Source organism: Citrus clementina, unplaced genomic scaffold (assembly GCF_000493195.1).
Source record: "Citrus clementina cultivar Clemenules unplaced genomic scaffold, Citrus_clementina_v1.0 scaffold_4, whole genome shotgun sequence".
Lineage (NCBI taxonomy): Eukaryota > Viridiplantae > Streptophyta > Magnoliopsida > Sapindales > Rutaceae > Citrus > Citrus x clementina.
In genome coordinates, this window is record NW_006262274.1 from 16,231,399 (window position 1) to 16,303,487 (window position 72,089).

The 72,089-nt window shown below is 34.4% G+C and overlaps 5 protein-coding genes across 10 annotated transcripts in view; 2 read left to right on the forward strand and 3 right to left on the reverse strand.

Annotated features, from left to right (window-relative positions):
• Positions 1-1,717, reverse strand: part of LOC18045453 (agamous-like MADS-box protein AGL5) — a 9,843-nt gene extending 8,126 nt beyond the window's left edge. For 3 of the 4 annotated variants that reach the window (XM_024185651.1, XM_024185652.1, XM_024185653.1), the window contains exons 1-2: positions 1,547-1,717; positions 1,167-1,424 (exon numbers count right to left, since the gene is read on the reverse strand). In XM_024185651.1, coding sequence (XP_024041419.1) covers positions 1,167-1,424; positions 1,547-1,548 — 260 coding nt within the window. In that variant the 5' untranslated portion in view covers positions 1,549-1,717. The remainder of the gene's footprint in view (positions 1-1,166; positions 1,425-1,546) is intronic. The other variant, XM_006437142.2, reaches the window with a different exon arrangement.
• A 17,197-nt stretch (positions 1,718-18,914) lies between these two features.
• LOC18045455 (HVA22-like protein f) lies at positions 18,915-20,070 on the forward strand. Its single transcript, XM_006437144.2, has 5 exons — positions 18,915-19,029; positions 19,160-19,186; positions 19,300-19,422; positions 19,509-19,761; positions 19,843-20,070. Exons 1-5 carry the CDS (start codon positions 18,983-18,985, stop codon positions 19,867-19,869), a joined length of 477 nt encoding a protein of 158 aa, XP_006437207.1. The 5' UTR covers positions 18,915-18,982; the 3' UTR covers positions 19,870-20,070.
• Positions 20,071-21,387: 1,317 nt separating this feature from the next.
• LOC18045456 lies at positions 21,388-28,741 on the reverse strand. Its single transcript, XM_024185972.1, has 5 exons — positions 28,391-28,741; positions 28,242-28,285; positions 27,500-28,169; positions 21,859-24,992; positions 21,388-21,775 (listed from the first exon to the last, which is right to left on the reverse strand). The coding sequence occupies exons 2-4, from the start codon at positions 28,271-28,273 to the stop codon at positions 21,861-21,863; spliced, it is 3,834 nt and encodes a 1,277-aa protein (XP_024041740.1). The 5' UTR covers positions 28,274-28,285; positions 28,391-28,741; the 3' UTR covers positions 21,388-21,775; positions 21,859-21,860.
• Positions 28,742-41,183: 12,442 nt separating this feature from the next.
• On the reverse strand, positions 41,184-50,847 carry LOC18045457 (integrin-linked protein kinase 1). Of its 2 annotated transcripts, none has more exons than XM_006437148.2 (13): positions 50,305-50,847; positions 49,407-49,481; positions 49,181-49,276; positions 48,421-48,506; positions 48,146-48,266; positions 47,870-47,949; positions 47,233-47,295; positions 46,992-47,069; positions 46,631-46,712; positions 44,463-44,584; positions 43,741-43,852; positions 41,997-42,306; positions 41,184-41,787 (listed from the first exon to the last, which is right to left on the reverse strand). In XM_006437148.2, exons 1-12 carry the CDS (start codon positions 50,617-50,619, stop codon positions 42,211-42,213), a joined length of 1,326 nt encoding a protein of 441 aa, XP_006437211.2. In that variant the 5' UTR covers positions 50,620-50,847; the 3' UTR covers positions 41,184-41,787; positions 41,997-42,210. The 2 variants fall into 2 exon arrangements, with proteins under 2 accessions (XP_006437211.2, XP_006437209.1); XM_006437146.2 differs by having other exon boundaries at positions 46,631-46,716; positions 46,992-47,110; positions 50,305-50,841.
• Positions 50,848-57,297: 6,450 nt separating this feature from the next.
• Positions 57,298-67,132, forward strand: LOC18045645 (putative SOS response-associated peptidase YoqW). 2 transcript variants are annotated; one of them, XR_002905923.1, is made up of 9 exons: positions 57,298-57,520; positions 57,630-57,780; positions 58,546-58,631; positions 64,291-64,403; positions 64,931-64,996; positions 65,629-65,738; positions 65,863-65,928; positions 66,172-66,774; positions 66,887-67,132. XR_002905923.1 is itself a non-coding variant. In XM_006437152.2 (8 exons), the coding sequence occupies exons 1-8, from the start codon at positions 57,426-57,428 to the stop codon at positions 66,679-66,681; spliced, it is 1,197 nt and encodes a 398-aa protein (XP_006437215.2). In that variant the 5' UTR covers positions 57,298-57,425; the 3' UTR covers positions 66,682-67,132. The 2 variants fall into 2 exon arrangements, 1 of the variants encoding a protein (XP_006437215.2); XM_006437152.2 differs by having other exon boundaries at positions 66,172-67,132.
• The last annotated feature ends 4,957 nt before the right edge of the window (positions 67,133-72,089 follow it).

Consider the following 72,089-nt stretch of genomic DNA (forward strand, 5'->3'; position numbering starts at 1 on the left):
TTGTTCAATGAAACCCTAATTAATATAGATAAAAGATTAGACGAGTTTAATGAGTTTTGGAAGAGGGTTACAAGGTAAATATCAGAACCCATTAACCTATGAAATCAACCCCCTTATTTTACAGCTGTTGTTGTCATGCTGATGAGGTTTTGAGCAAAAATGAAACCCTAATCTGAAATTTGACTGGTTCTTGGTAACAATGTTTTGTTCAACAAATTTAACCAAATCCCCTCCGGGTAAAAAGGCCATCAGCAAACAAACAGGGGATAAAGATCCAGACCGGCTATAAATTAAACCATTTATTTAATATATATGGCCTTGACAGATTGATTCAAGTAATAAAGATTTGTGATAATTAAGATTACGATCAGACAGCAATCAGCAGGGTTTTAAAAACCCTAGCTAGTCTGCAAAATTGATGGTGGCTTTATCAAATTTGTTGGCATAGCTTCAATTTCTTGAATTGACAAGCTTTTAAGGATGTGTCAAATCTTGAAGAGAAGCAAGAGAATGGACCAATTAGAGAGCTTGACACGCACAGCTTCATTGAAGCAGACTCCCTTTTTTTTTTCTTTTAATTTCTTTCGGTATAGATTAACATCAATGGAAGCTGAGATTTTCAGAAACTTGGATAGACAGTTTGATTGATAAGCCCTTGTTGTTTTTGCTCTAGAAAACTTCAAAGAGTAAATATAAAATATAAATCACTTCCATTTATATCTATTTGGGCAGATCTGCGTATCTATTAAACAAACAAAGAACTCAGAAGAAAGAGAAATATTTGTAAAATCCCAGAAATGAAAACAAACAAAATCAAGAAACGGATTAGATCAGTGAAGAATCGGTTTCTTCTGGATATTTCATTAAACTTTAATAATATAATCATTAGACTTTTATGCAAGATAATAAGCTGCAAACCACTCAAAAAAAATAAAGAAAAATAACTCAAAAAAACAAGAAAACAGAAATTGAAACTTTACTTTACACCCATGATGCAATAACCTCAGCTGAACAAAATGATCATGCATGTTGATCAAAAATCTTTCTCAATGGAAAAATATATATATATATAACTTAAGGGAAAAAAAATTAATATATTGGAGCTTTATATATAAAAATTGAAGCTGACTTGAAAAAGGAAAAAGAGAAAAAGAGAAAATGAAAACCTGTTGTTAGCATATTCATAAAGGCGGCCACGGCTAGAGAAGACGATGAGAGCAACTTCAGCATCACACAAGACAGACAGTTCATAAGCTTTCTTCAACAATCCATTGCGGCGTTTACAGAAGGTGACTTGTCTGTTTGTTGTGTTCTCGATCCGCTTTATCTCAATTTTGCCTCTTCCTATTTTCTTGCTTTGGCTTGAGCTTTCTGGGTTTTGTTTTGGAAACTCCATGGTTGCTGGTAACTTGCTTGAGCTACACCTGAAAAAGACAAAAAAGAAAAAAGAAAAAAATATATCTATCTATCTATCTATCTAGATACATATATACATATAAACACACACAAACACACAAAGAAGAAGGAAAAAAAAAAAAAAACTTACATGTAATCTTTGTTTTAATTATGCATATACTAATTAATTAAATATAACCTGGAAAGAAGACCTAAAGAGGAATAAGGATTCTTGATAATTTCACTAGAGCTAGCTCGCTTCTTTTTGGTGTAGTTTGTCAGCAACAGTGCTTGGAGTTGCAGAAAATGGAAGTGAGTTCTTTTAGGCCATTGATATATTTATAGATAGAAAATAGACCCTTCAACCATATATAATGCTAAATTAATTATATTCTTAATTTCATCTTCTTTTTCTTTTTACCTTTTTTTTTTTGGGTATATGTAATATTTTAATTCATATGGTATAAGTTAATTTTCATGGAGTATTATTAAGAAAAGTCTTGGGGTGTTTTTAAAACACTGCCTCTTTTCTGTTTAATCAATTATGATAATATGGATATCCATATGGCAAGCATTAAATTGATAAGAAGTAATGCTTTAGGAATATCAAAGACCTTCTGGCGTTATTAATCATTCATTAATTCGTTGATGAATGTGAACAAAATGGAAAGTTGATAATAAGAGTTTTGTTTTGGAAGTGACTGCTAATGATGGTAAATGGTGTTGAATGAGACCTTGATGCTAAGCTGGAAAATTACAAAGATTTTAGATTTAATGAAAAATTACAAAACGAGAGGACGTATCATATTATTATTTTTTGCTTTCTTTTTGGATTTTGGAGTTTTTATTTAGGGTGGGGGCTTTGTCCTAAATTTGTTTCTGATCTCATACGACTTGTATTTTTAGCTCTCTTTCTCTCTCTCCTACATTATTAGAAGTTTTATTTGTTAGTGAAAAAAAAAAAAGGACTCCCATGTGATGTCCTGTTCACCATCTCCTATTCTTTTTCTTCATTTATGGTAAAGATGGTGAGGTATGTTAACCTTATTATTCACTTTGGGAACATAAGTGTAGTGCTTCAAGTCCATGACCAATATGGCTTTCTATTACTAAATTTTGCTTCCGGCACTATGGCACCCAGCTTATTACAAGTTTTGCCCTTTTATTCTTTTTTTTTTTCTTTTGGGTATTCAAAAAAATGTTAAAGGATTGAACCCATTTGGAAATTGCTTAACTATTTGCATTGTGTAATGCACTGCAAAATAAATTTCATTTACAATGGACATAAAATCATATTAAAATTATGCCTGTAATTTCATCCAAGGAGCTTAATTTCAGTCTCTCTCTCTCTCTCTCTCTCTTTTTGGTTTTTGAGAGTGTGTAGAGAATATGTAAAAGATGAGTGCAACTGTGTGACGGCTCAGGTTGAACAATTTGATTAATTAAGTAGATTTTGTCTATTTGGGCACATAGCCTCTCACCACTTTGTTCTTCAACCACACAACAATTGAAGAAGACATTGTTCATTATGGCATGTTTATTTGATTAGAATAATAAACTGAAACTTTGTTCATTATGGCATGCTTATTGTAAGTTAGTAAATTAGTTCAAGATATCATATAAAAGCCTACGGGCCTAAAACAACTCAAAAACTAACTCAAGAGTTGAGGGCTATCAAAATTTCATATTCTTAATTAATTCAAGTATTTATAACATTAGGTTTGCCTGCTCTAGTATTTATATGAAATGTCATAATTAAAAATCCACAATAATTCAGATAAAAGACGCTCATTCACAAATATAATTACCTCATATTGGTAATGTACACGTGTTAATTCAAAACAACAATCTGATAATTAAATAAATGCATGCGTGACAATAATAAAATGCAAAAAGATGTGTAAATTAAGACTTTCAGATTCATACCGATTGACCATATTGTTACCGGATTTTGAAATTGGTATGGGTAATCATTTCTGGGGAAGAAAATGAAGTCGCCCAGCTTTGCGCAGACCGGCTAGCCAGCTGATTCAAATTAATTTTCAATGTGAATGTAGCCTTCAATGCATGCAATAACTAGATTTCAAAGACAATCAATACCATAAATCAATGATAACAATCATAATAAATAGACTCACTGATGAACTACGGCTGTAACATTTTTACATCTTTCTATTTGGCTATTTGCTCTGGCCGGGTACTTGGAGAATTTTTGACAACCACACCACTCTGTTAAGTGATCAGCTCTTTTACATCTGATCATTAATTATGCTTTAAGCTTTATCTCTCTTCTTTGAATCTTTATCAAACATGGATAGAGAATTTTTGGCTAGCACCTCCAAATCATTCCTACTGGAATCCGAGTCAAGTCCATGTTTAAACCATTCACCAATGTTCTTAAGCTTTATGGTTTGTCTGAAACCTCCCAGCCTTTCCAGGACATTTCCACAAAGTTTTTGAAATATTGTCCTGAGTCTCATGCTGACTTTCACCATCCAAATCCTCTGTGGAAAAATTCAAATTTCTTTGTTCAATTGTGTATGTATGTATTGGGGAAAAAAAAAGGAATGACAGATTTTTTTATTCATTTACTTTGAGTTTTTGGTGAGGGTAAAAGATTTTCCTGCTCAAGTATGTAAATTCATTTGAGAACTTATGAACCTTATTCTAATGATATTCACTGATTTCAAATAAACATACATACGTCGGACTCATTTATATTGCTATCGTATGCGGTGAAATGAAAAATTGTTTACTTGGAGAAAACCACTCCAGAAGATTTATGTTTATAAAGTCAGGAAAACAAATTTGTCAATTCTCACTTAATGATTCAAATGACATGATTTCGTCATAACATTTCTCTGTCTAATAGTTACTGTAGTTATTTGTATAAGAGGTCCACGCGTTTACCACATCTATAAGCATAAAAACATTGTATCTAATCTTTGTAAACTTGACTACAGCTAGCATTACTTTTTTTATCACTTCTTAAAATCCATACAATTAACTCCTTTTGCTGTTCTTTTTAATTCAAGAAGAAGGGAGAAACATTTGTGATTGAGTCGCAACTTGAGTCTTCATATTATGTGTCATTAATTTAATAGACGATAGGTTTCATAGTTTATAAAATTACTTAATCGTCATTCAATAGACGAATGTAATATTAATTAGAACTTAAATTAAACTTAGATATTGAGATATCTAATATATATATTTTTAACTGAATAGTAATAGTAATACTTAAAGAATTTGGATATAAATTTGTATATTTCAAAATGTGTTACCAACCAATGATTACGACATGTTAGACAATAGTTGATTTTTAGCATCATTTATAGGAAAATATATTTTACCCACAAGCACCCTACGTGAATCCCAACTAACATCACTTTAATTTTTGTCTAGTTTTTAAAGTCATATTGTCAAGCTTCAAGTAGGGTGTTTGTGGATAGATTATCTGTGCTCTAGTTAATGTAAAAATTATATATAAAATACCAATAAATGACTGACACATCAAATACTATATAAAGTGAGAAACAAACTTTATATATAAATTTGTCTGATATTGTTACAATATGTTTTAGATTTATTTTTGTTTAATATTATTGAATTGGACCTACTTATGTCCAGTATTATCTAAGAATTAGAGATGGCAACATTCCCTGCAAGCCGCCAAACCCACGGGTCCCCGATGAATTCAAGGTATGGGCCGCCGAAAAGCCTCAAATATCAAATTAAGGCTATTTTGCAGATAGGCACAAGACCTAACAAAAGGGCTATTTTTAGAAACCTCCCCTGAGATTTGATATAATATCACTTAGATGGCGAGATTGATTGTATTCTCACTTACCTCCCATGTCGTTAGTATACATACATGTATAACGTTATTATTTGAGGGCAAAAATGTAAAAGACAAGCTAAAATTCTAAAAAAATCAAATAACAATAAAAAATTATTTAAAATTTATTGGATAATTGTATTATCCGATTACACACAATATCCATGGTGTAAAAGAGTGCATTTCTCTTTCCCCGCCACAAAAAAGCAATGGAGATAAACATCATTTTCACTTACAATTTTCACTCCACTCCACTCCATTTTCACTCACAATTGTCGATCTTCACCATTTCTTTCTCTCACAATTTTCACTTCACTCTCTTACTCTCATTTGCTGGAACAAAAAGAAATAAACACCAAGAGCATATATAACCCATGAAGAAGAAAAATATAGGTGGTCGGCGAAGGGCACCGACCGGTGATGATCGATGGCGGCCGGGATATGCCACTGGTATTGGAGTTTGTAATAGGTTAGTTTCTTTATCAAAGTCTAAAATTTTAAAATACCTTTGATTTTCTTATTTTTGGAGATTTTATAAGTAGTTGTTGTTGGTTGTGGAAAAATTGATTAACAGGAGAATGGGTTCAGGCATATGTGGCCATGGGTTGAAAAAAATTAATTATTGGTTATTTTATGTTTGTGATTTACACCATACATAGTATAATAAGGCATATAAAGCCAATAATTTGTTATTTTTATGCAAATGGGTGTGTAAAATAGAAGTAGTCTTAGCTGTAATTTTTATTTTTCTCGCCAAAGTTTGCTAAAGTTGATATGTTTATAAATTTGCAGTGTTTGTGTGCGCTTGTTGCACAAACACAGTTCCTGCATTTTTGGGCGACAAGGCATGTCTCTTGTGCGACAAGCCCTCGTGTCGCATAAGCACAGTTTCTGTATTTTTAGGTGACATTGTTGTCGTATGTGCGACGAACTTATGTCGTCCGAATTTAGTTTCTATTTTTCTAGGCGACAACCCATGTCGCCCAAAAACACTGTTTTTGTGTTTTGGGCGGCGACGTGCTCTTGTTGCACATATAGACATTATGTGTTTTTGGGTGACAAGTGATGTCTCACGTGCAGCAGTTTTTGTCGCACGAACGCATGTCACATAAAAAACATTAAAATATATTACTATTATCATTATTTTTCTTTATTATTGTAATTGTTGTTGTTATTGTTTAGTAATGTCAGTGTTATTATTATTCATAATTATTACTTTACTTTCACTTATTAACGCGTGCTTATTGGCATATGATAGGGACAAAAGGTCAGTTGAACTGTCTGCTGTTCTACTGGAACCTGCAGCAAAAATGGACAATGTCATGTATAAAGTATAACTTAGCTATCATGCTACATTGTTAGTATAATTGTTATTTTTGTTATTTTTGTGTATATAAGCGACTGTTGGATAGATAGGCAGATGAAATTCAGTTAAATTGTGATTGTCACCAACTGTAAGATGTGGAAATGCCCATGTGACTGTTATTTAAATGATGGTGTCATTCTACTTAGTGTTATTTTCCAATTCAATTAACTCACACTAATGTTTTTTTCCACTCACCACAAATTAAAATGTTTGTTATTTTTTATTTGTGTTGCCGGTTTGATGACATACAACTTGATGGTTTTGAATTTAATTATTTCTTTAAACACATAAAATATTGGTGGTTTGTTTGGTGGAGACTGGTATAGTCTATTGCCGAGAGAACTAAATTATGTTTTAGTGGTTTTTGATTTCACCCTCCAGCCCTTACAAGCATTCTGTAATTTGGGGAGACAGACATTTGTCGCCTGGGAGACGACATCCGTCACTTGAAATTATAGAAACAAGCATTATGTAATTTAGGGAGACAAGCACTTGTTGCGTAAGAGACATGTTATGTCTCACCAAATTGATTTGGATATTTTAGTCATTTCGCAAGTCAACTAACGGTCAACCCGTATGTATACTAACGACAGGGGACGTAAGTGAGAATACAATCAATCTTGCTATCTAAGTGAAATTATATCAAACCTCAGGGGAGGTTTCTAAAAATAGTCCCCTAACAAAATTTCAGGTTTGAGTAGGGGGATTTTGTCAGGCAGCTGAACCCGAACCAAAAATATTTTTAATTAAATAAAAATTATGAAATAAAACACAAAAATTCCTCTCTCTTCTTAATTGGCTTGCGTCGTGGTTTGTGTGTGTGTGTGTACGACAATTAGTAACACTTGTTATTTGTGAATAATTCAGCTCGTCTGTTGTATTTGAAAAAAGGAATACATAACAATCATGCTAATGTACTTTATATTAGAGGCAATACAATTCAAAAGACTTGAGCTTTTAACACCTCTCTAAAATTTTTATAACACTATTTTGAACTTATTTTCTAAAGTACCTCATTCTAATTTATAAAATACAAATTCATATATTAAAAACAATCATCTTTTCATAAAATTCCACCCTAAAAACAACCATTTCTTTTTATTTTATTTTATAAATATGAATAAATCCTAAAATCTTAAAGTATTGTCTTCTCATTATAATTCTTATAATTTTCTTAAAAAAAATCTAATTGGGTGAAAATTATTTGCTATGTGAATAGCAAACTTTTTTTTGGTTCATAAGAGCATCCACGAAAAATGCAAGTAATAGCAACTTGTCATGTTTTTAAAGTTTTAATTATAGTGTATATAAAATTATGTTTTCTAAAATAAAATATAAAATTAGGGATGGGGCTCCCGTTTTAATCCCCACCTATTTGGAAATTTTCAGAAATATCTCCAAAATATCCTCAAATATGAATTTTCAGGTATAGAGGCGGGGACCATGTTCCTCACCCTGAACCCACCCTATTGCCATCTCTATAAGAAACAAAAGAAATTAAAAAGTAAAAAAAAAAAAAAACCCTCTTGTATATGTTCCTAATGTTGAGAGAACAAATCTGTGCTTTTTTATTTTATTTTATTTTAATTCTTTTGTATACAATAAAACCTCTATAAAATAAAATTTTATTTTAACAAGGTTATTTATTTATCGATAAATTTATTAATTTATTGATAAATGAATATTTATTAATTTATAAAGAGTTTTCTTGGTACATGCATAAAAGAAGTTTGTAAAAAGAATCAAATAAAAATAATTATTGCTATGATCATAGAATATGCTAAAATTGGTGTAGAATGTGCTTTATACACACGATATACGAGAAGAAATCATGGAGTATTTAGCCCAATTAAGGGGAGATATGGAGAAATGATCCCAATCAAAGCAAAAGAGTTCTTGTAAAAAATGTATGGCGACTCTAATGTAGAATTTAAATTTTCAAGTGGTTGGCTTGAGCAGTTTAAGGTAAGACATGGAATTAAATCTTATCGAAGGTTTGGTGAAAGTGGTTCGGTAGTTATGGAGAATATTGAAGCTACTTTACCAACTATAAAAGTTAAACTAGACCAATTTCAATGGAAGGATATCTACAATATGAATGAAATGAGTTTATTCTATCGTTTAGAAGCAGATCATTCACTCGCTACAAAGCAATTAGAAGGACGGAAGAAGGACAAATAGAGAATTACTATTGCTATTTCTTGCAATGGTGGTGGTTTTAACTAAGTACCACTTTGGATTATTGGTAAGTATGCTAATTCTAGATGCTTTAAAAATGTAAACATCAGCAATCTTAATTGTCATTATCGAGTTAACAAGAAAACATGGATGACTGGATTACTTTTTGAAGAATTTGTTTATTGGTTTGATAAGAGAATGAATGGCAGAAAAGTAATACTTTTGGTGGACAATTGCCCAGCCCATCCAAAGGTTAAGTTACACTAAACGGAGCCTTAAATGACCAAAATAATTTATGAACTTGTTTGTCGAAAGAAATTAGATGTGTGGGGTGTGATATTGATTTATTGCTTCACAATATGGAGAAAAAAATGAGGATTTTTTTTTAGTTAAAAATTTGAAAGATTTAATAGATTTTCATCATCACTCGATCCAATCCAATCTCATAGCAATCTACATGAAATTCAGCACAAATAGGTATTTATTTCAATTAATTACAACATTATATATGGCTTTGATTACACATCCCCTTTTCTCCTAATGTGTTTTATAGCTATATATACAACAATATGCTACATTGACATATTTATTTTTTGTCCCTTTTTTTGTTTTTAAAAATTACATAAATGAAGATCAAAATAGAAACAGTATAGAGTATAAAGTGGTAAACCAAAATTTTTCAAAATTGAACACCCCCATTTTTCTCCCAGTCAAATTCAACTATTCAAGTACCAAAAGGTGGTTAATGCTAATCACTTGGCATGTGAGATGAGAATGCCCACTTTCCTTTCTTTAAAATGCACTATATAATGCCGTTCCAACAATGTCTTTCCAATCCAAGAAATTAATAAGTACCAATTCCTTTCTAAATTTTGTTCCACGTTTCTACTTATGCATGCTCAACATCAAATCTAAAAATAAACATATAAAGAAACCAATTAATTGGCCTAAAATAAATCCACAAAAGTCTACATTTTCAACAGCTAAACTGCTACGCATGTCATGCACCTGCTTGTGCCTTAAGAAGCCACCCGTGGCTTATTAATTAAGAAGCAGTCTGATGCTTGCTTCATTAACCAGCAAATGTGTTCTATTTCTCTTAACCTGCATGCTTCATCATTTCATTCACGGCTAAATACTCTTTTAATTCTTATATTTTAAAATATAAGTTAATTATCTATTTAGTTTTAATATTTTAAAAAGTATCTCAAAATAACATTGCTGAAAAATATTTGACACTTTTGTTCTTATTTTTTCTTTACCTTTACGTACAATAATAATATCCATGCTACAATCTTGAGAGCATTAATTAATTTATCCATAAAAAAGTTAATTAGTAAATTAACCAATAATTATCAATTTAAAAGAACTTGTATTTTTCATATCCTTACAACAATCATTCTAATAATTGTTTATAAATAAACTAATACCAACTAATTCAAAGCTATGTTTAATATCTTCCTATCTTACTAATAATTATTTGTAAAATATTTAGATTATTTGTAAAATATTTAAATTATCAAATTAAATCTAAAAGTAAAATAATAATAATAAATTTATTTAATTTTTATTTTAATTTTAGTTTTAGTTTGATAAATTAATATTTTGTACTTTTTATTAATGTCACCAAGAATATTGTTGTGAAGGTATTGTCGTAAAAGTAAAGAAAAATAAGGTAAAAGTATGAAATATTTAATAGTAGGGGTGTTTTGCGGCATTTTTCAAAATATAAAAACTAACCGAACATTCAACTCAAAATATAGAGCTTAAACGAGCATTTGCACTTTTATTAACATGCATGCTTTATCAATTTGAATGCTTGCTTCAATGGGTTCATATATAAAGTTTAAGTAATTTGTTCGTTTACTTCATTTTGAAAAGTCCAGATAGAAATAGGGAGCAAAGAAAGAGAGGAGTGTAAAAGAGGAAGAAGAAGCAAAGAAAAGAAAAAAAGAGAAGATGAGAGTGAGGAAAAAGAGAAAATAGACAGGAGAAAAAAAAAGATAAGATAATAAGGAAGGAAAAGCATAAAGAAATTAAGAAGTCGAGAGTGAAAAAGAAGTTGAAAAGAGGAATTGAGAGGAAATATTGTAGCAAATGGAATTGGGCAATTAGTTTTATATCTAATGAATCAGTAGATAATAGATTTATAAAGTTTGAATAGTTATGCTATAATTTTCATGATACATATAAGTTTCTATATCAGTTCTAATAGTTATTTTTTAAAACCCTGTGTTTTAAGAGAAATCCACAATCTTGGGAATTTTCAGGAGCCCAACGAATCCATGAGTGAATCAAGTTTTATGAGTGGAGTGCCATTATTACTATGATGCATTATATGAAGCATTTATGTGTGGTTACATGGTGTAGTAACATGCTATGATTATATTTAGGGATGTTATATTATTGACTCATTTATAAAATGTGATTACAAGTCACTAGATGTGTACCCTTCTTGTTAAGTGCTCTATGCATGTGTGTTGAACCTATGCAATGATGATATTCTGTTGGGTATGACCACGATTTTCCCCTTATGCTCATTTGGTGATGTTCTTGGCAATCTTCAATGTATTGAAATCTGTATTTTTTTTTTATATTTTAGTATGCATCTTCACTTTAACGAAGTGAGGATGCCCTCATAAGAAAATGACTCTATATATGAAATGTATAGTGAGATGTGAAGTGCACAAGTTTTGTGTATGTTTTCAGATAAAGTCCGAATACTATTATATGTTTATAGTAGAGCCCGAAGCTAGCTTTATTTATTTATAGATTAAATTTATGATATGAAGTTTATATATAAGCATGAGATAAGTAATACAATGAGTTTTTGCACGATCCGCCTCTAGTCTGACGGAGGGATCGGGTTAGATTGTGTCAACATATCATTGTGACAGTGATGGGAATGGTACCCCAAATCTATCATTGAGTCCGAACTATATAAAAGTCTCCAATGAATAAACCTTCTATTAGTAGTAGTGTCTTAATAACAAATTTATATTGTCATGCTCATGCATGGCATAATTATTTGACTAAATTTTATGCGCATTTAGCATACCTCATTATAGGAGAAATTTTAAAATGTCTTTGGGATACCATATTAATAATATAACAAGATAAATAGTGTTATGATATGTGTGCATTTATTTTGAAAAATCAACATTAAGTAGTAGTTATATAAAATTAAACTAAAAGTGTCAAGAAGAACATGCATGTCAAGTCAAACTTGGTGACATGAATAATAAATTGATATATTGATCTATATATTTTAATTATATATGTTAAAAACGTGACTAAAGTACTGAACCACTTCTATGCCTTAATGCATAGTTATGTACCAACATTTTATAACTAGCTTCAAAGTTGAATCAAGTTGTCAACTCCTCTATCTTGAACCTTTTTTCCCTTTAAAGTCTGCTCTATTATTATATTACTTTAGCTGATAGACTATGTTGGTGTAAATTTGTGCTACATGTACGTATGTGTATATATATTTATATATTAAAAAGATGGAAATTATTGCAATGTCAATCAAGGTAGTAATTATCAATCTTTTTCAATGTCCTCACACCATTCCTAGTTGGACCTATCACCATGATAAGCTTGATGAATATTGACAAATCATACAATATATAGTTCAACACTGACAAAAAAAAATCCATCTTAGTGTTCTTACTCGCTCTTGCTAGGGGAAGATGATAAAAACCTCCATGATATTTGTCAAAATTAATCATTTCTCCCATCCTGATTTGAAACCAATCAAATCCGCTTATTGTTTGAAGTTTCCATTAAATTCCAATTTCTTTTTGGCACTTTACTATGTTCCCCTAGAGCCAGACTCATAAAAGTAAAGCATCTGAACAAATTTGATTCTAGGGTAAAATAGTAAAAATAAAAGAATGAAAGTCAAAAGCTTAATTTTAAAGAAAAATAATATGAAGGAAATAAATTTCACTCTTATTCATTTGATTCACGAGTATAAGGAAAGACTTTCTTCTAAAATTAAAAAAGAAAATGATACAATTAACATAATTTGATTGATTAGCAAAGACTAAAACAATCAATTTTTTAATTATTGACAATCAATCTTTCTTAATCAATAATTAAGATAGAGAAAATCAATCGTTCAATTTATTATTTCATTTCTTTCCATCATTATTTAAATCTTACAATAAGTTAACCAATTCTTTTCTTAAGTGCTATTAGGACAGTTTTGAAATATGAATGTAGAAATACTCATTTAACTAAAAGAACAGTGAGTTTTCATCACTTCCTCACTCTTGCTAGAACAATAAAAATGCATTGAGTTTCAAAGGAGAGTACACAAGATATTATTTACTGGATATGTGAAAAAGCATGCCTCGCCTCTGGTGGGCTACATTTTGCTTTTGATTCTCCACAGTGACTAACTTTATTCAATTGGCAAAACTTTTCTTATTTCTTGCGACTCGGGAAGGAAAAAAGTCTTGAAATTTTTTGCAGTAATAAGGACCACAATGTTGGGTACTACGTACTGTCTGAAGTTATAATTGCTCACCCATCACCCTTCTACCTCTTTTACATTTAAAAACATTGAAATCTGACCAATCGACCAACTGTGTGTGTGCATGTGTGTGTCCAATAATATGCTTAATTAGTATATCCACCATGCAATGTAGCTTAAAATATGACTTAAAAATGATTTAAATTAAGGATATAGTTTATTCCTTTGTTTTAGCTAATTAAAATGTCTTCGATTCATAATTTTTGAGACTTATGTTATATGTGTTTACCAAGTCGTGGGTGAGGAGGGGAGGGAAGGTGCCCGAGAAGAAAGTTTGTTCTTCCATTTTTGCTAAAATTGTTTAACTTGTTTATCACTATTGCATTGTTCAGTATCACTAATCTTTGGTTAATTAGTTGTATTAGTAAATCTTTGTTGGAAAAAAAAGAAAAGAAAAAGATGATAATTAAAGAAGCATAAATAAATATTTCAAAATAGACGAATCAGTCAAGACTTATTAGTATATATTCTTTGTGTAGAGGTTCCTCTTCGGCTCTTCGATTATTAATTTTTTTTTCCATATATGTATGTATATCTTTTTGATTGATTTGATTGAAAGATACGTACCGCAAGAATTTAAAGAAAAGAAAGAGCGAAGCACGAAGAGCACCAACTGCATTAGCTATGTTTATTTTGATTAAATAGACAACTCGCTCTAAAATGATAAATTATTAAAATTCCAATAGAACGTGTAAAGAGATTTGGGTTATTCTAAAAGTAGTAAAAAATATAGGAGGTAAATAGTTATAGTAAATATTTTTAGAAATGATACATCAAAGTCAAGTGCAATTTAGTTAAAAGAGGTTTAAGTTTGAACTTCACTCACGTAAACGTTAGTATGATTTAATTTTTATTGATTAGGTTGTTTTAACTTAATCTTGTTACATAAAATTTTTGCACAATTTTCTCATCCACATTCAAAGTGATTATTCAATCATAGAAACTATTGCTTTATATTCGTATATATAAAATTGATGACAATTGTTTTCTTGACAACAATACGCATCTCTTAACATATCATGTTTCAATAACCCCGCACTAGTAAAAGATGTGGGGCTTCTAAAATTTAGAAGTAAATGATGGAAATCATGCACAACCCCACATGTGTACATATAAATCTAGCTGCATCTTCTCAATAATAGAAGAAATTGATCAAACTTTGAGATAAGCTAAAATGGTTAAAACATATAGAAGAATTTAGAGTGAACAAAGCACAAGGAATTTGCTGAAACGGGGTGGAATATTGACCTATATACGTATCAAAACGGTGGTGGAAGCATGAAGAAGTGGAACAAAGTTGATATCATTAATTACGAAGGGAAGAATATATTGGGCAAAGTAAGATTGTGTGGTCAAAAACAAAGATGAACAAAGGCATATTTGAATGGGATGCAATGATGCATTGTTAAATGGAATGGCATTTTTGCATCTTTTATTTTTAAACCATTGACAAAGAAAGGAAACTAATACAAAGTACAAGGCAAAAATCAAATAATGTACATTGTTGTCAACTGCAGGTTTGATAAATTTGATCAGGGACCACAAATTTGATGGTAGCTGCAGCTTGCAGCATGATGATGCTTATATTGGAACTTCAAAAATGATGGCGAAAGATGTGCGAATATTCAATGCATTACCTAATTCCATAAATGCTAGATAACAACATGTCGCTATCTTGCCACATAAGAATATTTTGGATTGCTTGGTGTAAAATTTTTTATGATAACATGGTAAAAGAAGCAATTGTTTTTGTGTTCGAATTTATAATGCATGACTTTGGTCACATAATATATGATCTCATGACAGGAATATTGAATTTGCATCTAAATGTTTGAAATATAAACAAAATTTCCTCAATACTCATCGAATTGGCTTCCCATTTTTACAGCCAAAAATACTAATGTAATCATCTGGATTCTTGCACCATTCAATCAACTGCAAATGTAAATCACAAATCTCAGGAAAACATATGTTTGCAGTCAAATGCTTGCTCTATGTGAAAACATTAGTAACTTCAACGAAGAGCTTCAAGCGGCCAATAGTGGCACTCACTCCCTCCGAATGCACATCAGATGGGCACATTCTGTAGTCTGGTTCAAATTCTTGCTAACGACTAAATGTCTCCTGTACTCGAATGCATCTTTAAGCATGGAATACGTCGAGTCCCACAGTGAAGGATTGTCAATACATAAGCTCTTGTGACTCTCAATTCCAACTTGTAGAGCCAGTTCATTAAATTTTGCTTGTGTTGATTGAGAACTTTTAACATATCGAATGCTTTCCCTAATCTTAGTTGTAACATTAGATAGTGCTTCTGAAGCATCTTGAACCATCAAATTAACAACATTCGCAGCACAGCGTACATCAAATAATTGATCATTTAAATAGAGGAATCGGTTCTGTGACAGCCTGTCTTTGATTCTACATACAATGTTGTTGCTGCTAGCCCCACTATCAAAAGCCACAAAGAACAACTCACGGTCCATATCCCACTCCATTAGACATGTCATGATAACCTTGCATGCATATCTTCTGTTTGAGAGGGATTAATTGCAATGAAATCCAAAGTCTTCTTCTTCAATTGTCATTAATCGTCAATGAAGTAAGTTGTCAAATACAAGTACTCAAAATCACCCGTAGCACACCACACATCAGCACTGAGGCTGGATTTGCCAGCAATTTATCCAACACTTCACAAACATTTAGTCTCTCTTTTGCATAAATTTCTATGCAGTCGGCCTTAACTGTGTTAGATGTTACAAGTCCAAAAAGCCGCTTCAAATTCTTAACAAATACTCTGAATTCGAAATGGTCAACCCGAGCCAATGGATAGCCACGTAAAATGATCATTCCATCAAGATCATATCCAACTTCGCCTTTGATTAAATTTATTGCTCCCGAGGTTGACATTATCATCTTTTATCTGCTCTTGCTCATATTTCACAATATTTTGGACAGGATAATGGCTCGATTGTAATGACCAAAATATTTGAGGACTTGTCTTGAAGATGATTTCTCTAAATTTTTGGGAAGGACTTGATGGGAAAGGCTCACATAAAACCTAAAAAAGAAGGAAACGATCGTTAAAGGAATCATCAACAATAGTCGATGATGATACTTCGACGATCAAGTCAGTATATGGTCAAGAGAAGGTTGGGTAGAGATGGCAATTGTGCCCACAAACCCATAAATCCGTCCAAACACGCCTGCCAAAACCCACCTACTACTGATAATTTTGCGGGTTGCAGGCGGATTTGGTATTACAAATTGGAACCCGCACTTAGATGCTGGTGGATTTGATATGAGCCCAATATCTAGCGGGTACCCGCATGGATATCCGCTAGACCTGCAATGTTTTTTTAAAAAATATTTTTAATTTAATTTTAATTGAAAAAATTAAATCTAAAAATATATAAAGAAAATAATGCAATTATGCAAAGTGCCAAATAACCAAAGTATTTTTGTATGGACTATTCTTCTTTAACTTAATGCATAAATTTTTTCATTATTATATTTTTTGAATTATTATTTGAAAAATATTATTGTTTGAAAAATATTAATCTTAGTCATTATTGTAGGCATCATGTTGGATGAGTGTTAATGATGGTGAATGAAATGAAGATCTTCTCTTTGAACTTGTGTTGAATGATAATATAAAATATAATTGTTATTTTTCTATACTAGTTTGCGGTTTTTTTGAATGGATTTGTGTATTTTATACTTAAATTTGAGAATTTGTGTTGAATTGATGTTGAAATTTTAATTTTTCATTTACATTGGTTGCATTTAAAAATGAGTATGTTATGTGGAATTTGAGGTTATTATTGTAAATTTATATATTAAACATTTGTTATTTTAAATGTATAAACCCACAAAAAATCTATCGGATACCATTGCGGGTTTGGTAATTGTCAAAACCTGTAACGGGTGGGTTTTTTAAAAAAAATTAAAACTCACTACAGGTTGCGGGTGATTTTGATAATTTAAATTTTGTGCGGATTTGGGTTTGGTAATGACAAACCCACTGCGAGCGGTGCCCATTGCCATCTCTAAGGTTGGGTTTTTATGAAACCTTAAATATAAATATGAAGAAGTGAAAGAGTGAAGAGAGACCTCCTTTGTGATGGAATGGACTTAATCTTTTATAGTAGTGTACCCCTTAGAGTGGTTTTAGTTCTTTTTGACTTGTGGCAATTCATATATGGCTCTTTCCCTCCTTAATAGGGGCAACTGTGTAATCTAATTATTTAATTTCAGTCCTCAAGTCTCTTTAAAGTGGGGTCTCTTTTTTTTTTTTTAATTTTGTTATACAGAGATGGTTACTGATATTAAATCAGACATTACAATTATAATATTTAGATTGTCTCCACTCAATTATTCTTGATGAGAGCAGTTGCCTTACTTATGTCTGGTGTGGTCCGCTCTCTCGATTTTAGTGCCCATAACAATTAGAACGGATTTTGAATGGGTTCCGATGGGTCATCTCATACTAACATGTATTAATTTTAATGGAAACCCTATCAGTGTTATTGTTGTCTCCAAATGATTCTCGGCAATAATTCAGCACTAAGTAGGAGACATCCTCTAATTTTTTTCAGATATTACTTTATTTTTTTTCCATAATGACCCAACCTTTAAACTCTCAATTTAAAGCTTGTCGAGGACTTTTATATTCAAAACACTTTCTTGTATACGCGCCACCCCTTCATTGGCTAGTTAAAATTTTACCACAGCGAGTGTCGATCATTTATAAAGACTTCATAATGACAAATACAAACAGTTTAATTCAAAATGAGAGTTTGGGAATAATTACGGAAGGACATTGCTGTTATTATTGGACCACTCAATTAAATAAAAATTAATTAGTTGGCCAACAGAGACAGGGCGGAATTGACGCAATGATGTAGCAAAGTCATTCTCAAATCCTTTTGCCCTTCGATAACTTCACTTTTAGTGATAGCCTTTTTATCACAATATTCTTTTTGTTTTCTTTGTGTCTTTTGAATTTTGAGCATGATGATTCCACTCCCAAGTAATATTAGTGGCTTTAACAAACAATACACATGCTATGTAATGTATCGGATCATAAACGAACATTTTGGCAAACATAAACTATAGACTTATAGAGGCCATTTTATTAAATTTATTTCATGTATGTGTACTCTAATTGTCATGTGGGCATCAATCTCTAATGACTTTAAGTTTTTTATACATGCATCAATCTGCACTTGGTTTTTATTAGAATATTCTTTATAAATTAGTCATAAAAAGGTTCTTTTTGAGTTTTTTTTTTCCCTTTCTTCTTCTTAAAAAAAATTTGTGAAATCATAAATATTAATTCTAAAAAGACGAAGGAAGGCCACAGAAGAAAGGGAGTTAAGGCATAACGTAGACATTTAAAAGGTGTAAAGAATAAGTAAAACTTTTCGCATAATTAATTTCTCCCATGTTTTCTTCGATGCTTGTCTTGTTGACAAAGGAAAGAGAGATCGTTGCAACAAAAATTCTTTACTTGTTTTCATGATCAAAACACGCCCACTCTTAAAACCTTTTAAATACTTATTTTGCCCTCTTTGCATGCTCTTCACAGCAAATCAAATCATTTTAGCATTATCATTTCGATCAATCGGGAAAATTAATCAAAAGAACATAACACTGCAATATGGGTGTTCTTGCAGTAATCGCTAAACGTTTGGATGCGCTGATCGGGTATTTAATTAATTTATTTATTTATTTAATAATTGCTCTTTTATATATATGAATGTTATATATATGTCTCTACATTTTTTCTCTTTTAAATCCTTCCCAAGAAATTAAATTTGATTTGTGTTTTGAACAGGCCAGGAGTTATGCTTCTTTATCCATTGTAAGTGAAAAGCGTTAAGTAAAAATTATTTTGTATTAAATGTAATAAAATGAACTATATAACATAATGAACTAGACGTTTAATTATTTGTATGGATATGAATGTACATACAGATACGCATCATTGCGAGCAATTGAGTCGCCTTCAACTCTAGATGACCAGCAGTGGCTGACGTACTGGATTATATACTCTTTCATAACCTTATTTGAGCTATCATGTTACAAAGTCCTCGCTTGGTACATATGCATGCTTCATTCTCATTAAGTGTTTATAGAATTGTATGTAAAATATCTACTAATTAATTAACCATGCATGCATGCAGGCTTCCATTTTGGGCATACATGAAGCTACTATTTTGCATGTGGTTGGTGCTGCCAATGTTCCATGGGGCAGCTTATATATATGAAAAGCATATAAGGAGATATGTAAAGATTGGTGGGTATGTGAGCCCATCATCAAATTATACGGCAGATCAGAGGAAGGTTCTTCAGATGATGAGCCTTGATGCTAGAAAATCAGTGTCTCAATATGTTGAGAAACATGGATGGGAAGCTGTCGAGCGGGCTATCAAAGCGGTAATTAATTACTGAATTAAAAAGTTAAACACATTTATATGCAGTGGCTCATCATATATATGTTTCGTGTTGTTTTTGCAGGCTGAAAAAGAAACAAAGAAGCGTTGAGGATCTCCAACTACGTCATCAGATCAGCCTCGCATTCTCTTCAATTATAACTCTTATGTAAAATGTAAAGATGGAAAGATGCCACGAGCTAGAGCATATATTCCAATTAATTAATTAATTTGTGTTACCAAAGAGAATGAGATTAATTTGTTACTGTAAATGTTCTTGACGAATGTATACAAAGACAAACTAGAATTAATTGTTAACCGTTAATTTGAGATTTTTTATGTTAAAATAGTATTTTTTTTTATCGATAACGGACCATAACATGGCTTGGCATGGGGACACTTTGGATCTTCAAATTATGCAACCTTTCAGCACACAAGGTGAGCCTTAAATCACAACGTGGAATCTTCAAAATAGAGCCACGAGGCTTCTCTATCAATGGGGAAACATTATCTTTTTTCTCAAAAGTGACTCTGAAAACATAATAAATTTCCCTTCAACATATTCTCTACTTCTCTTTACTCTCCAAGATCGCTGCTTTAACCTTTGCTCTTGGAGATAGATTTTAATTTTAGGGTCTATTTAGTATTAAAATGTTTGTGGTTTCGAATCATAACCATTGAAATAAAAGTTGTAGTTACGAAAAAAAAAAAAAATTAGTGCGGTGCTATGATAAATCCCACTAATTGTTGGTCAAGAGTTGTAATATTTATTAATACAACCTTCCAGAATTTAATTAATTTGTGTAAAAATAAATTTTAATATCTAATACATTTTCGCGATCACAACAGGACTCTATATTTCGTGATATATCGAATGGTATCATTATTAGTGACAAAAGAGTAACGAAGTTGCCAAAACCATCAAAGCGCTGCATTACCATCAGGAGGTCGCGAATTCTAACTGATCATTTCTTACAAGAGAGGACCTTTAAGTATACTTATGTCAGCCAAGTAGGAGGATAATAGCTTAGATAGGAGAATTTTTATCTTTTATTTTTTGAAAGATTAGTATAAACTTGTTCCAGTAATGATAATGAAGAAAAGAAAGTAAGGTAGACAAAACATACGTATAGGAACCGACCCAATCAAAACAAATATCCTTCTATTCTCAGCAGAGAATTGAAGAAATTATCATACTTTTATTCAATGTATTGATTGAATTTTATGTATTGATCAATAAATTATACCTGAGAATCTTATTTTGTATGTTCATGGTGTCACATATCTGCATCTTGTAGAGCGGCTGTGAACCATTTTTTTTTCCTCCTCAAAGAAACCATACTCCCATTAAATAATCAAAGTTACAAATAAATTTTGATCATATATTCTGGTATTATTGTAGAATTTTTTAGAATATTTTGTGTGGTTATTAAAAACCCGGCAGTATAACACTGTGAGTGTCTTCATTAACCTTTTTTCTAGGATCGTTATATTCACTCCTATTTAGTAGGGCATGTATTTACTCATGTAAAAGTTCATATCTGACAGAACTTAGGTCCCTCTTCATGTTTATATCAATCATTTCCAAGAAAATATAATACAACATTTTGCAATATTAATTCTAAGAAAACGAAGAAGCTATACTAGAAAAAGTTTTCTTCATCTCTAGCATCAAAATTGAATGAAACTAGATAATCATCTAAGCAACAATTTCATGCTTAAAAAGAAAAAGTTCCCCACGGCTAAATGTTCGGAATTTCGAGTCATAATTTGGCAAAGCATTCGAATTCCTTACAGATGCTCATGCGTGAAATAGTCAATTAAGAACGAAAGGAAAAAAAAAAAACATAATTCAGTGACAGATCTCAGAGAAAAAGATTGTAAATAAAATATGGTTACATAATTCCAAACATTGGAGGTAGTCACAAGCCTCTATGAGTACTGCACTTGATGATACACATTTCCTTTGAAGTCAGCCAACCAGAGCAGTGAGACATGTTTTATTAGGAAGAGCAAACCTGTTTCATGAACATGGCAATATGATGTATGAGTATGTGAAAATCAAACAAAATTTCAATTACAGGATTTAATAAATACTTACTGCTAAAACCTGTAAATCTTTGTTGTTTTCTTCTGAGACTCTAAGAAGATATTAGAATCAGGCATTGCAGCAAAAGGGATAGTTAGGTGGACCAGCCTGGAGTCATCTAGGTCGATGTTTTGGCTTGGTTTAAAGATGTGCTTTGCTCCTGCACTTAGTTTGACAGGACCAGATCTTCCCATACTGTCCAGATTAGAAGAATCAATGCCAGCTGAAGCTCCGACTCCAATGCTTTGACTGTCATTTGAAACACAACCTACAGCGCTTGCTTCAGCACTGTCTGAATAGAGTTCAAATTGTCCATTCTCCTGGTTTAGATAGTGTCTTGCCAATCTTGCAGTAGCACTTGCATCTTCTTGCTTTTCTAAGGGACCACATAGTGAACTGCCTGCTCGATCCCCATTTGAATTGCATTGAGAAGCTCTTGCACAAAATTGGTTATTCCTCTGATAATCTTCTCTTGTCAACTCTGTCACAACACTTAAATCTTCAGGAATTCCTAAATTAAGCTTCTTAGTAGGCTTTGTCCGATCATTTTCTTTAGACGCGCGCCTCTTCTTCATTTTCTGACAATGGTCAAGGCCTATAATGCCACAACCTTTTGACTGCATTCTGTCTATAACCATGTTTCTGTTTCCATAGCTCATGTCAATTGAAGAGGTTGGTCTGATATCTGAAAAGGCTGGAACAGATGAGGGGTGAACAACAGATGCTGGACCAACTGAACTCTGCATGTGTGACTGAGAGATTATGGCATGGGAAGGACACACAACATTTGGCCTATGCACTGATGGGGTAGCAAGCAGGTTCATTTCAGTTGAATGAGGAGGGTATCTGCCATCTATATCACCAAAAGTCTGACAAGGGACCAAAGGCGTCTTTACCTGTGGAGTTGCATGTAACCATGGTAGCAGTCTCTCTGTAGAGCTTCGGAACCAAGATTGTTGGACAGGTTCACTACAATCTGGGTGCAAGAAAGGAAAGTTGAAAGCCGATTTTGTACCTCGAGGATGATTCTGCTTGTATTTTGGATTGGCAGGACTCCAATGCAAATGCTGATTAATGTGAGGAGTCGATACAGAAGCTAGATGAGAGCTGACCCCTAAAATTTCTGATCCATGTATGAAGGGCTCGTGGAAGTTTGTTTCCCTACTAAATAGTGAAGGGAAAGTGGGCAGATAAGCAACACGGTGTGATTTAGGACTATGATTCCCGTTGCTGGGAAGGATAGGATTTTGAATTACATCATTAGTTTTGCAGTTGACATATGGGTGAAAAGGCCTAGAACCTGGAACCGTCATTGGTGCATTGCTGGCCTCACTGCTTTGGATTTCTGATGGCTGAATTGATTTTCCTGATGCTGGATTTAAACAGCAGTCCTCCTGAAAATGCCTTTTGACAGACAAATTGTCTGGGGCAGTACCCAAAGAACAATGATCTGCTATGATTCCCTTGTCAGTCCATACCTTTCCATCCAGATTCCCTTGTGTCTCTTTGCTACTTCCGCTAATTGCAACATCTTTACCCATCAATCGCATTGTTAGCTGTGTAGTGTTTAGTGACATGAAATCTGAATTCTGTTTTGAAGGAATCAACCTATTTCTCTCTTGATTCTGAAGCTGGTCACATTGGCCGAATCCATTGAAAAAGTTCATCATATGTCGGTCTGAATCCAACCGGCATATAGGGTGGTTGCTTCCACTCCCCGAATTTAGATAGTTGACACCATCTTTTGCAGTAACCTCAGGTCCAGAAACGCCTAGTCTGGCTGGTATATATAAATTATAGTTCTCTTTCACATATTTCTCCCCACAAAACAAATTTGGCTGCTCTCCTGAAAGTGCTTTCTCAACAAAATGCCTCTCATTCATGCGGGAACAAGCCCCTTTGCATTTTTGCCGGTCAAAGCTATCCACGGGTAAGCAACTGGACAAACCAGTTCCTACACTCGTCTTCTTTATCAGGTTAAAACTTCCTTTATCATTTGAACTTGCCTGGATAAGCTCACCTTGGGAATTGAGAGGCAAACCAAAACATTCATCATTCATGAAGTTTTGACTGAAGGAAGCCGTTCTTTGCTTCCACTCTGGAAAAGGATACAAGCTTCCCAATGTAGGCAGATGAGAACATGGTTGCGCAGCATAGCCAGTCATATTTTCTGACGCAGATGGAAGCCTTACATTAGCACTTCCATTTAAAGTAAATCCAGAAGATGAAGGCTGCAGAAATCCCCTCATATTTTCCATTGAAGTCATTTCAGCAATTCCATGGGAATGATTTTCAAAATAATCAACAAAATTATCACTGGGATTGGAAGCTCTAGCAACAGTACCACCAAAATGAGAATTTATGCATGGATTGCTTATTTCGTTTAGTGTAGAAATAAGTCTGGGAAAACCAGCATATGGTGGTCTATGAGAAGTTATTTGGTTGCCTCGATCAAACATATGCAAATTATCATCATGGACTGAAACTTGACTAAGGGATATGGAGTTCTCTGACAGATGCTTTAATTTTTCTTGAGAAGCAATATCTGGCCTCAGAAAATTTGGTATATCAACACGATCATGGCCATTGGGGAAAAAGTCCTTTTCAATCACACGTTGCAGCCCAGTTCCATTTTCTATGGTAATTGATCCCACATCACCATACATTTCATTCACAGTGGCTAATTCTTTCTCACTTCCCATCAACTGGTGTTTCTGTGATGAAGAAGCACAGGCATCTAAATATAGGTTGCAAATGCTTTTCTCAAAAGAAGAAACACTTTCCATTCTTGGACCAAGTATGTCATCTTTGCCTGAGAATCTGACACGCCTGTCTGAATGTTGAATGCTGCAAGGAGTCACTTGACTAGCACTCTGCTGGCTGCAAATTGTAGCATTCTGCCCAGGAACATCATTTTTGTGCTTCTTGAGAATGCCCCGAATTTTTTCATAATGCTTTGTCATCAATTTCGATGTTTGAACTACTTTGTGCTTCTTTTTATTAGATAAGCATTTCGGATGTCTTTTCATTCCATGAATAGTAACAGAATCCAAGATGTCCTTTGCAAACCCCTTGTTACATGATGAATCATCCAATTGTCTGATAAATTTGACTGGAGTTTGCTGTTTGAGCTTATTAGCATTCTCCTAAAACAGACAAGAAAGCTGTAACAACATGTAATAAACTAGAAAGCAGATACATTTGCAACTATACTAAATTTAGCTGTCAACGTAACTCAGTTCACTAATAGATGTGCAGAACTTTACATTTTACTTCACTAGTAGATGTGCAGATTCTGACTAATGCTTTGGTAATTTAAGGTGGAGCTTACTGGAGTTTGTGACAAGTTTATCCTAGAGATATGACTACTTTGTTGCATCATTGATCATTATAATGCATGTACAAGCACATGTATGTGCACTTACAACTAATACATAAGAAAAAGGAGCAATCAGAATAGTAAAATATAAAGTAGGCATATTTCCTGAATTGAAGCATAAAGCATAAAAAACACATAATGTCTAAAATAACACATAAAAGAAACCTCCCAAAATTTTATAGCTCAATTAAACAGACAATTCATTTCTCATTCTTGCCAATACTTCACTAAATATTAGTTTTAGGATATAGGATCAGCAAGAGCACTAGCCAAGAACGTAAATGCAGATGTAAGAGCTTTTAGTCATAATCATAAATGAAAGCTAAATCGTCAAATGATATGAAGGCCAAAAATACAAGGAAATAAACAGATATTAGCAGCTGTTATCACCAACAAACAAAAACTAAATAAAATGCATATATTCATTGAGAAGAAATATTAAAGCTAACATGATAAACGTGAATTAAACTAGGCATGATGTTAAAACAATAAGGCCTTAAAAAAAATGAAAATTAGGAGGTTTTCAAATTCAGCAGATATGTTTCCAGATCCAAAGACTTTTCAGTTATCTTATAAAGTAACGAAAAATTACCGAACTCTTTTACATATAACATTTTCCTGAAAATAATAAAAACGTAACATCCGTAACTTCATTCAAGTTGCAGTTCTTCAGGTTGGAAAGAGCAACTTATTTCTTCAAAAAATATCTTAATTACAATCCTTTTTGTTGGACTATATCTAGCAGCATCTAAATATGGTAATTTAATTTCGCAATTTGCTTTCAGCCTAAGCTCACACCGCCGGAGATTACAAATGCAAGTCACAAACTTATCCCTTTCATGCCCTAATAGCACCTGCAATATGTTCTTCTGAACAACATTCAAACTCTTTTTAAAGGAATATTTCATTAACAGTTGAAAGTTTGTAAATTCAAGGTAGATATCCAGTGATGGTAGTTCTCAAAAAATATTCACCTCGCACCAGCAGCTTCAACATTAGAAATTTAGAATCTCATCCAAGTGAAAATCCATTGAACAAAACGTAAAATGAATCCCTCAAAGAAAATAAAATCTTGCCACAGGCCACATAGAGCAAAATGATGGCCAATCTAGTGACACCAAGATGCATCCTGTTTCAGGAAGAAGTGCCATAAAATAATGAAAAAGATCTTCAGCTTTGGGATTTTAACATAGGGGGTAAGTTGAAAATCCAAAGCGATTATCCTGGAATAACTGACAAGAAGCTATTGCTGTTGATGAACCTTCTTAAACAACCGTAGCATCCCTCCTTTGAACCATCTGTGAGCATACACATAACTCATCCAGCTCACTCAAACACCAAAATACAGTGCCCCAGAATACAAAATAATCATGCATCCATTGTATTCTTTAACATAAAGATTCGAAGTTATGCAAAAATTTACTTTTCCAACTCCAACAACCAACAAGTCAAACTAATATTTGTATATCCCACTTCATAAAGTAATCTCCGTGATTAAAAGTACATTATTCAAGCAATCGACAAGATAACACCATGATATGGTATTTGCTCTTTCTTTTTTCTGTTGCTGCGGTCCAGGATTAGTTGCATCAAATAACTCATTGGTGTAGATCATCAACAAGACTTATATATCTTACCATCAGCACAGTCCTTTTGAAAACTTACTTTGAACATCACACACACTAGATTTTTCATAACCTCTCCAATCCATATGATCAAATTTAAGGCTGGCCATGAGATCAAAACATTCTGACTGGCCCCCCATGCCCAAATGATTAAATCTTTCACATAAAATAAAAATGCTATAGCTTCAAACAGTGAAGCAAGAAACAGCATCATTAATCAAGGATTTGATAATTGATATGCCAAACTAAGGACAAAAAACCCTCACCCTCAAGGCCTATAAAAGCCATCTCCACCCAATCCCGTACTGCACAGCTGGATCAGCAAAACACACCCACCTTGTCAAACATGAAAACCCCATCTCTCTTTCTTTCAACCTTTTTCTTTTTATTCTGAACCCTCATTGCTCATAATAAACAAATACATATATACATAGTCTTTAATTGAACCAGCTTTTCCAGCAGTGATTTAGGCATAAAGGTGACAAAGATTGCAAATTCTTAATCAAGATTTGCATACAGTATTGTAACTAACACAATCAAAATATTCTATCAATGACATGAAATAATGAATCATAAATATACATTTCTTCATCAATGAAAATGCTGTAAAAGTTTTCAACAAAATCAAGCTTTAAAGAATCACACATACCTTATTAATTTTCTTCAACTTATCCTTCTTGTTGGTCTTGTTATTGATGATCAACTTGTTCACGACTTTCACTTTCTTGACCTTCTTCTTCTTCTTCTTCTTCTTCTTCTTCTTCTTTGTTTCACTCTTCGAATTCATTTCATCGTCTTGGCCATCAACCGCATCCAAATTCTCATCATCATCAGCATCAACATCAACCTTCTGGATCTGCTGAGACACAGCGAAAATCTCAACAATGGATCTTTTCTTGGGCTGTCTCGACTTTCCCTTCACGGCCAATGTCAACTGCCTTCTTCTCTCCTCCCTTGATGCCTCAGCAAGACAGCTATCAACATGCGCATTCACAACATTCACTGTGCCCCCTGCAAATTGCCGGAAAACTGGACAAACCGTTTCCAATTTCTCGGCGTCGTCGTCATCGTCATCATCATAATTTCTCGTGATATCTTGAGGGATTTCTTCAACAGCACTGGAGGACTCCTCATTCTCGTCCTCTTTTGACTTGAGCAGTTCGAGCTCGTGGGACCACCAGCGGAATTTTGTGACGGTGATCGGCGGAAGCAAGGGTTCAATAACTTCTCTTTTCTTCTCATCAGAAATAGAATCAGAATCTCCACCAAATGGCCAGCATTTCGCTATGTCAACGCTCCTCTTCTTCGCCGCGTACTCACTGTAACAACATGATTAAAAATAGAAAAAAAAAATGCCATACAAAACTAAACTAACTAACTATATAACTAACCGGATAGAGAAGCCCTCAAACACAACAGCCATAGCTTTCGTCACCTACAGAAACAAAAAAAGTAACTAAGAAAAGCAAGCAACATACTTTACTCTAACAAAATCTTCACAAGAGAAGCTGGAAAAAAATTTTAAAAAAAAAATTCATACCAACAAATTTTTTTGAAGTGAGCGATCGAAGAACAGCTTCAAAGCAGAAAAAAAATAAACGCAGGAGATCTCACAAGAAGTGATCAGTCAACAACATAGAAAGAGACAAGAGAGAGAAAGGCTTTGTTTCTTTCTCTTCTTTTTTCTCCCATTTTTTTCCCGCTCGAGAGAAAGCAGTGGGCTTCTTTCTGATTACATAACAGCAGCAGCAGCAGCAGCGGCAGCTAGCCCTCTTATTCTTCACATCAATTCTACAGGACAGGCATTGCTTCCCCTTAATTTTTATTTATAACTGACAGCGACGTATGAGAATTGCGACCGCTAAAGCTTTTCAGAGAATATCAATTTCACTTTCTTCTTCTTCTTCGTTATTTATTTATTTAATTAAAAGGTAATTTAATTCACTGCCCTTTTTCTTTTTTACATTATTTTAGACCCATGTACTGATACTACATATGTCTTCCACTGTAGCAGTTATACGGACTCGTGTTGGCATAATGGAACAAAGATTCGCTCCTGCCTCTAGGCCATCGCACGCGCAGTGGTTCAGCGCGTGATGAACACGCGCCATCTACGTAGTAAGTAATGGGTTGTGGTCCATGCACGTTGAGGTTTTTAAATCAATAAAAAAACATTGAATGAGAGGCATATGAAGCAGCAACATTCATGGTAAATATATTTGAGGTCCCCTCGCGTCCCCATAGAGTTCAGTAGCAACCAATGCTAAATTCATTGTTTTTCTCTGTGTGTGTGTGTGTGGATGCATATATGTAGTAAAATTTCTCTTTGTTGGAGCCAAGTTAATTTTATTATTACTACGAAATTATATATAATTTAATAGAAGTGTTATTACAAAAATTAAAGTTTTATCTTAATTATTGTTAACGCAAGTGAAATAAAGGTAAAATATATGCTACATTAATAATTAATTAAAAGAATATGTCAAATATTACGTATAGATATTTATGAAAAAGATAGATTAGTTTCTAAAAATTAGTGCACAAAACTATTTAGTATTATAAAAAAAGTCATCTAAAATATTTAAATTAACGTTTGTATTCTCTTTAATATTTTTTCTCAATATAAATACTATATATTGTATAAATTAATGTCCCCAACAGTTTTAAAATATATATATATATATTGTTACATCTTAAACTTTTAATGTAATTATTAAGATGTGGAGGTAAGTTCCTTCAATCTAGAAAAAATTAATAGAGTTTATTCTTATTTATAATTGACCAAATTAAGACCATAATATTTTATAACTATATAGAAATTGCTATATAGAATATCACTATAAATAAAAGAAGTTGGACCTTTAAGTTCTGGATGATCATTTGCATAGATACATATAAGCATAAACAAAGAGCAGCAGGGTTTGTAGATTGCTATATCTAATAGCAAGACAAAGCTAGATAAAATCTAAATCTAGAGTCACTGGCTTGCATGCATGCTGACCTACATCCAAAATATTATCACAGCTTGAGAAAATTATCCAAAAGTATCTTCAGTCCCAGTTCTACAGTTAGTGTCTCTCTTAGTCTAGCTTCATAAATAATATTAATAAAATTTTAATATTTTGAGTCCCAACTCATGTAACAGCTTATATGTTAATAGTCACATGATGTTAAATATTATAACGAATTTGATGTGACCCTTACAATTATAACTCCAATTGCATTTGAGATTCATATAAAAATCAAATGTCGACATTCCTAGCTCTCATGAGCAATGGACTCCATCATATCTGGTTCCCCTACTGCCCTTCTCTTGGCCGCACAAAAACAGATTTCATTAAAAATGTGGAAATAATTGGAATTTGTAAACACTCTTTTAAGCGAAGGATAAATAGTGAAAGGAGTAACATTAAGCTCAAAATTTGCTCAATTTCACGTGTCATAAAGCCATTTCATGCATTATTCGTTATTGATATGATCTCGCATTTAATAATTTTTAAAAACTTGGACCCTAGTATAAAGTATCTACTGTAACATGAGTTTAACTGATTTAAAAACTTGGCATCATTAAATATTAATCTTTGACTACATCGTAAGTTTAAGAGATTTTACATAATTATTTCGCGATTCTTTTGACTTAGGGACAACAACAATAATATAATTAATTATATGCCGTGATATTATTATTACTCTTGATCTTGAAGAATGAAGAGTCTCGATTGTGAGGTTTTTCATTTTCCAAATAATATAAAAATAGTGTGACAATTACAGACAACGTTTCTATTGAGCATTTAGATTTGCCGCCATTTCATGGGCTACTACCTACAGCTACTAGCCCTGCTACATTGGAAGTGAAACAAGGTGGGAGTAAAGTTTCGCACGTGCCAATCACGCGGTCCAAGCGCATTCGGACTCTCAAAAACTCAAAATGATGAAGCCTAGTCGACCAAAAGCCGCTTACTTTTCCATAGATTACACGTGGCAGCATAATGCAGCGAGTATAATTGTTTTTTACTTAACGCGGAGCTGGACAAGGGAGACTCAAAAGTACGTGAAACATTATGAGGATGGTGAAGGGTTAAGAGACCGCATGATAATGACCGTTGATTTTTGTTTTGTTATGTGTTTTTTTTTTTGGATACCTACTTTTAGGGTTATCGATTCGTCCCCAGCACTTTTTACAATCGCACCCCCGTTACTTTTCACATATTATGTATATGGGCATCATCAAAAGACATCTTGGGAGTTTGAATGGCTCAACGATGACGTGTATGATAAATTGAGCATGCATGCGACACATGACATGGTAACGTAGACCAGTTCTCCAATTGGGAAGCTGACGTGGGTCGGGTCCATTCACTACTTGACAGCGATTTGATTCTAGCTTCTTACGTGTATGAGGTCAAATTAAAAAACTTGAAAACAAAATATCAAAATTTTTATATTGTATATAAAGTTTTCGAAACGTAAAATAGGGTTAATTTCAAGTTTATTAGGAGGTATTATGGTTTTGGAATTTTGACTTGTTTATGGTGTTTTTTTTTTTTTTTTGGCTGAAGTTTTTTTTTCCTAAAGTTTTCTTTCTTATCTTGGCAATAGGGTTATTTAATTTCGATCGGTTTTTGAAATTTTCATTTGGGAATAGGATTTAATGTTTTGGTAATTGTCATTGATATCTATTTTTTTATTTGAACAAAAATGGTAACCAGTGTTTGATAGTATTTTTTATTTTTTTTTATTTTTTTATTTGAAAGGGCACTTTGGTACTTTAGAATTCAATTACTAGTCAAACTAAATTGTAGGGGTCTATGAAATAAAATGGATATGAAAGTTACCTTAAATAAATAACATGAAATTTCAATATATTTTTTTAATCATTATAGAAAGTGCTTGAAATCGTATTATTTTGACCATCATTCACTAAATGATATAGTTAAATGGTTATTTTAAGTCATTTTTAAGTTAAATTCTCTAGTTTCTTGAAAAAGACGTTTATAGTTTCTGTCCTTTGTTATTGTTGCAGAGAAACTTTGTAAGTTTTAGTGCTGATCTCTATCTCAATCTCCCGGCTTTCTACTTAGCACAAGAGTTATCTTATATATATATATATATATTTTGCGTAAATTTTACTTTTTTTTTCGTTTCTTATGTTTTCCATTTTATTTATGCTTTGAACATGTTGAGATTCAAGATGTTTGAAAAGCTGCGACACCTCACCAAGTCTATTTTGGTTAACAAAGGTGGTTTAAGAAAGTTCTCCTACCCATTGTCTATTCTAATTTGGATATTGGAACTTAAACAAATAGGATATAATACCATATCGCAAATGGTTAATTGTTTTTGAAGCTATCAACATTAAGAAAGTAGACAAAAAGTCTATTTTGGATCACGAGTGAAGGCGTTGGATTTTTAGTTTCACTTGTGCTTGTAGTTTGTGGAGAATTTATTACGATTGTTGGCCTCGAATTTGGCAAGGTGAGTACCTGAAAAGGTCACTCCAAGGCCCAAGTTAGTCTTTGATCAAGATTAAAGAAAGAAGAAAGATGGAAAAGATGAGTTTCTCTCTCTAAGTATGAAGTATGAACCATGCTTTTTTAGAGGCTAAAAACTCATTTCTCTTATAGATGGGTCTTTATTTATAAATGATGAGTGTTGTGGATTTAGGGTTTTACTTTGAACCCTCAATCTAATGACACGTGTCACCCGTCAACACGTGAAAGTGTATTTGGTTGTAGGGAATTATTCAACACATGCATATGGTCCTGTTATTATAACCTTTGGGCGTGATTTCCCTAGACCAATATATTGAGGAAATAATTCCCCTCTTGCCATCTTTAAAAGCTCTAAAAAAAAATTTCCTTGAGTGCTATTCCCTCGAAATAGCTGGGGTGTTATTATTTTGAAATGACTTTTTTTATCTAAAAGGATAGATAGGTAGTATAGTTTGGTGCCTTTGAAATATGGCACCTACGACCGGAAATATAAGAGGAGAAAGAAGGTGCGTTTGCTTGTTAAAAAGAAGAAGAAATATAACTATATTTTGTTTTAGAGGAGCTCCATTCATTAATGAAGAAAAATAATTACTCCACGAATTGACCGTTGGCTGGCCAACTAAAAGATTTAAAATAGGCTATTCTTAAGATTTTGCTGTGCAACATTTTTTTCTTTAAATTTAATTCATAGAAATTTATGGATAAAACTAATATATTTTTTAATTGAATTCCTTTGAAACTTATGTTGTATTTTTTTTTTTTCCTTCTTTGCAAGCAAATTGTGAAGGATGATGAATAATCTGGCATTATATATGTAATTTAATCCCGTAACATAAAATGTTACTACAGGTGCCATATTTCAAAGGTACCAAACCATGCCATATGTCTATCCTTTCAGATAAAAGAAACTATTTTGGGGTAATAACACCCCAGCTATTCCGGCAGAATGGCACCCAAGGAAAAATTCTTCTGGAGCTCATAAAGATGGCAAGAGAGGGAATTATTTCCTTAACCCATTGGTCTAGGGAAATTACTTCCAAATGTCATAATGACAGGAAAATAAGCACATGTGGAATAATTCCCTACGACCAAGTTCGCTTCCACGTGTACAAAAATGACGAGTGACACATGTCATTAGATTTAAGGTTTCAAGTAAACCCTAAATCCACATCACTCATCATCTATAAATAGAGACCTATCTCTAAGGGAAAGGAGTTTTTGGCCTCCAAAAGTATTGTTCATGCTTAGATAGAGAACATATCTTCTCCATCTTTCTTTTTTTCTTAAATCTTGATTAAACACTAACTTCGGCGTTGGAGTGTCTTTTTTAAGTACTCAACTCGCCGAATTCGAGGTCAACGATCGTGACAAGTTCTCTACAAACTACAAATACGTGTGAAGGTAAAAATTTCAGCCCATTCATTGGCACTGTCTGTGGGGAATTTCTAAGTTGAAAGCCATTTAAAGGCCACACAACCACCACTTTAAATTCACTTTCTTAAATTAAATTTGGTTGTGTATGGTTGTAAAAAGAGGTGAATACTTGCATATACTAATAAAAATGGGTTTATTATGAGGTTTAAACCTTAAACATGATTAAAAAGGAGATAAAACCAAAAATCCAAGCTAAAAAACAAAGGTCTCTTCTTCAAGTGAGTTGATGGAGATAAAGAGTAAAGAAAATGAAAAGCTCATTTGGTCAACATAAAACTTTGGCCAAATAGTAGAATGTCAAGATGATAAAAAAGGGTCAAAATGGTCTTTAAAACTAATTCCTGACAGTTATGCTAACTTATTTACATTTATGCCATTTTATTTATTCCCTCGGAATTTATTTATTTTTCCACGATTGAGGCTAAGGAAAACCCAAGCATTTACCTTACCAAGGGGAATATATGAAGGGTATTAAGCCGACGTGGATCAATATGATTTTATATTCTAATAGAATAACCATGATCTTGTATCTAACAATCATGGTATTACCCACAAGTAAGGCTAAGGACAACCCAAACATTCACCTCCTGATAGGGAATAAACAAACGGATATTACGCCAATGTAGACTAATCTAACTTTCCTTACATATTATACAACTAACGATTATCTTTACGCATCTAGCCTTTACATTTTCGTATTTACTCTCGATTATTTACAAATTTCATAATGTTATATGCTAATTCCTAGAGGAAGTAGAAAAACCAAATTACTTGCCCTTGAACAACAGTCAAAAGAGTAGTCCTGAAAAAAATTAAAAGACGGGTGAAGAGGCAAATTAGCCTACCAAAAGAAAGGGTTGGAACCTACACAGAACAAACTTAAAAAGGTACATAGGAAACTGATAGTGATAAGGAATAAAGGTTCCTAGAATGCATGCAAAGGGAATTCAAAATATTTTAAGGAAACTGTAAAAAGAACTTCCAGATGGCTTCCACAGCGGATAATGCTTGCCCTTGAACAACAGTCAAAAGATAGCCTCGAAAAAACTACAAATAGGTGAAAAGGCAAATTGGCCCACCAAAAGAAAAAGTCTGAACCCACATAGAACAACCTAAAAAAGGCACATAGAACAGATAGTGATGAGGAACGCGGGTTCCAAAATTCCTACAAAAGGGAATTTAAAAGATCTTAAGGAAGCTCTAGAAAGAATTTCCAGATGGCTTCCACAGCAGATGATGCCATGATATTGGCCCCCTAGAGAAAAAGCTAAAGTCCATTTGAATCATATTCTGGACTAATCTAAATGCTTACTTAGATTGATAACTTGTAGATGAGAAACATTTCATCTTAGCTGACATGACTATATGAATGATTTCAACTCTTGAAAATATTAATCTAATAGATAATGTATAACTCATATACTCAAGTTATTGATCACAAAATGTGAAAATTATTCCATATTTTCAAATGACTCATGCACTGTATTAATGAGCATTCGCATGCATAAATATTCATATCTATGTATCTCACAAGAATCCACATTCATTATTGTCTTATGAGCGCTCATGATTATCTCATACATTGTCATATATGTTTCCAAAAATCTCAAAATCAATTTTAGAACTAACTGGATTGCCGAAGGAAAATTTTCATTTCCCGCTAGAACTTTAACAGATGAAAAAGTTCAAAGAACAAGATATATTCCCTCCTACGTCGAAGGAAATGAAGATTTTCTCTAGGAACTTCAGTTCAAGAGAAAAGTTCAAAGAACAAGAAATATTTCCTCCTACATCAAGTGTAAGGATGGCAATTTAACCCGGACCCGGACGAAACCCGAATTTTTCGGACCGGGTTCAACCCGTATCGGATTAAATAAATCTGGTATCCGGATGCCATTTTCAAAACTCGCATATATCCAGGTCCGATTCCGGGTTCAGGTGAACCCATATATTTAGAATCTGGACCCAGATATTTATTAATTTTAATATTAATTTTGAAAAATTATTTTTAATATAAATAGGAAAAAAAAGCCCAAATGGTGCCCTAACTCATTTACACTTTCACAGCTGTAGCAACCATTTCCTCTCTCAGTCCCTCTTTAGCTCATCTTCATTTTCATCAAATCATCGTTTTCACCTTCGCGGTTGTTCATCATCATTATCACCAGCCGTTGTTTCCTTGTTTTCTTTGGCACGACCGGTAACCAACGATGATGCGGCTGTTCATCATCATCATTATTTATAATTTATTTAATTTTGAAATATTTTTTAATTGTTGGTTGTGATTATTCACTCAACCGAAGTGCTTTCACTTTCTTCTCTCTTTCGCCTACTCATCTCAACTTTCTTTTTCTGTCTTTCATTTGTTCTCTGCATGGACTCTGAAGAGTTGTATCGGTTCTATACTGCCCTTTCTCTTCCCGAGGAAGAAGGCGAGGTAGTTGCTATTGAGGGGATGGCACACGATGCTGGCGTACACAAATTAGAATAGTACTTGGTGGAGGAAGTTTTAACAAATAAGGCAATCCGTTGCGAAGGGTTCAAAATGGCCACTCAACAAATCTGGAGAACTACTCACGGGTTAAAAACTAAAAGTCTTGGTTGTTGCTGTTAATATATTAGAGTGCTGGAAACATGATCGATTTGATTCAAATGCAGCAATAATGATGATGATATCAAACCAAGAATTGAATGAGCTGATTTGTATTGGTTTGTTTAAAACCTAAATTTGTATTTGATTTGCTGAAATCCTGGATTTTCATTTCTATTTGATTTTTTAGTTGAATTTAGTTTTTTTTTCAATTGGATTCATCAATCCGGGTTGAAAACCCGTAATCCGGGAACCTGAATTTTCTCGGGTTAAACCCGGAGTGGAAAAATGCGGGTTTATTTTCGGGTTCGGTATAGAAAATATGCGTCCTAATCTAGATCCGGAAAGGCTAAACCCGCACCTGGACCCGGATTTTGCCATCCCTAATAAAGTGAAAATTAGATTTCCTCATAAAACTTCAATTCAAGGAAGAAGTTTAAAGAACAAGAAATATTCATTCCTCCGTTAAAGGAAAGGAAAATTTCCTCGTAGAACTTCATAATAGTATTCCTTTGGAAAATATTTCACTTCTTCTAAAGCTAATAATAAGGAAAAACGTCCCTAAGCCAACAAGGAGAAAAACTTTCATGATAATATTCCTTCAGAATAAGTCATTTTTCTAGTGCCAAGAAAAGACCAATGCCCTGTAAGACAACCGAAGGTTAAGAAAAAACCTAGGCAAACAAAAGGAAAGGCAAGAAGAGCATGCCAAGCCATGAGAAAGCCAATGCCCAACAAGGTAAACAAAGGCTAAGGAAAGACCGTGGTAAAGAAAAGCCATGAGAAAGCCAATGCCCAACAAGGCAAAAGCTAACGAAAGAAAACAAAAGCCAAAGACAACAAGGGAAAGCCAAACTAAGGAATGGCCAACCCTATACAAGCCAAGACAAAAATGAGTCAAGCTAAACCAAGGCATAAAATATCTGCTTATCAAAAGCAAATTAAGAGGAAATAGTTCAATTTAGAGAAAGAATTCAATTTCCTCCTGGAATTTCAATTTAGAGAAAGAATTCAAAAAGATAACATTTCATCTAAAAACTTCAATTAAGAGAAAATAGTTCACTTTTCCTTAAGTCAACAAAGAGAAAAGTTCATTGATACATTCCTCCCAAAATTCAAACACCCAAAGCATAGTTCTTTAAAAAAGGCCACATGGCCGGTCAAACAAAAGTCAAAACTTCTTATTCCAATTAAAGTATTTGCTAAAGAAAATACACTTGCAGAGGGAGTAATATAGGTGTCATATTTCAAATGCACTAAACCATGCCACATGTCTATCTATTCAAATAAAAGAAGTTATTCCGGGCAACAACACCCCAACTATTCCAAGGGAATAACACCTAAGGAAAAATTCTTCCGAAAATGGCAAGAGAGGGAATTACTTCCTTAATCCATTGGTCTAGGAAAATCATGCTCAAAGGTCATAATGTCAGGAAAATATGCATATGTGGAATAATTCATTATGACCAAATTCACTTTTACGTGTGCATAAATTATGGGTGACACATGTCATTAGGTTTGGGTTTAAAGCAAAACCCTAAATCCACATCACTCATCATCTATAAATAGAGACTCATCTTTAAGAGAAAATGGTATTTGGCCTCCAAAAGTATTATTCATACTTAGAGAGAACCTATCATTTCCATCTTTCTTCTTTTTTTAATCTTCATTAAACACTAACTTGAGTATCGAAGTGTCTTTTTTAGGTATTCACTCACCGGATTCGAGGCCAATGATCGTGACAAGTTCTCCACAAACTATAAATACGTGTGAAGGTAAAAATTTCAACCCCTTCATTTACATAATTGCTTTGCATCGTTATGCTTAATTCCTTATGCTCATTGCGTATAATTTACTTTGGCATCCATCCACCCTTATATAGAAATCTTGTGAATTGGCCATGCCTATGTGTAGCAATAATTTGCATTGGATTAATATTTGCAATAATTTTAATTACACATTTAGTGTTTGATCGAAGTGGGGCATATTGAAAGTAGTTCAATTTACGTAAAAAGAAAATTATTTTGTCCAAGATTGAAGAGATGTGTATATTAAAAACTTAATATCTCAAACGTTATGTGAGGTAATTGAAGTTATTAAGAAATGTATATCAGTATATGTAATAAATAAGTTCAAAATAAAAGTAGAAATAAACGAAAATGATGGTATTTTTACTCAAACTTAGTAGTTTCCCAGTTCCCAACTCCATAGTTTCCCAGTTCCCAACTCCATCTTTTTAGAATTTGAATTTTAAATAATTTTACTAGAGAGAAATCATCAAAGGCTAAGGAAAGGATTAGGGAAGGCAAAAGTCCCCATGGGGACGGAGACCCTTGGGGATTTTCCCTATTCGGGGAGGGAATGAGGACGATTTTGAACCCAATTTCTTATTCGGTGAAGGGATAGGGACAATATTTTATCCAGTTTTTTATTCGGGAAAGGGATGGGGATGAGGTGGAATCTCCATCCCCTCACCCATTCCCCATTTCCTCATATTAAAATTTAATTTTGATTTTATTTTCTAGAATTATTAATAAATGATTAATAAAATTTAAATTATAAAATATTAAATATTAGTATAAATAACAAATATCAAAATATTTGTACAAATCAACTATAAAAATTAAGAGCTTAGTTAACTAGTTGTAGTCCTAATTACTATTCAATTATACCTTATTTCAAAAGTCTTGGCCCAAAACTATTTTAGATTATGAGTGATATTGCTTATATTATTTTTATTGTTTTAGATTTGAAACGTAATGTTATCTCTCAATTTGCCACATTCCTTGAGGAAAAAAAGGATGAGCACGAGGTGCAAGAGTAAATGTTTTTATTGAAAATATTATTTTTACTATCTATACCCATTTCATTTATTTCATTATTGATATAAAAATAATTTCTTTTTATTATAGGATTATGAAGATTGACGAATATAATTATTATGATGATTTGTATTTTTTAGTGTGATGTTTCTATTGAATTAATGTTAGTGTAAGATATATTGTCAAACTTTACTTTTGTTTAAATTTTTTATTTTATTTTAATATGATTAAATCAAGTTCAGAAATTAAAAACGTATCAGTTATTCGGAGATCGGGGACCCCTTGGGGATCCCCTCTTATTATTCGGGGAGGAGACGAGAATTCCCTCAAGTAATTCTAACAGTGACGAGGATATATGTAGAATATTTGGGGATGAGTGTGGGGATGTCGGTTCCCTCCCCTCCCCATTACCATCCCTAGAAATGATTCATATATATTTAAAGGGAATATATATATATATATATTAATTGAACGCTAACCGTATCAATAAAACATTAACGTTGGTCTATAGTTAGCTTTAGATTTCTATTTCTCCAATGTGTTAAAGCTTAACAAGGAGTTTTACCTCAGGGCAATTCCTCGGCGGATTTCTGCTAAGGGCAAAGTGCTGTTTTCTTTTTTTGTTTTTTTTTTGCTCTTAACAAGGGCATCAAATTCATTCTACATGGCTACTTTCCACAGAGGATCATAAAGCTTCTACAACTGTAGTTGGTTCTAAAATATTGTGTGATGATAAGAACGCCTTTGGTTCAAAAATTCCTTCTTTAACTTTAGTAATCATAAGTGTTTGGACAAAGGTTAAGACGGTGGTTCTATCTGAAGTGTTGGTAGGTTTTTAGAACCAAATAAAATACTGATAGCACAATGTCAAAGTATAAAGCTAAATTGTGGCCAAAAGGATTCATCAAACAGTTGTCGTGGACTATTCTGAGACTTTTAACCCCGTTGTCAAATCATGAATGATTCTCAATTAAATGGTAGTGAAGAATTGGACGGTCAGGCAAACAGATATTAAACAATGCTTTCCTTAATGATGATTTTTCTGGAGATGTTTATACTGCTCAACTAGCGGCATTTGCTGTTAATTAAGGATGGATAGATATGCCAACTTTTAAAGCATTATATGGTCTGAAACAGGTTCCTAGGGCCTGGTATGATAAGGTTTTCTTTTTGTCTTAATTTTATTGTGTTTTATTTGTGATATGAGCAAGTTGAGATTCATGATGTCTGAAAGACGGCAACACCTCACCAAGTCTAACTTGGTTAATTAACAAGGTGGTTTAAGAAGGAAGGCAAAAGTCTATTCGAACAATGAAGAATATAAGAGAGGGAATGAGACAGGTTTGCTGGCTAAAGAAGAGAATGGGGAGAAATATTTCGTTTTAGAGGAGCTTCATTCCTTGATGCATAAACGTAATTGCTCCGGATTAACGTTCGGGTGGCCAATTGGTAACTAAAGAACATGCCACTGTCGACAAGATTTTGCTGTGCGATTCTTATTATGAATGGATAGAAATTCATTGTTCGAAAGTGTAACAGTGGTAATAGAGTTAAAAAAAACTCTTGTATCAACCAATGTGCCATAACTTCTTTTGTTTGATAAAAATACAAAATGATAAAAATAAATTATGTGAGCTATAAGATATTTAATCCACACGATTTAATAATGCCATACATTTTATACAAAATAAATCATAACTTCTTCTTTTTTTTCTAAAACTTAGTACACAAATCCATGGATAGAAATAATATATATTTTTATTTAATTTATCTAAACCTTTTTTTCTGCAAACAATATTAGTGACTTTTGATATTGTTTATTATCAAACATCGATCGGAAGATTAGGTTCGGCCAAAACCAGCTTTTGTATTTTAGGATTAGAAGCTATTTGCATGTAAAGTTGCATTTTATTAATTTGCTGTTCTCCCTTTTCTTATTAGACCACACAGATACATGAATCCAAACAATGTCTGACACCCACACAAAGCCAAAAAGAATTGAACAAGTTTTTGAGTATTGTCAAAATCCTTGGCACCCAGAATAAGAGCTCTGTGTCTGTGGACAGCATCAACCGTCCACTAAAAATACATGGAACAAGAGGCCAGTTTCAATGTTCATCTACATTCGCCATCTTTGGAATCAGAACTTCAGATATGATATCTTGTTCTCTTATTGAGTCCACAAGAGGCATAACATGAACATCCAACTGTTTTTCTATATCATCAGACCATCTATTTTTCCTCCAATGCCATTATATAGCACAGCAAAATTACAATAATTAAAGCAAGACTGCAGAAACAAAGAACCACAGCACAGGAGGAACGAGATTCATCCGTTCCTGCTCTTGAGAGAAACCCATCATTGCCACATAATCGGAGTCATACAGTTGCTTGTTTCTCTAAACTCACATTGACTGAGCTCCAGAACTTTCGAGTGAATTTTTGGCACCAAAGTTTGAGCAAATAACATGATCTCAAATGTAGGTGTCAGTTGACACGGTGAATTAGAACCTTAAAAAGTTTCATTTGATTAATCCAAGCACTTCAGAATCATAAACTAGAAATGACTGGAAGCTGGTTGCTGCGAAGATACCAAACACTTCACAAAAAAATTCACGAGAATGCTCAAAACTTCAGATTGCTTTCATACTGTTATTGTAAATTTCATTTAATCTTCTTTTTCAAAAAATAAAAAATAGAAGGTTCAACACTGTGTAAACTTCAATTTCATAGATGGAAAAGATTAACGGAGAAAGGAGGGAGGGAATGTAACAACAATTCATAGTTCTTTCTTTATTTTTTAATTACCTTGTCAGGTCCTTTCAATTTTCTGTACATCTTATTTCAAGAGCATGAAGGGAAGAAATGAACTCAAAATACAGGATGAGACAGGCCTGACAACTCAAACAAGATTCTGGCAAAAACAATTAATATGAACTCATCAGTAAAACCAGCCATAAAAAGCTCCAGATTTCCGGGTAGTAAGGAACTGAAATTATGCACGTGCCAAAGCAATAGTTACTCATCTGTTTGTAGAGCGAGATGAACGGCTGCTTGGATCTGCATGACCTTTCTTCCACAAGGCTGCAAGACTCTGGAAACATCTTAGCGGCCCAACCTGAGTATGCAGGGTACTGGATAAGACTCATATTTTTTCTCAAGATAAAACAGGCAACAAAATGCATTTAAACAGCTCCAGATGATATCCCAAAACGCCAATAACCTAGGATTATGCAACAAGCGCATTCACCTAGTTCTTATATTACTTATCTAGGATCAGGAACTATCTTTCTAAGGTTCAAGAAAGAAATTTATTTTGGTAAATCTAAATCACACAGCAAGAAGGGCCAACTTTCCTTCACTTCTTACTTTCCTCATTATTAATGCTGCTCAAGGAATCACATTGTATTGAGTTAACTGCAAATTTGCAGCAACTAGACTAATTCTAGAAAGTTATTTGAATCAAATTTCGCCTCACACTACTGCAAGTAAATGTCCCTTGCAGGTAGACTTTCCATTTAAATTAACAGAAAACACAAAATCGATTGTCGCATGAACCACAGACTTGTACATACAGAACTTAGCCACTTCTCTCTTGGCTTCTGCTTCACACATCATCAACATATTGATATCCAAATTCAAAAGAATTGTATATCCTAACATCATGGCAGCAAATTTGATAGCTTGGTCCCCTTAATTTGACTCTCTCTCATACTGCAAATCAAGCTTCCTATCATGGTTTTGGATACATGAGATATTTTAATGTAGTTTTAAACATTGAAAGTAAATTGATTAGAGGAGGGAGAGATGGAAGGTAAGGAGGTAGATAATGAGAGAGAACTTGCCAGAAACTCAACCAATGTATCCATACATTATCACATTAAACAAAGAATTGAAGATGCCTTGGGCAAAAAATGTAAGCAAACAATACAATGCTACTTTCACTACATGAAACTCCCAGCCTTATCCCCATGCCTGAATAAACCATAAAGAGCAACTCTAATCAAGTCACAAAAAACAGATGAACGTTTGGATGGAACATGAACTAGGTTCGCTACTGAATCAATTTCAGTTGCTTCAGAAGATCTAGTGTAGAGTTATATTGAGAACTTTTTACAATCCATTCTTTCTCTCTTAGTCCTTGAAACAGGTCGTCATTTGTTAAAGTTTAATAACCAACTGGAGAACAAGGAAAAACATTTGTTTTCAGTAGTTTCCATTACCTTTCAAGGATAAATAATTTTCTGTCAAGGTAGTATGAGACATTATTAAAGTGAAAGGGGTACATTCTTTAATAAAATTGCAGAGGGACAAATTAAGACATGGGGTAAAGTGAAAAAGGTGTTTGAATATGCCATTATACAAAATCAACCCTGCTATGCATTACAAATACTGCTATTATGTGTCATTTATAAAAGTTTATCATAGAAATTATAAGCACTTTGATGGCGATAAGGCTAAAGGAAAGCTCAGTGCTCGCACACATGAACACACAAAACTTACATGCAAGGAGAGTGGGATAGAGAGAGAGAGAGAGAGAGAGAATTGATACCTTCCAGTGTCTCTTAATAGAAAGCTGGTCACTTATGTCATCCAACCTCATAAGTATTTGCCTGAATGTTGGTCTCCTGAATGGCTCCTCACTCCAGCAATCCTCAATTAACCTTAAGAAGAATCAAAACGGCTTTTGTCAAACAGTGAACCACCTCAAGTGAGAAGACAAAATGGAAACATTGTTATAAATGATATATAGTATGATAACGTTCCTCTGACCTCTAAATTACACATTTGCCATGGAACAATGAAAGCAACCAAAAAAGGGTGCAAAAAACAAGGGTCCCTGGATACCACACACCAGCCTAAAGAATGGCAACTGGAATCACTAGATAAAAGGAAACGAGAAATCTCAATTTGTTTAATGTTGCTATCTTATGGCCGAAATCTGAATGTATCCACGAATAGGCTAACAAAAGAAGTACAATTTGATTCATTCCCCTTATCTCTTAAAACAATAAAAGCTCAATTTCAACAATGTCAAACTTTGGCCTAGCGATATTGAAGCCAATTCCACCTTATTGCATTCTTTTAGGAATTCTGACTTTGCATAAAAACGTATGCCAGCTTTTGTGATGAGATAGAAAAGAATCATGGGAAAATCATGATGCCATCATCTGAAAAAATTGGGTGACTACAGGATCAACCAGCAATATACCCATATATGTCTACAGAAGAACACCACAAATATGAAGAAAGCAAGATTGATCTCGGACTTACTCTCTTAATCCATAAGCGTAATGCGTTGTCGGAGCTCTAAATGGTGGCCGCTCATTCGCTATGTATGCTTTAGGAACTTCTTTTTCTTGCTTTGTGGGAAATGGTGGACAACCTTCAATCATCTAGAGTAACAGCAGATTAAATAAATTATTGGAACCCAGAAAAAGCATCATCCTTACATGCAATATATCTAATCTAGAGTATGTAACCTGACAACTTTATGCCACAAAAACCCAGTAATCAACTTTCAAGTAATCAAAATGATAAATAACTCAACTAATTTGATATATTACTAATCAACGATGCACACAAATCAACCAATTTTACATATACAGAACTTTTATGGAAGTGTTCTGGTTTGTGGTTCTTTTGGGGTGAATTGGCAAAAAAGAAATTGAATAATGTTTTTATATAGCTTGGCTAGGGAATATGTTAAATGTTTATGGGAAAGAGTTCATTTGCTAGCTTTGGGTGTCACTGACAAAGGAATTTCAAGACACTTCTTTCATCTTCATAATCTTAAACCAGCCTCCGCTAGAATGTAGATCAAGGGTAAATCAGTCAAATTATCAATCCACTGCAGTACCAGCATCAGGTTTTGGGCTGAAATTGAATAACTTGTTTCCATGCTGATCCTAGCTTAGTGGACAGAATTTCTTTGGTTAGTCTTTTGAACTTGAGTGGTTTAGTTTTGTTTTGTATAGATTATAAGGTTGTCTTCATGCTGATCCTAGTCTAGTGGACAGCTTGCTCACTTTTTTAAAACCCATTCATTGTTAATATATACAAGTTTTGTTTGTTATCCAAATAATAAAAATATCAACAAAAGGATACAGGGAGGATCAATACTTTGATTGTGGAGAAACAAGATCATCTGATGGATTGAATACCAACTTAATTTAGACTTGCCTATTATCAGTAGAAAAATAAACAAGAAATATAGACTATAGAAAGTCCAAAGTGATAACATGGAAATCCAATGTATGATCAATTTGAAAAAAAATGTCCAAAGCAATTATATCATCAACTGTAATGAGGATGTCACGTTTGATCTTAAAACAACATAAGATGACAGCTATTGATATTTAAGCAACATGGAATTCATCAAGGGTAAAAATTAAGGTAGTAAAAATAAATATATAGAACCTGTTGCTAAAATCTATTTGCATATATAGCTGTGCATTGATGCAAGTATGTACCACCACATACTGATTTGAGTAAACATATAGAAGGTGTTGCAAATTTGCATTCTAACAATTTGACAAATGGATCTTCTTAATTATAAAGTGTTAAATTTTATACTTCATTTTTTTTTTTGGGGAGATGCTAATATTGATATTCAAGCAACATGGAATTCATCAAGTGTAAAACTGAGGCAGTAAAAGTAAACATACAGAAAATATTGCTAAAAACTATTTCATATATAGCTCTAAATCCATATCAGTATGTACTGGTACATACTGATTGGATCAAACATACAGAAAGTGTTGCTAAAATCCATTTGCATTACAGTTTGACTAATGGATCTGATCATGATAATGCACTCTTTGGGATAGTTAAATGTCACTTCAAAGTAACGTAACATTAACAAACCAACAAAATACATTAAACTTCCAGCAAATATAAATGCACAAACAGCTGATGGTAAAGTTAAAAGCATAATATTTGTAACCACAGCAAAATCAAATTAGAAACAAACTAAGTTGATTGTCAATAATTTAAGTCTGATTGGTGCATCCATAGAGAATTTGTTAAATTTCCATGCTGAACATCCAGTGTCCTCAACTTTTGACATCCCTTGTGATGATAATCAAGAAATATAGCAGTATGTGTGAACTGAAAATTCAAAGAAATCTTTAGTTGCAAAAAGAGTCACAGGTATAATTTCGAAAAGGTCAGTTTATCTCCGCCACAAGTTCATTTCCTTATGTTGCAGGCTGAATTAACAAGATTTCTCAAACATCTGTTATATAATATCAGCTTGTCAAGTGCTGAAGTTGGCATCCATGTTTACTAATTGCAACCTAATATCCACCACCCATATTACATATCCTAAAGCATATTGGAAACAATATCATGTATTATTTGAAGACGAGGTGGAGAGGGGAAGATGAGGTAGAGGTGGGTGTCGGGGAAGAGTGAGAGGGAGAGAGGGCAAGAGGAAGAACCTCTTGTAAGATCAAAGCAAATGAAAACACATCCACTTTAGTGTCATATTCTTCATTTTTGTAAACCTCGGGGGCTGCATATCTCCCTGGCCAAAAAAAATGGATGACATGAAGCATTTACCATTAAAGCACACAAATATTTAACTTTTAAAACTTCAAAATTTTGCCTATTGCAAGAGACTGCTTGGAGATCCTATTTGGATAGGAGCCCATGCAGCAAATTTTGATCCGGACAGTCACTTAAAATTCCGAGCTGGTCTAATTCTTTCTCAAGGCTAAATATCTATCGTACATAGCCTGCTAAGCTAGCATTAATCAAAGAAAACAGTATAAAGAAGTGTACCCAAAGAAGAAAGCTTACAGGAAGTTTCCTCGCATGTCACAGGTCTGTCTTCCTTTACTGTATTTGCAAATTTCAGTAGCTTGCTGAGTCCAAAGTCTGCAACTTTCAGATGCCCAGAATCATCCCGCAGTATATTTCTGTTATCTTACTCGAACAGTTGAGAAATTTTAAAACAGTCTTAACCATTCAGGTACTAATCATTCATACTTTCTAATTCTTTACATGCACAGTTGAGGGGGATGTAAGATTGAAAACTTACGAAGGCTCAAGATCCCGATGAATTATTGCTTCAGGTCTGTTTTCATGCAAATAATTCATTCCCCTACAATAGACATGATGACTTCCAATCAAGATATAAAGAAACACCTAATAATTCATCAAATATATCAATGTACAATGGTCCCTCCTACTCAAAAAGGATGGGTAAAGAATAACACAAAGACCAGAGCATATTGTTTTAGAAATAAACAAAGACACAAATTACAATATATCACTCCAAAAAATACGCAGAGCAATTTATATGGTCTAAAAGCCACGTCAAATTTACAAAAAATTTCTCCCACAGTCGTATATGTGTCCTACCATTTTCTAAGCATATTAATTGTTAATTGATTGCAAATGCAAATGCTAAGGGATATAAAGATAAGAAGTTCAACTTCAAACATGATGGCCTCATTTAAATTAATTGCTAAGATATGAAAAGAACTACAGAACGTGTTTAAAATTCTACAAGGATAAAAACAAATTATCTCAAATCTCATAATACATTTTCCAAATTTCCAACTCAATGATTATGCCTGAAAACTTAGAACCATAAATCACGCATCACTTATAGCTCTGCAGCAAGCAAGCCAAAAAGTAATAGATAGACTTGCTGTGCAAACCGGGAAGCCAACCTAGCAATGTCAAGAGCGAACTTCACAGCTAGTGTGGGCTTTAATGCACCCTTTTGCTTCAGATATGCACGGAGATCTCCCTGCAAGTAATTACAAGTAAAAGCATAAGAACTTTGATTGATGAAGACAGATAATGCCAATTGTATACAATCAAATCAATATCCCCGAGGACAAAATGATGAAAAACAATAGATTCAGAACTAAAATTCAACAGCACTACAACAAGTCACCAATATAAGGTCTGCCTTGCTATAGTAACTGCAGAATAAAATAAACCTTGGGTAAATATTCTGTGACAATCATCATTGGAGTGCTTTGGGTTACAGCACCCAAAAACTGGACAACATTTGGATGACGAATTTTCTGAAGTAATGCAAGCTCGTCAATGAATGCCTTCCTGCAATGCCAAGCAGCAATGAAACTCCAAAGTCGCAAGAAAGATTCCAGAAAGCATACTCCAAAAATTAAAATTAAAAGAAACTTTAAGAAAATGAAAAAATGAAAAATAAGAAAAAGGAACAAAAATCAGTGATGGTATTAGACCAACCCACACTTTATCCTCATCAGTGAAAACTTCCTCTCCAAGTGTTTTCACAGCAACTTGTGTTCCACGCCATGATGCAATCCGAAAAGTTCCCTATTATCAATGAGGTGATAGTTTATACAATGGATCCCTTATCAAGTTTTGATATTTTTCACAGATGAAAAGCTTGGACTAAATGGAGCATTTTCAGAGAATATAGAAGGCATTTGCCATGCCCAAGAAAGAACGAAAAATAAATATTAAAAAAAAAATAACAACATAAAGAAGCAAGAACATGTGCTTGCAGACTGTAAAACTTAAAACGGATCAGTATGTTGTAATCTTTATTTTTGCAACTTGAAGACTCATTGATATCTTAATTCTCTGATTTAATGCAAATATGAGAGCTTAAATTTCAATTTCAGTAATCGCATTCTTATAAAGCTAAAAGTATTTTATTTTTTGAAAAAATAATAATAAATTAGTGCAACATTTAACCACAAAGAATCATAACAATCAGACATCACACAAGTTTGGCCTTAACAAGGAATCCCAATTGACTGCTTTAACGTCATACATAGGAAGCCATACTATATCGGGCAGAGTGGAATCAGATGTCAGATCCCATATAAAAGCTTTTTCTATAACTCAAAAAGTGTGCTAAAGGTTGACGCTCAAGCAAAAAAAGCATTCCTTCCATCCCTATTTATCCATATACATTTTCTTATCGAACTTAAAACCAAGAATAGAAATAAGAAACAACCAGTGGAGAAGTGCTTATAAGATACCTTTGTAATCTCAACACTGTTGGAAAAATCGAGCTCTTTAGGATCAATTTCGTACTCTGGGACTTCACGAGCATTTTGAACATGCATGGGAGCTGTCTGAACAGACAGAACCACATATACAGATGCAATAAGGTTCAGGAGATCATACTAAAATCACGAAAGACAGAGTGCGACAGGAACTGAAAATCACAGGGCAAATAGGACATTGACAGGTGTTGATACATACTGAAGGCTTTGCACCATGTTCCTCCAAAAGTTTGATCACGTCGTGGTGCTTGTAATACACCGCATCTGCAAGAGGCTGTTCAATCAACTATGAATTATTAGCTCATTATTAATGGTCACATTTGTGAGTTTGATTGTCTGAAAATGATTATTACTTAGATTTGCAAAAGGTATACAAGAACAGAGTAAGAAAAAGTGAACAGCCTCAATTGAATTAAAACAAATTTGAAAAACACTTGGAATACTTTAAAGAATTATTAATAATCAAATCCGTTTTATAGGAATATTTTAAAGAATTATTATTGAAATAATTTTCATTAAATAAACATCAATTAATATATAATTATTTTTATTGTTATTTAATTAGTTTGGTTATTCTAATTTTAAGAATAAATTAGGTGATGTTGTTAATTATATTTGTTTAAAGAAAAATGATAGATTATATATACTTGATTTAATTAATATATAAAACATAAATATCATAATGTATAAGAAAAGAAAAGTTTTATGGACGGGGAAATTTTTTTTTTATAATATCAATAATAATAATAATAATGACGTTATTGTTTTTATTATTATTATTAATATTAATGATGTTTGTTATTATTATCATTTTGAGAGATTATAGAGGAAAGTTATTCATTGAAGCCTAATACTGTATTGGGAAATAAACAAAACAAGAATTTTTTTTCTTTTATTAAAAATGTAGAATGAATTTTATATTTTAAAAATATTTTGAGAAATAATCTATTTCTAAATTCAGAAAAATAGAAAACAAGATATGAAAACAATACCCAACGCACCTAAGGTGATTCTAAAAAGGGTTTTCAGAAAGCAATCACACAAGTGTTAAGTGTTTGCTAAAAAATTCGAACAAGAAAGGGATTAATGAAAATTACAGTGCTGCCCCAGCGGTCTTCAGGATCCACGTCAGCTCCACGGCTGAGCAACAGCCGTACAACATCAGTCCTTCCCTGACAAGCGGCAACATGCAAAGCGGTGCGTTTATCGATGTCACGGAAATTAACATCGGTGCCGGAGTCTAAGAGCTCCTTAATCCCGTCCAAATCACCTTCATTAGCCATGTACATGAGCCTCACCCTGGGGTCAATGGCCTCGGAGCCGTCAGCATCGTCGTCGGCTGGAAGCGGCTGGTCCGGCGCCAGAGAAGACTGCTTGCCCAAGGTGAATCGAGCAGATGATTTTGACTCCATTGGAGCTGAGCGGAAAACTTCTGTCGAAAGTATCGACACAGAGAGAATTTAGGTTGTCTTGTTGTTTGCTTGCTTGAAGAGTGAGCGTGTAGATATTTTATGCGTAGGAAAACAGAGGGAAGAGAAGAGAATAAAGGGGAGAGGAGAATATTTAAGGATAAGAATAAAAAGAGCTGGGATGGCTAAAGGGGGACTAAAACTTTTCTTACTCTTTTTTTGTTTTTTCTTATGTTTAAGACCGAGGTAGTTTTACTAAAGCCGACTAAAAGGGGTGTGGTAATTTTTTTTTTTTTTTAATAGAGAAAATATTCATTAAATTAGAATGAGAAAATCTTTAAAATAATAAGATAGTGACTGCGGAAAATCTTCAAGCAAAATAAAAGAACTACAAAGACGAAGTGCAAATTTAGCTAAACTATCCGCAGCTCGATTGCAATTCCTTAAAATATATATTAAATCCTAAAGTTATGTTTTGGTATAATCAGTTGTTGTATTTCAACTATAAATAAAAAAAAACCACTTGGGCTTAGCCCAAGTGGCTAGAGCCCCTCCCTCACAAATGCGAGGGAAGGGGTTCGAGCCCCCGCAGTTGCATTGTAGGGGTTTAATTTAAATATTCTTCCTTGGAGCCCTTGAGCTCGAGTGAAGACAGTCTTTCTCCCAGGATGGGAGTTTGACATCCCTCGAATATTTGAGAGGTTTAAAAATCTGAGCGGTGTCATATCAGTATTCATATCAATAGGGTTCAGTATAAATATATGATTGTACATATCAATTATACTCTCATGTAATATGAGTTGTAATTTGAACTGTAATTTGAGCAATAGTCTCATGTAATCAAAAAAAAAAAAACTATAAATAAAAAAAAATATTAGTGTTCGTACTTTGCTACCCTTGGATAAGCAAAGAAACATACAACGAATCCAATTTGATAACCAACAGAGAGTCAGAGACCAACCAGCCTCTCTTGGTGAGTCCTAAACCAAAGTGTAAAGCTTCCGCCTCAGCCACATTAACATCATCAGAATAAACATCAATGTGAGCCCCTGGTAACACAACTAAATCTTCATGATTACGAATCACAACCCCAAAACTACTACCCATACATTGTTGAGAATTGACAGCCGCATCACAATTAAGCTTAAACCAACCCAACATGAGGTGGTTCCCAAAACATAAGGGGAAGCTATTGGCTAAGAAACACCTGCACACGTAAAGGATTGTTGACGAAAAGCATCAGACAGCCCTTGAGCACAAGACGTGACAGAAAAAGAGCAAGCAATAGCCCCATTATACAAAAGTTTATTCCTTTGCCCTTAAATCCCCCACATAAGCAAAACAAACAAATAAAGCTCATCTGATGAAAAGACTAAACGCACATTGTCTTATACTTCCCACAAACAAGAAAAGCAACTAGGCAAAATAGACCCAGAAAAAGGAGATAAATCTCACACATCATAAGCATGCCCACAAACAAATAAAGCGTGCAAAACTAATTAACCAAGGTTTCCACACAGTATACACCTTAGGTCAGCAACAACCCTTTTCAACATTAGATTACACACAGTAGAAATCAAATTAAAGAGAGTACACCATCTGATTTCGGAGGGAACTTTCGATTTCCAAATTGAGGACCACTGATGAGAAGAACCAGCAGACATTGCAAGATGTGACAAATTCTTCTTCCCCTAAGCGACATAATACCCAGAGTTAATAGAATATTCCCTACTATAATCGAAATACCACATAATATGATCATGAAGAATCTACAGTGGTAATTTAATCTTCAGAATATAATAGATATCTGCCGTTGAAAAATGCCAGTGTAACATATCTATATTCCAGACATTTTCATCCTAAAACAACTCAGCTACCATAGCGTCATCTCCTAAGAAAACTGACAAAATAGGTTTGAACAGTAGAGGTCTAAGAATTCAAATATCTTGGTAAATATGAACATCCTGTCCAGACCCTAGTCTTCATAAAATTATGCACTGTAATAACTATTGCCCTCAAAGGATACTCCATTAAATAAAGGATGGATTACTGCCCATGCATGTATCAAGAAATGAACAATAATGAAAATACATAGCCTGTAACGCCCTTGCAGCAAGTGACTTAACAAAAGTACGTAAACACTACATCTATAGTTTAGTACTAGAGAATGCATATTTATAAATGATATAATTGTCATTTTGTGCTCTAAATCTCACTAATATTTCTACTTTTATGTGTTCAAATCCTCTAACATTTAATTGTGTGTATTTTATTATAATTTAAATATTTATGTATTCTAGGGATCTTGTGTCCATTTCACGATTAACGAGAAGTCGAACAGCAAAACAGATGGCATTTTTTAGCTCAGAACAGTTGAAAACCTTAGGAAGAACATAAAGGGGTATATGGTACTGTTTTTGTATATAGTATTATTTACATATACGAAATTATTAACTTGTATGGTACTGTTCACATATACAATATGATGCCATGGCATTGACCAATAACGTGGTAGCCATGAAACACGATCTAATATTGCTCTTTCTCATGTAGAAGCCCATCAATTTCAGCCTTTAAGCGATGCATACAGCTACCATCTGTATAATGCTCTCTACTAATCCACAAATCTCGCAATTAAAATATTTTTGCATCCACCAGCTTACGCCAACCCCTAAACTTATGACTGCTCCACTGAGACAAGGCTGTAGCTGTTGAACGAACCCTCTGCTAAAAAATATCAACCTGATCCACCTCTCCGAAACGATGACCTTGACAATAGCGAAAAATAATTTCACAGCACTGACCATACTCCTTCTAAAAAGCCTCATATTGTAAATGGCGCTTACACGAAGAAACCTTATTAGCATAACCAACCGAATTTTTAAAAGATACCAAAATATGACTATGATCATAACCCCAAGCAACGAGATGAGTGACGACATTGAAAAAACTCAGAGCCTTCCTACAAAAATTGTGTAGAAGACGATCTACAAAAATATCTAGTAGTTTACAATCTTACAAAACAGATTCAAAATTTGGCATCATTTTCAAATCCCTAGGCAACCTACCAAGTCTTTCTGACAATTTCAAAATCTCATTAAAATCACCTCCAATTATCCAGGGTAAAAAAAAAGAAAGAATGCAATCTATGTAGTAGCTGCCATGTATGATTTTCAAAGCAGCCTCCCGATGCATATACATTCCAGAAAAATGCCATATGAAATCATATTTCATCCGTATAGTGGCATTAATATGGTGCCAACCATAGGAATGCACAAAAAATTAATCTCTCGCTGCCAGAGCAAAGTTAAACCCTCTCCCCACGTTTGCGGCGATCAACAACCAAACAATTTTCAAACCTCAAACATGAATACTTATGTTGCATCTCAGACACAGTTAATCTAGTTTCACACAAAAATATAATATTTGTCTATGTCTCATGGGGAATTTTTCAAAGTGCATGGAATGTCTCAGGATTCCTCAAACCTCGAACATTCAAACATAAGACATTCATTGCGATTGATGGGGCTGAGACTTAGGAACCATTGATAATTGTGAAGAAATATTAGTAGAAATCACTGAACCACCATCAACAACCCTATGGGCATAATCCTCATACGCTAATCATACTCGTTTGCCAGAGCCATTCTTATCTGCAACCCTCTAATTAATGAGCCTTTTTGATGCCATAGCCAAGGGAATAGAAACTGGAGTAGAACTTTCTATCATTGCCAGACGCTTCCACTGCCTCCTTTTGAGTTTTCCCACTTCTAGACTTGCTGAGTTTTGCAGCACCTCTTAAGATTCATGTTGATCCTTATTAGCACAACCCAAGGTAGGATAAAAATTGCAAGAAAGACCATCATTAACATCCTTATAGCCGGCATTAGTTTTGAGAGAAGCATCTAATGCCATTTTATCAGGCAAAGAAACAATATCACGTTCTGGAGTAAAGTCACGTGTGGAGCATGAGCTGTCATTAAAATGAGAAGGCGCGAGTGTATTAGTGAGAGAATGAGGTAGCACACGTGTATTGCAAAAGGTTTGTTTCCCTACAGTCGGTTGCACAATGAAACCATTATCACCCTATTGACCAAATACTTATAGCCCTATAGAGATGCTGCCACTTTCCCTACTGTTATAACTAACTTTATCACCACTAAAGCAACATTAGGAGAACATCTCTTACCATTTTGATCATGTTTATCCCTTTGAGAAGCCAACTCTAGACTAGAGGATTCCAGCACCCAGTCATTATGCTTCGGAGAAGCATTACGGCCCACCACCTTATTGTAATCACGAGCCACACAAATCTACGGGCATAATCAATCATAATGCTCGGCCTTTCTCAGCTTTAGTAAGTTCAAAGCAGCACAATCCCTAATCAAATGTTCAAAACTACCACAAAAATAACAAAAATTATAACAGAGAGCACATAGGCATCCTCTCTGGTATGAAAACAAACTCGGTTGATTAGGTTCAGAGATATTGATTGAGACTCAAACACGAAGATATTACCCAATATAATCACCATAAGGTCCAACATCCACCTGCTCAACAACACCAAGCATACCTCTAATAAATTCTGCCATCTCCTTGGACGTATACTTCAGAGGCACATTAAGAATATGCAGCCAAAAGGCAACTGAGTTAAAACTTTGTTTAGTTAAAACACCACCATCTGCTAAAGGAGACAGGACTAATGAGGAACGATTAAAATGCCAATGGCCTATAGCTAATATCCGATGACGGTCTTGCTTTGAAGAGATGCAAAACAAAAACAAAAAAAAAATGTTCAATATGCTCCATTCGAATGCCCCGTGTAAATTTCCAGATTGTCGGAATACTTCTCACAAAAACATCATTATTGAATGATTTTGACGTTAAGATCTTGCCAAGCAGACATGTAGCAGCCATTGCATCTCCTCGTTGTTGCACCTTATTAGATACCACCACTATAGCAACCTCTTCATTCATCGAAAGTGAACTACAGAGGCAGACGACTTCCGAAGTGTCCATAAGCACTAGAAATAAATAAATAAATTAGAGAAAAAACTGAACAAAGAAACCAAAAAAGAGTATAAAGACTCACTCGAACACTCCCACACTACTATCTTTGGTAAAGACTTAAGGTTACGAGGAGACAAAGGATGTTGCAATTGAAAATATATAATTCCTACTGATGAATTCAATCTTAACTTTATTAACACAAAATTTTTAAGTAATTTTATCGTTATTCAAACTTAAGATGCGGTTGAAATGGGGTTGGAGTTAATTTTTTATCACACTTAATAGAGGTTGTACATGTTGTAATAAAGCAATTTCCTTACTATTAATTTTTTAATTTTGATAATTAAAAGAAGTCAACAATAATGGATTAGGATTTTCTCTTATGTATCATTTTTTTATTTATTTAAATAGATAATTAATTTAAATTTTAAATAGATTTGAATGTCAAAATATGAATGTCATATTCGCTTTTTTGTTTGAGTTCCTAAAGAAGTACCAATTTTCTTTTTTTCAACTCAAAAAAATCTGAAACCAAGTAATTTTACATTTGCGCCCTTACATAATTTTAATGTTAGATAAATAATAAACATCTCATAAAACATTAATAATATAATATTTTATTATTGAGAGATTGTCAATTTCTCCTAATAAAATCAATATATACCATTTATCTCCTACAACTTTTATAATAACTAATAACACACTGGCAATATAAATTTAAAAAGAAAAGAATGATAAATAGGTTATTTATTTGATAATTTAACCTGGAAATATAAAAATATATATTTATTATAAGAAAAATGTATAAAAAATTATTTTTTTATTCACTCCAAATTATAGATTTTCTTATTTTTAGTACTTAAATTTTTCATTTTAATCTTCATTAACATGATTTATTTCATTTATAATAAATATGAATAAAGTGTATTTAAAATCATGGGTAATACTTTAAGATTATGCTATCAGGGAGTTATTGGTTATTATAAAAACTATAGAGGTTAAGATGTATATATTAATTTCAATAAGGAATATTGGCAATTTCTCTTTAATTATAACAAACATTATATTCAAATGGATACAATCTTTTAATATTCTAAATTAGAATATATTGATCAATTTTATTATAATGAATGATGTTTTATACAAAAAAAGTTCATAAAATTTTATAAAGATAGAAATAATGCTAATTTGAAGATAATAAAAAGATAAAAATTAATCTCCTAATATATTATCACAAGTCATAGAGATGATAATAATACTAATTAGTAAGTATAATTTAAGTAAAGATGAAAATAAATTAATCTGAATAAGGATATTTGGAAGAATATGTTATAATGTTGTTATTCAGAATTTTTAGATTAAGTAAAAAAAAATTAAAAAATGACTTAATAATTTAATTACTTAATCACTAAAAATATTTATTAGTTGAAAAAATAAATAATTAATGATTTGACTTGATTTATTGAAATTAAGTTAATTAAATTATTAAGTTAAAAAAATCCATTAGATTTATTATCTCTTAATTTTTTTTAAATTTAATGAAAATTTTGATTTAATTCATAAAAATAAATTAACTTCGGCTGTCTTAAAAAAAGAAAAAAAGAGACAGAGATATGGATTTAAATTGCGTAATAATAATAGTACATGAAATGACAACTGGATAGGGAAGTATCGGGCATCGTGTCAACATCAAGAACTTTTTGATGAAGATTCAAGTCAATCAGCAACCAACGGTTGCTTCTAGAAAAACCGCCGATTGCTTCCCGCCTTCATTGAATTAACAGAGCAATTAAACAAAGATGTGTGGAAGAGCTCGCTGTACTCTCCGTGCCGACGACGTCCCTAGGGCTTGTCACCGCACCGGCAGCCCCGCCCGCACCCTCAACATGGATAGGTACTGTCGCTTTTTGTTCCTTCAGTTTCATTTTAAAATAGTAATAGTAATAATAATAAAAAAACAACGGATTGTTTTAATTTTTTATTCGTTTGAAAATTTGAATTAGGTATCGCCCGTCGTACAACGTCGCGCCGGGATGGAATCTTCCGGTTGTTCGCAGGGACGACGACGGTGAAGGGTTTGTCCTCCATTGCATGAAGTGGGGGTTAATTCCTAGTTTCACTAAGAAAAATGAGAAACCTGATTTTTATAAGATGGTAATATCAATTTATTTCATTCCAGTTACTTAAATCTTTAATTTGTGCTCTTACTTAGCTTAGTCTATGATCGAAATGATACTTTTGTTAAGAAACAAGAGTAGCACTAACAGAGGCCAAGATTGGAAATTATTCAGCTGATTCTGTTAATATATTTCCATTTAGCTTGAACATTTAATTGCAATATTAATATTATTAAGTTATAATTATAACATAATTTTGTGGATGCTAGTTTAGTTTAACTAGTAAAACCTCTTGTGGTAGTACAGAAGGTATGGGTTTAGAATTCCACTACATACCGAGGAGAGTTTGGGTTACCATCAGGTTGTATCCGAAAATAAATAAATATGTTGATGCTGTGAATTGGTGGTTTTATGAGTCGTTTTGTTTAACAAGCTTTCGTTTATGGCGTGGTCAAAAGTTAAATAAGTAGAGGTTTTTGTAGAGCCTATTTATTCTAATGCTCTCCTTGAAAAGTTCAAAACCGGTGTGCTAAAGCCATTGAATTTGGGCCCGAAATGGGCCAGAAGGTTTTCCTAATTTTATGTGATTTTCTTTAATTTTTTTTCCCAAAAAAAGGCTTAACAATCTCTAGAAATTATTTTGGGGCTCGAAACCGACTCCCATTTTTGTATAGTTCTTTATACAAATCTCAAGGGAAATACAAATGTAAGATGACTGTAATTTGATCAGTGAGTCATAAGGTCAAAATCACTCATTTATGTGGGAGGATTGTCGACGTCTCATATGTGTTCTGCTTTGCAGTTCAATGCTCGATCTGAATCAATGACTGAAAAGGCTTCTTTTCGTCGTCTTCTTCCTAAAAGCCGGTGCTTAGCGGCGGTAGAAGGGTATTTATGTTCCTTGGTTTGTTCATAAGATTATGCATGCTCTTTACTGCTGCATCATTTTACTATTGTTTAATAATTAATGTTTATTATCTTGAATATTTTTCTTGAAGTGTTTTAGCTGAATCTTAAAATTTTTTCAAAATATTTAGCCGTTATGTGTAATTTGAAATTTAGGGGGATGTTTTCCAATAATTTCGTGAAGCATTTTCTTTTAATCTCTCTGACTTCGGTTATATTAGCTGCAGCTTTTAAACAAGCTAATACATTCATTTTATTTCCATTTGGCCAACAGTAATATCTGCCTTGTTTACTGTTAGGCCACAAGTGCGTTTCACATATGCAAGGCGCAAGGGTAATTCTAGAAATACCCATTGTGGCTGACGTGTCATTAAGTAGTATAGAGAGAGGAGTTTGTTATGCATTTCTGTTAGTAATAAGTTGATGGTTTTCGGTTTTGATAATTTGTTAGAGTTTTTCTGTTATTCTTTTTTGGTGTAGAAGTGAGGGGGTTATATGGGGGAAGTTGGTTTTTTGGGGAGGGCATCGAGGGAATTATTTTGTAGTGAGCTTGCTCATTTTGGGGAGAGATACCAAGCCTCTCGAATGCTTGGGTGTTTTGGTTTATTTCTGTTGATAAATACAAGTTTTCCTACTTCCAACAACACTCGACTCTCTACCGGGTTGTTTAATTAACCATTTTAGTTCTGGGCCTATCAAATTGGTATCAGAGCAGTCACGTACCTTGAAAATGACTGGCAAAAATGTTGCTCAACGAATGGATTCCATGGAGGAGGCAATGGTTGCTGCGCAGGAGGAGTTTCAACGGGAAATGGGATCGTTGAAGGATGAAATACAGACGATGAACAAACGATTCGAACAGTTCATCAAACTTCAGGAGGATACGGGAGGTTCGAACTCGTATAAAGGGGAAAAGATGCTCAGTCCCAACTTCGGCGGTGGATCGAGCTCAGGCGGAACTCGCCACGATTTCCGATTCAGGAAACTTGAAATGCCACTGTTCGATGGCTCAAATCCGGATGGCTGGATTCTGAAGGCTGAACGATATTTTTCCGTAAATCGGTTATCCAATGAAGAAAAACTTGAGGCGGCAATAATAGCTTTCGAGGGAGATGCCCTGTTGTGGTATCAATGGGAGAATAGGAAGAGATCCATAGTGGTTTGGGAAGAGATGAGGGTCCTAATCTTGAAACAATTCCGAGTAACCCAAGCGGGTTCCCTCTATGAACAATGGCTAGCCCTTACTCAAGGTAGCAGTGTGCGAGAATACCGCCGGAAATTCATCGAACTTTCGGCGCCGTTGGAGAACATTACAGACGAACTAGCTCTGGGAAATTTTATCAACGGATTGAAGCCTGAAATTCGGGTTGAGGTTCGGATCATGGAACCCAATAATTTGGGCCGGGCCATGGACTTAGCCCAAAAGATTGAGGAGAAACTATGGGTGACCAAGACCCACAAAGCAGACAGTGGGTTTCAACGAGCAGGAGGGTCAACACGAGGTGTGAACCTCCATTCTGAAGCTTCGCGATCTTCGATTGGGGCAAATCATAACACGGCTCGATTTTCGGGAGAGATTAGGCGGTTGTCCGATTCAGAATTACAGAAGAAAAGAGAGAAGGGACTATGTTATCGATGTGATGAAAAGTGGGCACCTGGGCATCGCTGCAAGAAGAAAGAATTGACTGTCCTTCTCACCTACGACATGGACGAAGCAGAGCATGAAGAGGAAGAAGGTTCGGGTGAAGTCGATCCTGAGCTGGAAACGGCCGAAATTAATCAAGTGGTAGAGGTCTCCCTTAACTCGGTGGTTGGTCTGACTACACCAAAGACGATGAAGCTTAAAGGGATTATCGGGGAACAAGAGGTGGTGGTACTGATTGATTCAGGTGCAACCCACAATTTTATTTCTCTAGATTTGGTTAGTAAGATGCAGATACCCATTGTTAAAACTGGGGCTTATGGGGTGACTATGGGAACTGGAGCGGCTGTAAAAGGAGAAGGGTTATGTCGGGGAGTGACTATTCATTTACAGGGAATAGATATTGTAGAGGAATTCTTGCCGCTTGGGTTGGGGAGCTCGGATGTTATATTAGGAGTTCAGTGGCTTGAAACTTTGGGGATGACACACACAAATTGGAAGACACAGGTGATGAAGTTCATGGTCGGAAATGAATCTGTTACTCTACGAGGGGATCTTTCCCTTGGCAAAACTTTGGTTTCATTGAAGGCAATGATGCGCACCATTAAACACGAGGGAGCTGGAATTCTGGTGGAATGTAATCAATTTGAAGGTTTGTGCGAAGTGAGCCCTGAGGTGCCAACGGATCTAAACCAAGTCCTAGCAGAATACGAATTGGTTTTTAACATGCCCATGGGCTTACCACCTACCAGGGGACATGAGCATTCCATTTTGCTCAAAGACGGCAGTCAACCTGTTAGTGTCCGACCATACCGCTATCCTCATGCCCAGAAAGATGAGATTGAAAGACTGATTCAGGAGATGTTAGATGCGGGAATAATCCAAGTCAGCAATAGTCCATTCTCGAGCCCAGTTTTGTTGGTTAAGAAGAAAGACGGATCGTGGCGTTTTTGTGTGGATTACAGGGCTCTCAACAAAGCGACGGTACCAGATAAGTATCCCATCCCCGTCATTGACGAACTTTTAGATGAGTTACATGGTGCCAGAATTTTTTCCAAGCTAGATTTAAAGTCGGGCTACCATCAAATTAGAGTCGGTAGTCAGGATGTTCATAAGACTGCTTTTCGAACGCATGATGGCCACTACGAGTTCCTCGTCATGCCTTTCGGACTAACGAATGCCCCGGCGACTTTCCAATCCTTGATGAATGATGTCTTCCGGCCTTATCTTCGGAAGTTTGTGCTAGTGTTCTTCGATGACATTCTAATTTACAGCCCTTCAATGGAATCCCATCAGCAGCACTTGGCTCTCGTCTTGGGAATATTGCAGGCCAACAGCCTTTATGCCAACCGAAAAAAATGTGAGTTTGGAAGGACTCAAGTGGCATACTTAGGCCATATCATCTCTGGACAAGGGGTGGCAGCGGATCCAAGTAAAATCCAAGCCATGAACTCGTGGCCGACGCCCACTAATCTGAAAGCGTTAAGGGGATTTCTGGGATTGACGGGATATTATAGAAAGTTCGTGGCTGGGTATGCTAGAATCGCATCGCCTTTGACTGATCAGCTCAAGAAAGATAGGTTTGGGTGGAGTTCAGAAGCTGCAGCGGCATTTGAAGAACTCAAACAAGCGATGTCTTCAGTCCCTGTGTTGGCAATGCCTGATTTCACAAAGCCATTTATTGTGGAGACTGATGCATCTGGTTTTGGGTTAGGGGCTGTTCTACTACAGGGGCAACAACCAGTAGCTTACTACAGCCAAGTTTTGGGGCCCCGGGCTCGCCTTAAGTCCATATATGAGAAAGAACTAATGGCCATAGTGTTTGCAATCCTGAAATGGCGGCCGTACTTGCTGGGAAGGCGATTCATTGTGCGAACAGACCAACAGAGCTTAAAATTCCTTTTGGAGCAGAGGATTGTTGGAGTTGAATATCAAAAATGGATCACCAAAATCATGGGATATGATTTCGATATTCAATATTGTAGTGGGGCAAGTAATCGAGTAGCGGATGCACTCTCACGCTTAACAGAACCTGCAGAGTGTTCAGCTTTGGCGATTCCTCAGTGGCAACATTGGGATTCCTTAAAGGTTGAGTTGGCAGAGGATACCTTTCTGAAGAAACTAAGGGAAGACATAACTTCGGGTACACAATCTCATGTGGGGTTCTCAGTTGAGCATGGAGTATTGTTCTACAAGAGTCGGCTGGTTATTCCTCAGACTTCTAAGCTTCTTTCTGCTCTCATAGGAGAGTTTCACACTACTCCGATTGGGGGACATTCGGGAGAAACAAAAACTTACCTACGATTAGCAGCAGAATTGTATTGGATAGGTATGCGCAAGGATGTCACCAGATTTGTACGGGAATGCACCACCTGCCAGCAGAATAAGTACTTGGCCACTACTCCCGCGGGGTTACTTCAACCTATTCCACTACCAGCCCAGGTTTGGGAGGAAGTCACAATTGATTTTATTGAGGGGCTGCCTCGTTCTGAAGGGTGGGATGCCATCTTAGTAGTGGTGGACAGGCTGAGTAAGTATGCTCACTTCATAGGATTGAAACATCCTTTTTCTGCTGTTTCGGTTGCTGGAATCTTTGTTCGTGAAATTGTTAGGCTTCATGGAATACCACAGTCAATTATCTCTGACCGAGATAGGATATTCTTGAGCCATTTTTGGAGTGAATTGTTCAAGCTACAGGGAACTACTCTCAAAAGAAGCACCGCCTATCATCCACAATCCGATGGACAAACAGAAGTTGTCAATCGTTGTCTGGAAACATATCTACGCTGCTTTGCTTCTGGAAAACCTCGAAGTTGGGCTCGCTGGTTGGCATGGGCTGAGTATTGGTATAATACTTCCTTCCACTCTTCCACACGTTGTACTCCATTTCGTGCTCTCTATGGAAGGGATCCACCCCCTCTTATTCGGTATGAGCAAGGAGCTGCTTCGGTATCTTTGGTGGAACAGTTAATGGAGGATCGTGATGCCATACTGGACGATCTGAGGATGCAGTTGCTTCGTGCCCAGCAGCGGATGAAGCTGCAAGCTGATCAAAAGCGCCATCATGTCGAGTTCCATGCAGGTGATTTGGTATTTCTGAAACTAAGACCTTACCGGCAGCGCTCCCTCGCTCAACGTAAGTTTGAGAAATTAGCTGCACGTTACTACGGTCCATTTAAGGTTCTTCAGCGTATCGGGAAGGTGGCATACAAACTAGAACTGCCTCAAACAGCAAAACTCCACCCTGTCTTTCACGTTTCGCAATTGAGGGCAGCACTTGGTGTGTCACCCTTTTCCCCCACTATCCCCCCACAGTTGACTCCTGAGCTTGAACTCGTGGTGGAACCTGAAAAATTGTTGGGAGTTCGTCCTAAGGTTAATGGTCAATCCGGTGAAGTGGAGGTGCTGCTCAAATGGAAATCCTTGCCTGAATTTGAGGCAACTTGGGAGGATTTTCATCTGATCCAACAACAATTTCCCGATTTCCACCTTGAGGACAAGGTGAAAGTTTGGGCGGATGGTAATGTTAGGCCACAAGTGCGTTTCACATATGCAAGGCGCAAGGGTAATTCTAGAAATACCCATTGTGGCTGACGTGTCATTAAGTAGTATAGAGAGAGGAGTTTGTTATGCATTTCTGTTAGTAATAAGTTGATGGTTTTCGGTTTTGATAATTTGTTAGAGTTTTTCTGTTATTCTTTTTTGGTGTAGAAGTGAGGGGGTTATATGGGGGAAGTTGGTTTTTTGGGGAGGGCATCGAGGGAATTATTTTGTAGTGAGCTTGCTCATTTTGGGGAGAGATACCAAGCCTCTCGAATGCTTGGGTGTTTTGGTTTATTTCTGTTGATAAATACAAGTTTTCCTACTTCCAACAACACTCGACTCTCTACCGGGTTGTTTAATTAACCATTTTAGTTCTGGGCCTATCATTTACTTGACTTCATTCCATTTAATGCTTCAGATGTTCCATGCTTTACTTGACTTCAATCTTCTCCTCAGATTCTATGAATGGAAAAAGGATGGGTCAAAGAAGCAGCCTTACTATGTTCATTTTAAGGATGGTAGGCCTCTAGTGTTTGCTGCGCTTTATGATACCTGGCAAAGCTCTGAAGGTGAACACTCTTCTAATATTCACTTGTTTGAAATGACATGAATTGCCAGACTATTTTGCTCCAGGATCCACTCTTTTTTAACCCATAATTCTTTACTACTATTAGTTTTCAGTTTTGAAAGCTGTTCTGCTTATATTCTGCTTCTATTCAGTCAGGGCTAGTGCTTAACAGCTGATACATTTTTATCTGAGGAAAATTATTTTGATATAAGATTATTAGTAAAAATATGGTTTTATACCATTAATCTCCAGTTTTGTAGTTAATCTTCTCATTAGTATTTCTCGTTAATCTCCATTTTTGTAGTTAATCTTCTCGTTAGTATTTCTCGTTAGTCTCCATTTTTGTAGTTAATCTTCTCATTAGTATTTCTGTTACCCTTTATGATGAGATGTTGGCACATCTGTCATAACTTACAGACATTGATATTTGACAGTTACTTATCAGAAATCCTTATTTTCCTTTGTTGAAAGGCTTATGCTTTCTTCCATTATCTTTAGACAATCACAATAGTATATGCTTTCTTGCAGGCGAGATACTTTACACTTTCACCATACTGACAACTTCTTCATCAGCTGCCTTACAGTGGCTGCATGGTGAGTTGTGCTTGCTTTCATTATTCGGATTGCCTGTTTTAGATCATGAAATATCTGTACACTTTCATACTCATACATTTTTCAAAAAATAACAGTTTAAGTGTTTTTGCATGTGTCAGGATTCACTTGAATGAAGCCACATTTCCTTGTCACATATTGATTTTGTTTGAGCATCTTGAAAGTATACCCAACATGCATTAATAGCTTATATTTATTGCAAAGGTAGAAAATCAGGCTACAGATTGTTATTAAAAACGAATGAGAATGTTCATGAGCATGATATTTATTCTACATTTTGATTATTCTTTTGAAATATGATATTTGTTTTGCATTTTGATTATTCTTTTGAAAAATAATAGTAACACTAATTAGGACTCTAACTGGCAAATACTTTGTCGGAGGACTCTGATGGTCTCTGACCTTGATAAAATTATGGTAATCTGGCTAATTCTAAGAAATAGAATATTGTTAAAGGTGTTTGGCTAGGTTATACATTTGCTTTCAGTTTGATCTTGAGCGAGGAAATTGAGAAATTTATATGCTATTGTAATTGATTGATCATGACTTCCATGCATTCTTGATTCTTGCCAAATGGAGCAGCCATGCCCTAATTCATTGGTTGATAATTATAGACAGGATGCCTGTAATTTTGGGTGACAAGGAATCATCAGATGCATGGCTAAATGGTTCTTCATCTTCCAAATATGATACAATTCTTAAACCGTATGAAGAGTCTGATTTGGTATGCCTTCTGGATAGACTATCAGCATGACATCTCCTTTTTAAATTGGGAAATTGGGGAAGGGGGATGGGGTTCCAGGTTACTTATCATTCTTGTCTCGTGGAATAATAACTGTTATTTCCAGGTGTGGTATCCTGTGACACCTGCAATGGGCAAGCTATCTTTCAATGGGCCAGAGTGCATTAAGGAGGTGCGTCATGTTAGCATTTGCTATTAAATCTAGCAATTTATGGCTGCTGTTATTTAACCATTATGAACTACCAGAGGTCATTAGCAACCGTGCTTAATGTTCTATAGCTCCTTACATCGTTTATTGCTCCATAACGTGGTCTTATCAAAAGATATCTGACAGCTTTTCTCATAGAAAATTTTCTTTAGATAGTTATAGTTCCTGGTTTTGTTGATGAAAAAATCATTAACTTATATTCTTCAGATTCCGTTGAAGACTGAGGGGAAGAATCCAATCTCAAACTTCTTTTTGAAGAAGGAAATCAAGAAAGAACAAGAATCAAAAATGGATGAGAAAAGTTCTTTTGACGAGTCTGTGAAGACAAATCTGCCCAAACGTATGAAAGGAGAGCCCATCAAAGAAATAAAAGAAGAACCAGTATCAGGCCTGGAAGAGAATTATTCATTTGATACTACTGCTCAGACTAATCTGCCGAAAAGCGTGAAAGACGAAGCTGTGACTGCAGATGACATAAGAACTCAATCCTCAGTTGAAAAAGGAGACCCTGATACCAAATCCGTTGCTTCTGTACTTTCTGATGAAGATACTAAAAAGGAACTACAGAAACGGGACTACAAGGAGTTTCTAGCTGATTCAAAGCCAGTTATTGATGGAAACAATAAGCTGGAAACGAGTCCCCTGAAGAGGAAGGGAAATGTTAAGGATGCTGGTGAGAAACAGCCAACGCTATTTTCATATTTCAGCAAAAAATGAAGTTTGACTACTCTTGTATCAGACAAGGCTTTTTGGGGACCAAAGCAACATATTTTGTGGGAAATGCAATTTTGTGAGCAGAATCATTTTCAGGTATGGGTATGAGAGCTTTCTAGGAAACACTTGATGGTATCTCAAATCTGTATTATGTGAGTGCATTCCAGCAATGCTTCTCTTTGATACCCATTGCTTGCCAATGTAGCAGTGTATATTTTCTTGCGGCAGAACGGGATGGCTATTTGCGTGCATCTCAACTTGTACATACAACTTACAACTGAACTGGCTTCCTTTTGCAGCGCTTACAAGTATCTAAAATTCCAATGTTGTAGCATAACACGTTTCTGGAAAATGGTTATTCCACCAAAATAGGACTGTAATTGCATTGTCTGTGTACTCCTTGTCAATTTTTCTGCATCTACATTAGAATCTGCACATGACATCTGATTTCCTTAAATGCAATTCAATTATGTTCAAATTTATAAAAGCTAATTTATTCTACTTTTGCTGAACTCGAGGCTCTATGCACCTAATACCACGCTGTTATTGCGTACCTTCAGGGAGGAGTGGGATTGCCCCTGACAATAATTTATGCCTTAAGCTGAATTTGAGCAAAGATCAAAACTATACAAAAAACTTGATTTTTTATGATAACAACCTTGCTGGCTCTGACTAGGTTTGAGTTCAAGTCTAATTTAATATTAAGAAATTATAGTTTTTAAGTCACAGTTGTAGAAAAAGATAAAAGTTGAGAGCATACAATATTGAATTTTTAAATAATAATTTTTATGAAAATAATAAAATATTATAATTTTTTTCATTATACAAATATATAAGAGCTCACAATATTGAATTTTAAATTATATAATACTTTTAAGTATAATTTATTGTCAATATAGTTTGTCGCCAACCTAATGGTAGGTTGGTCACTTCCATAAATATGAGTAGAGTAGATATATCTCACTAATATTATTGGGAATAGAATAATTTTCTAAATATGGAGATAGAAGTCTCGCTTCTAATTAGTGTAAGTTTTGAAACTATTCTCAATTTATTTTTAAACTTTGTGGTGTAAATATACAAATTGAGAATAATCTCAGTAAAATTCATATTATACTGCACCTATAGATTGTAAAAAAAAAGAAAAAAAGAAATCACAATCACTTATTTGCACATTCGAAGTTCATAATATGACCTGTTTTCAAGCTTTTTAAAGTTTAAGCATAGGGATCTAATTACAAATATTTCAAAGTTGATTGGGACCTACTTGAAAACTTTTCAAAGTTGTTAACTTTGACCTACTTGTAAACTTTTCAAAGTTCGAGCTAAAAGTGAAAATAATGATTTAGGGAAAACGGTTACCGACGAAATTGCCGGAATTTTGCCCGAGCAAGATGCAAGAGTAAACTCGTACTTTTGGCAAAAATATTATACTATTTGACAAATATCTCTGAGTCCTCTATCTGAGACACACCCAATAATCCAAGACATGCCCAGGAAAGAACCATGACATTGAAATGCATGCATGAATGCAAAACTAGCAAACCAATAATTGACAATTTGAAAAAAAAAATGTGAATATTATTTCGTTGATCCTTACATACCCCTACTGTTATTCAGAATGGAGCCGAGGGTGCCCAACACGGCGAAAGCCAACAAGGGGCTGACATCAAGCGTATCGAAAACCGGAGGGATTATATTCCGAAAAAGATTCAAGTAGGGATCGCACAGGTCCCTTATGGCCGACAGCGGCTGCCGGTCCCACGGAATGTTCGGGAACCAACTCAACAAAACCCTAACCAACAAAACCCCGCTGTATATGTCCAGCCACTTCGCCAGTCCCGCGGCCACAACCGTCAGAGGCGTGTTCAGGTACCCGCTGGGCCGCTCACGCATCCTAGCGAAGAACGCGGGGCCCACCGTGCGGACGATATTGCAATGCAGAGAAGATTTGTTTAGGGTTGGAGCCAAGTTTTGGATGAGGGATTTTATGAAGAGGCCGGATAGAGAGAAGATTGTGGAGACGGTGCGAGTTGAGTCTGCGAGGAGAGGGGTAGGGGTTACCATTTTGGAGGGTTTGAAGGGTAAAGTTGGGAATGTGAAGGAAGAAGAAGAAGAAGAAAAAGATGAAGATGAGGATGAAGAAGAGGAAGCTTTTATGGGTTGGGGGCGGAGGTGGCAGTGGTTGTGGTGAAGGAGGTGATGAGGGGTTTTAGGGTTTGGAAAGACGACGGGAGAGCGGAGGAGGAGAGATGCGGTGGCCATGTTTTTTTTTTTTTTTTTGATTTGTTGAAGAAGAAGTAGTTTGTTAGCGGAGAGTGCAGTTTCTGTAGGAGGAGGTTTCATATCTGTAGTTGCGTATTTCTTCTTCTTCTTCCACCATTGGAATCAGGATAGTTCCATGCAACCACGGGCCTTCGTGGCCCTCCTCACGGCCCAAATTCAGGTTCTGAGTGTTGTGGGCCCACTCACTATTCATGTGAGAGGATTATAAGTTACATGCATGTAACTTAACATTAGCCTATAATACAATTCTATTAAATGAGGAATTTTAGAGTAGTTCTATCGTACTACACTCACCTAACACACTCACCTAATACTCATGATTTGCGATATTTAAATTAAATATAATTATCAATTATTATAAGACGAAATGCACACATGTCATAAATACATTAAGTGAACGTAGTACCATAGAAATACTTTTAGAATCTCTCGAAAAATAAATGAGAATAAAAATAATAATTCTACACTTAATTGAAAATACATAATTTGTATCTCAACTGATCAGTCATTTATCATTAATTGGCACGCCTAAGCCATTCTTTATCAAGTAGCACTATTCTTTTTTGCATGTTAATTATACAATTCTATCAATAATTGATACATAAAATTGTCAGTTGATATACAATTTAATTTATATTTCAACTATAAATGTATCATTAATTACCTCTAACAAGGAGATGAAAGTGGTTATTGTAGATATTTTTATAAGACGACAATAGAAAAAAAAATACTAATGTTGTCAATTTATTTTTTTTCTTTTTACTTAAATAAGTGATTTGGTTACAGGTTACTTACACTTATATGAAAAATGATAAATGATCCGTTTTCTTATATCCTTCCTTCAATTTATCGATCAAACTCTCCTCAGATCGGATCTTAATTATTTGGAATCAATTTTTACGAGAAATACTGGATCTCATCGTTGATCGATCCATTCAGTAAACTGGGCTTGGAGAAAAATCAGCATTAACACTCGGCTTTCTCACTCAAGTAACAAATTAATCACAATCATTGATAATTATGTCAACATACCATTTAATAATAGTTGTGGGCACACCATAGGCTCGAAATTTGAGATGCCTTAGCATTACTTGCAACATAACAGTCAATTTCTTCATTTTTTGTTACTTTGAACATTTTACAAAAGCAGCGATTTGCCATTCAATTGATGAGAGGGATTAACTGCTGTCCCCTTATTAAATATTTAAACGAAAGACAAGCAAAAAGAAAACGTTATTAGAAAATCAACATAATGGAATTATTTGGGGACGTAAGAATAAGGGCAAAGACAAATAATAGGCCTCTATCCACCGTCCATTTGGTGTGATTTCCATGATGATCTTCTTCAGCATTCTTAGAGGACCAACCATGACCCCCCATTGAACCACTGGCCGTGACCCAAGACAGAACCTCCGTCTCTTGTTCCCTAGCCGAACCGTGCAAACCCTCCGCCGCCTCGACCGACTTCGCGCACTGCCGCGGCACCACCCGACTAACAAGGCGGAATTTGACAACATTGATACACTTAAAGAACTTCTCTTCAATATTTTTGTGAAAGTGTTTTGTGCTTGTGTTTCTTATATAGTTGGCTTAAAGTTTGGCTCTTGAGGTTAATCATGATGGTCATTATGGCAGTGATTATACCAATAATATATGATGCTCAGGCCTAATGCTAATGAACTATAAAATATATATTTTTCATTAAATTTTTTATTTTATTTTACTTTAGGTTTGTGGTAGTAATGATTAGGAGTGATGGGCTTCTTTTAAACTATAAACTATGTAAAGATGTTAAAGAAGTAGTTGGTGAGATGTATCGATCATCAAAGAATTTATTTTTTTTTTGTTTTAACCACGAGGTATTTTGGGGAGGGCCCCAACTAGGGGTGGGCAAAAAAACCATAGTGTTAAAAAAACCGAACCGAACCGACGGTTTTTTCTAATTCGGTTCGGTTTTTATTTTTTAAAAAAATCAAATATACCGTTTGTAAAAAAACCGAAATGTCGGTTCGGTATTCGGTTCACTTAGCTGAACTGAAAAACCGAATTATTTTTTGATTTTATTCAAATCAAACATGATTTTTTTCAAATCAAACATGTGTTATTTCTCTTTATAACATTATGATTATGTTTTATATAGATGGAGTATTGGAGTTTGGTTATGTATTTTGAAATTTTAATATTTCATATTTTTGGAGTATCTTATTAATAGTTAATAAGATATTAGTGATAAAATGTGTTTTGAATACTTTGTATTTATTGTTAATATTTGTAATAAAATTAGGATAAATTAATTGTTGAAAAAAATTATTACATTCATGAGGCCCAATGGGCTAAAAATTTAAAAATTCAAAATAGGCCCAATAGGCCTAGAACCGAAAAAACCGAACCGATCCGAAAAGAACCGTTTGAGTTCGGTTCTTATTGAGTTCGGTTCTTATTCGGTTCTTTTTATAAAATAACCGATTTAAATCGATTCTACTTAATTTCGAATCGAACCGAACCGTGCCCACCCCTAGCCCCAACTGTGGGAGGCACCTTTAGGCCCGTACCACAACTCAGACTAGAAGTCTCCGCTCGAACCGGAAGGCACAGGTTCTCCCAACAAATGCGACTTCCCTGCGACTCGAACTGGGGAGCAAACACAGTCAAGCCACTTAAGGAGACTCCATTATCAGTAGAGCCAACATTGTGTTGATATCAAAGAATCCATTTATTCATGTTACACGTTGCAATGCATACTTTGGGTGTTTTTTACATTTATTATCTTATTAAATTTTGGTAAGTGTCCCAATGCTTTTTCTTTGAGTAACACGATGCATATCCTAAAAAGCTTTGTTCTAAATTTAATTAAACGGATGTCATGTAACATTATATTTCATTGTACAAATGACACGTAAAGTTATAAATTTTCTACTTATCTTGGGGTTTTATTGACTGGTTTCCAAGTAATTAATTTTTTTATAACTGGCCACTATTATTCGAATCTTACGAGAGATAATAGTCTAAAAATTTGATTTTAAACCTTTTTTTTTAACTCTCCAGGGTAGCAAATATATATATTTTTAGAATAAAATTAACTAAATATATTTTTGAACAATAAAATATCAAGGATAACATATAAA

Bases quoted from the DNA above. Each gene is read 5' to 3' on its own strand.
- LOC18045456 (XM_024185972.1), bottom strand. From the start codon at position 28,273: ATGGCTGTTGTGTTTGAGGGCTTCTCTATCCG. The intron at 28,170-28,241 runs GTTAGTTATATA...ATGTTGTTACAG, and splicing joins TTTGAGGGCTTCTCTATCCG to TGAGTACGCGGCGAAGAAGA. The intron at 24,993-27,499 runs GTATGTGTGATT...TGTCTGTTTTAG, and splicing joins AGTTGAAGAAAATTAATAAG to GAGAATGCTAATAAGCTCAA.
- LOC18045645 (XM_006437152.2), top strand. From the start codon at position 57,426: ATGTGTGGAAGAGCTCGCTGTACTCTCCGTGCCGACGACGTCCCTAGG. The intron at 58,632-64,290 runs GTATTTATGTTC...TCTTCTCCTCAG, and splicing joins TGCTTAGCGGCGGTAGAAGG to ATTCTATGAATGGAAAAAGG. The intron at 65,739-65,862 runs GTATGCCTTCTG...TGTTATTTCCAG, and splicing joins CGTATGAAGAGTCTGATTTG to GTGTGGTATCCTGTGACACC.
- LOC18045455 (XM_006437144.2), top strand. From the start codon at position 18,983: ATGGGTGTTCTTGCAGTAATCGCTAAACGTTTGGATGCGCTGATCGG. The intron at 19,187-19,299 runs GTAAGTGAAAAG...ATGTACATACAG, and splicing joins GTTATGCTTCTTTATCCATT to ATACGCATCATTGCGAGCAA. The intron at 19,762-19,842 runs GTAATTAATTAC...TTGTTTTTGCAG, and splicing joins TCGAGCGGGCTATCAAAGCG to GCTGAAAAAGAAACAAAGAA.
- LOC18045457 (XM_006437146.2), bottom strand. From the start codon at position 50,619: ATGGAGTCAAAATCATCTGCTCGATTCACCTTGGGCAAGCAGTCTTCT. The intron at 47,296-47,869 runs GTTGGCTTCCCG...TGTCTATTGTAG, and splicing joins TTCGCTCTTGACATTGCTAG to GGGAATGAATTATTTGCATG. The intron at 42,307-43,740 runs GTATCAATTCTC...CTGCATACTCAG, and splicing joins CTATTAAGAGACACTGGAAG to GTTGGGCCGCTAAGATGTTT.